The sequence below is a fragment of the Pipra filicauda genome, unplaced genomic scaffold, assembly GCF_003945595.2.
Source record: "Pipra filicauda isolate LSUMZ 115617 unplaced genomic scaffold, ASM394559v2 scaffold354_size748207_pilon, whole genome shotgun sequence".
Lineage (NCBI taxonomy): Eukaryota > Metazoa > Chordata > Aves > Passeriformes > Pipridae > Pipra > Pipra filicauda.
The window spans coordinates 97,424-158,371 of NW_024104481.1; the positions used below are offsets into that span (position 1 = coordinate 97,424).

Sequence of the window (60,948 nt, forward strand, 5' to 3'; positions counted from 1 at the left end):
CTTTAAATGTTATTTGAGCACAGATTTATGGGTGATTAATTTACCAGAAATTGTGTAAATTCTTCTTCGTTGCAAACCATTAATATGTGTTCTGTTGCATAGATGCGCCTCCCTCTACTCAAAAACTGTGAGCAGAAGGTTTTCGTCCGTGTTTGAAATGTTTCCTGAAACTGGGATTTTAACCACTGGAATAGCGTTAGCTCCACCTAGGGGCATGCGTTAGAACCACGCTTATATTTTACCTAGAAAGACTAATTTGAAAATGTCTGTATGTTATACTTCTTTAGTTTAAGGAGGCTCCCTTTGGCCGATGATATTGAGGGCTATTTCTGATACAAAATGGTACTCCAATGTCTTCATCCAACATAATATATTTAATCACAATAAAGGGATGCTTTCTTTGCTTTTATCTTTCACCTTGAAAGAAAGAAACCTAGAAACAAAATTAATTTAGATTTACTTCCACATGATTAAAATGAACAAAACCTCCTAGGCAATTAGAGCCAAAAAGCACAAATTATTCTGTTTTAAACAAATTAGTATTCCCACAAATAACCACCTTCATCAACTCCTTAAGGCTCAGAAATACTTTTCCTGCTGTCTTTTTCTTGGGTCATATCATGACAGCGACTCCCAGACATCCACTGTTTAGCCAGTATATCTATCTCTTTCATTTCCTACAAGTTCTAGGTTTTTGAAAGATTTGCCGTTGATCCCTCAATACATGACTTGCTTTTCATAATTTTTTCTTCATTTCTTCAAAATGACAGGAATTACCTGTTGTTGGAGGAACTGGGACAAACGTCACTGCAGGAGTGGCAATGGCTGCTGACCATACACATGTTGGCATGCCTCATCTGCACCTACTCCATCCTGGGAATCCTGGAGAAATTTCTCATTTTGCCCAGAGACATGTTCCCAGAGTTCCCCTCAGTTCTCTTTAGTATGTCTTCTATCCCTCCGTTTTTCAAAACTACATCATTTTCCTAGTACACATTTTCTTGATTCTATAGTATAACATTCAGGTTCTTAACCCTCTCAGAAAAGAATGGTTCCCAACTTATTTTGTCAGAAATTAATCTAACAGATGATGAAGACATTTTCATTCTCATTGCTGAATAGTTCCCTACATTTCTCAAAACTTATCCTTTTGAAGACAAGGCCTTGAATACTTGTCGGTGTCTTGATTTCAACTGAATAAATTCAGTTGCTATATCTGGCTTTTAAATGGTATCCTAACTGCTTTTTAAAAGCTTGTTTAGTAAAATATACTACTTTTCTCAGATCAGAGACTCTTTGATTAAGGAGTCTGTTAACTTTCATTGGGAACAAGTGTCTCCCTTGAATTGTTGGCTTTTTCCTAACCTCATCCAACACCCTGACATTGCAATATACATAAATTCTTTCACTACATGTATCATCTGACTGCAATCAATGTAATTTTCTTTCTCCTTGCTACCTTACACTTTCTAATAAATGTAAGCAGCGTGAGCCTACCGCATGCGCTCTTTGACACTTGTATCCTTCACACAATCACAGCAGACAAGTATTTATTAGGAGCCTCTGACTCTGCCTTCATATGCTAGCATTTTCCTGAACTAAATTAAGCAGGAAAATGCACATTAGATAGCTAAACATTTCTTCCAAACCCCAGGAAACATGTATTTTATTTTAATAAAGATGTGACATGATAGTAGGATTCTTGAACCTGAAAAATTAATTCAGAGAAGCATGGAGGTCATCCAGTCCAATTGTTCTCATCTCTTCATTGTCACCATGGTCAAATTCATCTGCTGTGCTCTGCAAAAACAAAAGAAGGTGCAGCTTAAGGATTAAAACTCCTGGTTGCTATATACAGGTGTCATTTGCTGCCATATGAAAATATTTAAATTCAGGAAAATGGTGGGAAGGACAGGTTTCCCGCTGTCTGGATTGTGCATTTTTTTTCTTAGCACAGACACCATCATTTACAGATGTTAAATGTTTAACCCAGCCTAGATAGGCAAGTATTATCTCCACTCCACTGCAGGACACCAATGGGTGACATCATCAGGTCTGTCTGTTCCCTGTTCAGTGCAACACAAGCTGAAAGAAGATCGGGTACTTTTCCCTGTCCCCCAAACTCTCCTACACCAAAGCAGATCACTCCCCCTCTGCTGGGGGCTCAGCCTCACGGGTGAAGGGATGAATGGAGACCTCATAGCAGGCAGGACTGGTCAAGGTCTCCTTCCGATGTCCTCGTCTGCCTTGGGTCACCCCACAGCCATGGGCCACCTTGCTGACGTCCTCCAAGCAGCAATGAAGAGGGAAGCGTTGTGCCAGTCATCCTCTGGGATTCTCCTGTGTTGTATTTCATCACTAGTCATCCTCTGGGATTCTCCTGCGTTGTATTTCACCACTGAGCAATCGCTCACAGCCAGACGCTGAGGTGGTGCTTGCCACCCCCGCCGCACACAGGGGCAGGCAGCAAAGGGGCGAACTACCAGCCAGGATGGGCACCACCCGCACAGGGGCACATAGGCAGATCCAAGTAACTGGAAAAATAAATGGCCAGCAGGGAATGGGAACAATATGGTCTTCTTTGAGTGGGAAACCTAGGAAATCTCTGCAACCACACGCACCTGCAAGAAGGCAGTGATGAGAAAACACCCACCCTCGGCACACAGAGGAACATCGGAGGTGCTCCCACCACCCACGGGCTCTGCTTCGCCATCTTGGTTAAGAGCCATCCCTTCCCTCTCCCAGGAATGAGTAAGGAAGTTGGTGTCACAGGAATTCTGCCCCACAGCAGCGTGGCTACCTCCTTATCCCCTCCCACTTCCCTCGTGTGTATCCAGCAGGAAGGAGCACAGGGGTTCAGACAGTGCTCAGTGTTTGGCAATGCTGCTGGCCTGGCCTGGGGGGCGCGGGGGCAGCACAGAAGCAGAAGCGGGAGCTGATCAGCGGGCTATGGGCTCTGATGGAGGATCCCCAAGCCGGTGGGCTCGGTGCCTGGAGCACAGCAAGTGTTAACATTAAACTGCTATTCCTGCCAGCCTGTGAAGATTTAATAGCTCGTACTGACGCAGGGGTTCCTCAGCCAAGTGAGAGCTTGAGTTGCTGTCACATAGCAGTTGTGTCACATGGCACATATGGGGCAGCATGTGGAGGCCTCAAAGCTTGTTCTCTGGTAATTCAGTGTTGGTAATGAAGTCTTTGTCTGCCTTGTCTCTGGATTCCTTGTGGATGCCACAAGAGTGGTCCCAGGGGACACCTGGCTGAGTTGGTACAGTTGGAGGAGTCTCATGGTGGTTTGGGTATTTATGTAGGAGGGTCTGACATTAATCCTTACTAGCCTGCTGTGAGGATTGGCTCTAGTTTAAAACTAGGATATGTCTTCCCAAATCAAGAAAGATCCACTTTTTGAAAGGAAGGCTGTGCAAGAACACTAGGACAAAAAGAAACAACCTCGAGTTGTGCCAAGGGTAGTTTAGATTGGATATTAGGAAAAAATTCTTCATGGAAAGGCTTGTCACACATTGCAACAGGCTGCCCACAGGGAAGTGGTTAAGTCACTATCCCTGGAGGTATTTAAAAGACTCATAGATGTGGCACTTAGGGACATGGTTTAGTGGTGGACTTGGCAGTGCTGGGTTAATGGTTGGACTTGAAGAACTTAAAGGTCTTTTCCAACTGAAACAATTGTATGGAGTAGCATTCTATTCTGCAGCATTAATGATGCCTGTCTTCAGATAATGCTGTGAATTCTGCATGTTTCTGTGTTTCACAAAAGGCATCAGAGAAAGTAGTTAGTGTTCCTGGAAATGATCTAATGATTCTGTCTGAGGTTCATGAAAACAACTTGAGAAGGATGTATGCTATCTTTTCCTGACAGTTTTATTCTGTTTTTGAAAGAGCATTAACAGAATGGAATTACATTAATATAGAAACAAGACAGTCTTTTTTTAAAGCTCCTGCTTGCCTTCAGGTCAGTTTAAGTAATATTGTCATACTGTTTTCTAATATAGCAAAGGGGTCTATGTGGTCTTAGGTGAAAGGATGAAGTGAAGCAGTTTGCTGAGAGATGGTGGGCAACCGGTTGGTTTACACTGTGTTTTGAAAAATCAACTGTAATCTAGACATCTGGATTACAAAAATCAAGATTATTTGTACTGAAGTTCCATCAGAAGCCTTAAGTGTGTTATACTTACTCACTTTATTTGTTCTTGAAGTACATTAATTGTGACTCTTAGTTGCATTATTAAGTTAAAAACAGAGCCTCAATTTCATTCACTCCCTCTACTTCGTGTACATAACAATTTCTTGAACAGTCTAAGACTAACAGGATGTCCCAGTATTTGTCTGTCTCCCTTGCATGGGAGGGAACATAGCCAAAGCACTCAGTGCTGCTACCCTATCATTCTCAATCAGAGTACTAAATCAAAGTGGAAGTAATCATCTAGAATTGGGTTATAATGTCAAGAAGACTGAAAGCACAGCCTAGTAATTTAACCTCCACATTGAAAGGGTGAGAATTAGTTTGCTTTGTGTCATCAAATAAATGATCACCCGCCTGTGGGAAATTTTTCATAGGAAAGAGATGTCTGTACTATCTATGTAACTCTAAGGCAAGGGGTAGGAATGAAAAATTGAATGCAACTGCATGTAAAGATTATTGGATTGAATGGTGGTTTTGTTTCATTTTTTTTTAAGAAACTAAACTGTACAATCCTAAACTGGTTCTTTTGACTCAAATGACTGAAAACAGAGTATGTTTATTGAACCAGAACTCAAATATGAGGTCCAAGTTGTTAGATTAGCAGTGTGCCATTCTGGGCATTTGTAATACTAGCTCAGCTATTCCACCGGCAGGAAGAATAACGTTGTTTGGAAAGCTGTGCTAAGCTTTCTGACAAGTGCAGAGCAAGAATGAAAATACATAATTAGCTCAATTTTGTAAATTGCTTAACATTATTTACAATTTTATATTACTTTCATTATTTCAAATAATTTTTATTAATGAAGACTTACTGAAACCTTGTCCTCTCTATCCTGTCTTCCGTATATGTTAGCCTTCACCTAACTGCTTCCTCTGCATCTCTCTATTCTTCTGAGTTGGTATTGTTTGTTTTCTTTTCCCATGTAAGGATTATGCTCATGCATGCTGAAATCTGGAATATTGGAGTTTCTAAAAGACTGTTCCCATAGCCCTAAAAATACATCGGTTTGTCTCAGTTGCATTTCTATCAGATTTGCTATAGTTGTATTATATCTGCTTGATTGTCTTGTCCAATGCAGTATCTCAGAGCACAGCCACAGGGGATGATTACTCACAAAGGCAGGATTAATCTTTTTTTTGCTTCAAAGCCCAGTACGTAAAGCCTTGCCTTAAAGCCTTACATACTCTTGGTTTGAAAAGTACTTGCTTTGGTCTAAAGGCTTGTGTTATTGACCTATGAATCAGATGACTGTTCCTCTTAATTTTCTGTGGAAAAATACAGTGTTTCCTAACTTAAAGTACTTCATATCTACTGTCTAATTTATTAATGCATTACAGGGCACTTTGCATCCTCTGAGATCTGTCTCATTGATTTGCTGAATCTGTTCTTATCTTGGTGTTCCCCTGGCATGAGACTGTAACTTCATCATTTGATGATCATTTATTATGGTGTTTTCCACTTGTCACAGCATTTGGATCCTTTTTTTTCACTACGATGTGATAGACTGATTACTCAGACAACTTACGCAAAAAGAAAATAGAAGGATGTATCTTTGAATGTAAGCTGGTAAAACAGTTATGCTGGATTGATATGCATCTTACATCTGTAAGAGATGCTTTTAAATTTCACTCTAACAAGGAAGAGAAAGTAGCTAGGAAAACTAGTTTCATAAATATTTTTAGTTCTCATAAGACAGCAACAAAGTTTTAGTGTTTGGATGGTTTGGTTTGGGTTTTTTTTTCATTCAACTACTTCCCTCCTTTAATTTTTACATTCATCTCAGCCTGAGAGGGAAAAAATATTTTATCTCTTATGCTTGGTAATTCAGTGGCGGCCATCAGAAACACATATTAAAATGAAAAATAAACTGAAAAGAATTTTGTAGTTACTAAAAAATTAGATTTTGGGGAAGGGAAAAAATGTTTGTGTATGTTTACGTTATGTAACATAAGCTCTTCTGATTTTGGTAGAGTAAAATTGTCATATGTTCATCTTCCAGTTCCTTTATTAACTTTCTCCTCTTATTGTTTTCTGCCCCTGAATAATATTCTGTAAGTTTTCTTTGCTGTGAACTTCTGTCCTTTTCAGTTCCTCAGTTGTTAAGTTTGGAGGTTTTAGCTCAAGGAAGGTTGTGTAGGGGAGTTGTTCTTTTCTAAGAATTGAGTTTAGTCTAATGCTGAAATACTTTTTATGTATTAGAGACTTTGTTTTTAAAGTACTTCCTCTGAGGTATCAAGATGTGTAGTGTAGTTTACTTAAACTGAGCTCTGAGCAGGATCTACTTACAGAAGTTCAGAATACAGACCAAAGACTTTATTGGGGGCATGCTGGGAGGGGAGAGTGGGTGGAGGGTGTTTGGATTTTTTCACTCTTTGTCTTTGTCCAAACTTGGATATCTCAATTATCATTTAAACTTTAGAGTATTTGAAAAGGACCTTCAAATTCCAAAAGGAGAAGCTTGCTTTCTTTCTCTCCACCCCTCTCTCCCCACCTCCCAGTCCCATTCTGGAGAAAAAACTTCAGTTTGTTTTGTTGTTTGTTTGGGGTTTTTTCACAGAAGGTCATAACTTTGGCCACATCTGTGTCCAGTTTTGGCAGCTGAATGTATTGATGTCCTTGCTAATGCAAGTTTTACCTGTTTTGTTTTGCCTTTTTATTTGGACACAAAGAGATGACACTTAGCTCAAACTTTGTGTTTGTTTTTCATTTTTAATTACTTTCAACAAGTTATATGATACAAGTGGGGCTTCACTAAGCAAGAAAAAATGGTTCTGGCAAGCACCAACATCTCCTTTTTCAAAAAAAAGATCAGGAAAAGTTGCTGTGGAAGGTAAAAAGGAAAGTAACTTCAATTTATGTGTCTAGGCAATAATATCTTGAGTTTCTTCCTTGGTTTTAAATATTATACTTCTGCTTAGTCTTAGGATATCTCACAGATCAGATACAGATGTATTCTAATCTTGGACTCTTGGTTAGTCATATTCATCTTGCAAGGTAAGAGCAGCCTTTATCGGGTGTTGCTGGAGAGTGTCAGTCTTGCTATTATTAAGTTATTCTGGTTGCAGACAGGACAGGTACAGCCTCAGAGTTTGCACTGCAGTACTAGAAGACTTTTCATGGTGAGCAACTTAATACATTACATTATCTTCAGTTAAAACTGTCAAAAGACTCAAAGGCACAAACTGTACTATCTCAGAAGGCACAATTGTGTATGATACTGAAATGCGGGCAATTCTTGCAAATCTAATTGCTGTGTCTAAAGAATTGTATAAACAGAACTTCATTTTGGAATTTAAATACCCCATTTCAGTTAATGCGAATGTTAGAAGTGCGCAAGCTTGTTTGTTCTGTTCTTCAAACTCATTTACCTTCTCTTGTTCTGTCAGATGACACTAAGGGGACAGATAGGTTTTTTTAGGGATATTGGGCAGAATGATGATCACGCTAACCTGTAGTTACAATTAAAGCTTTATTTTCTTAACACATTACTATGATTAGTATAGCACAGAGTTTATGGTTAGAATGGCACAGGATTTCTAGAAGCAGAATTGATGTAGTCCAGTTTTGAAGTAGCACAATACATCATTTACAATACACCTAACTCACAATTACAGCTCTGTGTGCTGTGAGGTTTCCCTCAGGGTCAGCAACAGCACCTGGCTGGCCGGGTGCCTGGGGCCTTCGGGGCTGGCAGGGAAGGGAGTCATGGTCCCGGTGCCCAGGAACCTTGAGGCTGGTAGGGAGGGGAAGAGGAAATCTGTTTGGTTTGTCTACTCGGTTCACAGGACCTTCAGGGCCTGATAATCAGGGAGAGGGAACAAATTATCTCCTCAGTTACAGAGAGTAGCTGCTTGACTTACAAAATGGTGTTAGTTATGCTAACCATATTGGGGGATAGTGGTCACATATACATGTTTTCTTTTTCATGAGCCTTTTGAGGAATGTGTGAGAGATACCAAATAAAAGAACTTCTTAAGTGGTCATTTTGTCTCTTTCCCACTGCTTTTATTCAGTATTCCATTTAGGTTGTTTTGGGGACTTTTACCTTGCATAGAAATTGGTAAACATAATACAGAGGAGATAAACAAGGTGTTAGCAGTGGTTTATCAAGTTCAAGGAAAGTAAGATGTAATGGATTTCACAGTTTAATCATTAAAACAGTATATCAAATGCTTCTAAAGATGGTACTTATCAGGGCTGAGCATGTGGGTTCTTTCTTGGTTTATTGATGGGAAGTTTCTTGTTTTCTGCATCACCATCCTCAAAAGTCAAAACCCTTCTTTGTTTGGGTACTGCTGGGAAACAGTCATTTCAGCTTTTCTCAATTGTGGAAAACTATTCCATTATGGAATTGTATTTCTGTTGGTTGCTACGAGGGCCTGCTTAATGGGATTGGATTAATCTGAAAATGAAATGTGGTAGCTAGCAGCTTGCTACATACTGCTTTTCATAGGCTGGGCCACTGCATCTGAGTTATGTAAAGCATCGTCATTTTTTACCAATGTTGAACCACATTATTTATGTCTTTAGGATCCCAGTACTCACCAAATTAATAATAATTTTCTTTGTGATCATGTATCTAGCAGGGTAGACAAGATATAAGCTATCTGCTAAACTGAGGAACCCTGGCTTGAAAATTAGATTTCTAAAGTCACCTTCTTCTAGTATGCAATAAATTACCTTTTGGATTTTCATGACTCCCTGAATCTGGAGTCATCAGCCTAGACATCATCTTTTTAGATGTGTGAAGGTGGCTGAAATGTAGCATACCTGGAGTGCCTTATGCTTTTTGCAGAGTTACTCAGTTACATCTGATGTGCAATTGATTTACGAGAATGCATTTCTTAGGCAGCGGTTTAAATCCTGTATTGTAAAAAAAAGTTGGGAAACTTAAATTGCCTAGCATGTTCTTCTACAACTTTTCTCTGCATTACAGATTTAAAATAAGCATATAGGGTGCTGCTTTCTCAATATTGGGAGTACCCTGGATGTACTGTTTTCTGCTATATGAAGGCTTTTGGCTTGTTTGGCACAGGTTTTTTTGCTGCTCATGGCATTCTGATGAAGTGCTGTAAAAGTCTTGAGAGATTATATATTATGAAGGTACATGACTTGCTAAACCAGTATCCTGATTTTTCACTATAATCTCTTTGTAGAGACTCATCATGGCTAGGCTTCGCAAACGAAGATGAAGGAAGGCTCTATCCACATTTTTTACAGGCACGCTGGTGCAGAGACTACATGTGGTATAATAATATATATCAGCTGAGGCTAGTGGAGGGAGGTAATTGTCTTTTATTAGACTGGCTTATAATGGGACAAGGTGCCACACAAGCTTTTGGTCACATGGTGACCTCAAAGGGCTTGTGAGCCCAGATGCACATCAGGTCTTTTTTCCAGCTAGATTAGTTAATCTAATAAAAGGAATTACCTCTCCACAGAAACATTGCCTGACTTACATCCTTCATGATCTAAGGATACAACAACATGGCAACCATTACCAAGACTGACCAACATGCTTCTCCGTGTGCTAATACCTTGTTTGCCATATGCTCTTTTCAGGTTTAGGGTTTCATATTCAAGACGTAAAATCCTCCTTAATTAATGTGATCTTTAAGTAAATTCAGAAACAGAATATGTCTAAATAAAAATGGAAAATTTCACTTTGCAGTGCCTCTGGCATGTTACACTATCACTCTAGAACATGTTTTTAACAAGTTAGACCCAGGTTTATATTTCTGGGAACCTAAAGGTCATCCATGTTTTGGGTATAAGCAGGTGTCATTTATCACTATGTCCTGTTTGTTTCCTTTAAAAGTAATTTGGGTGCACAAGCAGCACAATGCTTCATGGAATGACAGTTATTATTCCCTTTCAGTTACTAAGTGAAGGATAGTAGAAACATGTTTCTGAGGCCTACTTTATGCAAGATGTATTGCCTGTTTGAGATAACAGTGACAGTCAAAAGCAGTTTAACTAATAAAGCATCAGGTTGTGTCAGCAATGATCTCTTCACTTGCCCTGTTTTACCTCCATAGATCTTCTCTCTTTTCATGCAACTAGGTTTTACCTCATGATGAAGGAAGCCTTCCATGATTGTTTTGAAGAGTTTAGTGTTGCTTACAAACTTTCAATTCCTCTTCTCCCTTTTTCTGTAAATGTCAGGCTTTTTTAAGCTCTATTGAAATATTTCCCTTGAATGTTAAGTGAAAAAAAAAAAAAACTTTGGAAGGAAGTTATTGATATTAAGCAGAAGCAAATGAGGCATCAACAGCTCTGTTGAGTCAGTGAGTAACCATAGCTACAGTGATGCTGAAAAACAAAACTTTAGATAGTTTAAAATTGTGTGATTATGTTCAGATTACTTATGTAGCTCTGATATGGAGGAGTATGCTGGTGTCCACCTTTGTTTGCCAGCTGTATGTACTTCCAAGACATATTTTGGCTTAAATAGGAAAAGTGGTGGTTTATATTGCTACTCTTCAGAAGTCTTTATTTATACCTGGTTACTCTGAGGTATTTCAGGTGGAATAAGGTCTTTCCTTATCTCATAAATGTGTATGTTTATATATAAGTAGTATCAATATGACATATCTGTCTGGGCAGCTACAATAATCAAGAGGAGGGAGCCAGTATGACTCATTTGTTGCGGTAGGTTTTATACTGTTAACAATCCCTGATGTGCATCTGTTCCATTAGCAATAAGATTTTTTGTGCTGGCAATGTAAGGCTGATGGCTTTCCAGTATGTAAGTTGATTTCTTTTAACTGTGATCTAATTAGTTACTGAGAAACATGATTCTATTTTTTAAGAGCAGAAAACATAGCTCTAGTGCCCCAACCCATATGAATTTTCATAAACTCTGTGCGTTTACTTTTCTAGTAAAATGTGCAAACACTCAAGTCTTCTAATGATAACCTGAAGAAGCCAGCTCTCTGTGTTTTCAATGTTAGCAAAATTTCAATACCCTAGTAAGTATAACCCTTTAGCTGTAGCCTTCTCCAAATAGTTTTGGCTTTTATTATTGCTCTCGAAGATGATACATGAAATGAATTTTGGCCAGTTGCCAGTAGGTTATCTTTACCTTCTATCAGTACTCTTCTCACCCTTCACTTCAAGGCATTTTCGGTTCAGAAGCTACACCATCCTTAATCTTAGGAAAGAGGAATTTAATAGTTACTGCCATCTCATGGTTCTGAGAATTTTGTCTTATGATCACAAACAATAACTGACATGATTCTTGTCTTGATTATGACTGAACACCTAGAGATAGGTTGATGCAGGAAGAATTATTTTTATTAACTGTTTAGTGGCAAGTGGTCTATTCTCCAGTTCACATTCCCTCCCTCCTCCCACAGATATCACATTGCAGTCTTATAGTCAAACTCTTGGCCTGCCACAAAAGAAAACAGTAAGTGGAAAAGATGGTGAAACTTTTACTTTCTGAAAACATCTGAGCCAGGTGTTCTGCATTATTTGTTCAGGTACCTTTACAAAGGTATCTCCTATGGGCATCTTTTAGCATTTAAGTCTCTTTTTGTCAGATCCAGTCCAGGAAACATTTCATCTCTTTATACTGAAGTAATCTAAATGTGACAGTAGTGGAGGTTTATTACTTTTGCAAAATAAGCACATAAGATGATAAGCAATTACTTTTTAAAAAATGCCTTTTGATATTTTAGTAGTCACGCTATACTGTCAGCACAGTAATTTCAATATGTGAGAGTCTTTTTATTGGACTCATTTGGAAAATATTCACTTCCTGAAAGATATACTACATTAAGTGTTGCTATGCTGCTTAATATCTGACATATTGAGAAAGAATGTTGCATAACTTGAGTTTAATCTTCTACATACTAGTTGTAAGGGGTTGTAATTTAGCAAGCATGGATAACATTTTAAATTAAAATAAAATATCTCTTTTTTCATATTCTTGGGATTGTTACCTGGGATCACTCAGTTCCCTACTGACTGGTAAAGTGCCAGATCCATTTTCTGGATTAGTTTGAAAAGACTGATTTATTTATTTGAAACTTATAGTGAAATTAAAGTATTTATTGAAATGAAGCTTGGAGCCTTCAGAGATTAGGGGGTTTTTGAGGGTCTATAAAAATAGTGTGATTGCTGAAAGAGTAGAAAAGTAAAGTAGTGGCCTCAGAGCTCTAGTCATCAGAGGACTATGTTCCTTTCTGTGACAGATATTGAACTGTTGCTCCTCAAGCTGTTTGGATAATGAGGTTGATAGTTTGCCTAAAAAAAAATTCCTATAAAAACACTAAACAACCACAAGAACAAATACTACTGTGTTAAATGCAGTGATTGTGATCAAAATCTCATAGAAAATTTACTTGTCTCTTAAAAAAAGAATTTTGGTAAATTCAGTGTATCAAATTTTTGAATTTGGAAATAAAGTGTTAGGAAGTCTATTCTTGATCATTGCTGATGTTGATCAAAAAATCTGTGTTACCAATAACTGAAGTTCAAAGCCCTCATACACTGTGTAACACATACACACAGAGCAAGCCTACTACTGAAGATCCACCCTCTCTGTTGTCCCTTAGCAATGCTGAACCAAGAACATCTTAGAGGTTACTCAGTACTGTCATTTCCCTGTTTGGGCCTGTAGCAGTCTCCTCCTCACCTTCTTCAAATAACCTAAACTAAACTTGGATAATTCCTTGTGTAATATATTAAATAGGGCCATATAGTTTTGAATTTTATTTTTATTTTGCTTTACATTGAATAAAGATTTAATTCCTTCAAAGAAAATGGCAGCTTGGCTTAGGGAAAAGCTTGAGGGTTGTTTGTTTGGGTTTTTTTCTTTTTTTGCCTACAAGCAATCACTGAGTTTCCTTTTTTTTTCTTTTCAGAGATGGGAAAATTATTGCGATGAGACAGGAAGCAGAAACAAAGTTGAAGCTGGAGTTGGTCTTGATCAACAAAGAGTTGTAGCAGACACATCTCAAACATAGAAAAGGATGGCTGACGAGTAAGAGCAGTGCATTTAACCAGAATTCTTAGATCTCTCTAAGCCTCTGATCTTGGAGTTGAGCATTGTGTGACAATGAGGGGACAGCTTTGCTGTAAGCAAGTTGAACTAATGTCCTCCCTCCTTGTATCCTGTTCACTTTCAGCTGTGGCTGAAGTTGTTCTGATTCTTGACAGTTGGCTCAGCACGTTTGAGATTGTGGTCATAGCTGGTTTGTGTTTGGTGATTTTGAACTAAAAAATGGGCAAAGTAGTAGGAGAAAGGAAGAATATTACGTGGGACAGGAGTATATGATGGGAAGGATCAGTAGGCATTATATATGTTTGAATATTGAAAAAGAGCAATGAGATTGCTCAATAAAGGGTGCCACCCCACAACCATGTCTGTCCTGCTCTACTCATGAGTTAAGAAATGGAGCTTCCGAAAGCTCAGTTCAGATACAAGGGGGCTGGTAGCAGTCCCTTCTGTTGACAGGAATAAGAATGAGAAAAGGGACCCTTTTTCCACCTCCGTGGAGACTTCTTCCTTACAGACCTGCTGGTTCTCAGGGTATTATTCCTTTTCACTTGGTAGGTTATGAGTTGAAAAGGGAATTTTGGGGGTTTTTTGTTTGTTTGGGTTTTCTGTTTCTGTTTGAAGTGGAGTTAAAGCAGAAGCAGGCAGTGGTGAGGGGAAAGTGGTCAGTGACTGTAAGCTGTCGTGGTCAAACAGTTGCTCCAAATGAGTCATGAGACAGACATGCATTTCAGTTCTTGCTGTTGAGTGTGGAGTTCTGCCATGTACGAAAGCAAAGGCTTCAGAATTGCAGCTCAGGTTCAGTGCTGGTCTGAGGTGGGAATGTTTTTTGTTTTGCACCTTACCCAATTAGAGTGCAAATGCCAATTGTTAGTGCAACTCCTCTGTTAAGAACAGATGTTCTAGTTAGGTTTTTAAACGCAGATTTAAATAGTATTCAGCATATGGGTATACCAGAATGAACATAGATTATGGACTCTGGAACTTGCATCTGAGATGCTAATGCAATATATCTTCTTAAATAAAGCAAAGACATCTGAAGTCATCACTGTTTTGAATCAGCTGCAGTTTTCAGACAGTTCAATACTTGAGACCTGTCATGTAAAATCTAACAAACTTGAAATGGGAATCTTTTACTTTAAGCGTGCCTTTCTAGAATATGCTTTAGAGTGTTTTAATCCTTGACATATGTTTTTGCTGATGTCAGGTTATCCTGTAGATTGGTAATTTACTCAACTGCAGAACGGCAATTTACTGAAGCTTTTTAATATGGCTTAAGTCTATTGCATTTTCCTCCACATTTTCTGATGAGCCGGAGGTGAAAAGCTGTCGAGAAAAGGTGTCCTGTTTTGATTCCATGCTTTAACTACTTTGCTACAAAGCAAAAGATCAAATAAGTTGATAGGCAGACCACTGCATTTTGACTCCAAGAGAACAGAAACTTAAGAAAATGTAGAAATTGCCATCTGTATGCTCCTGTAATTGGAGCTGGTTACCCTAATAGTATGAGTGAGCACTTCAGCAAGGCTGATGATATTGAGAAGCTTGCTGCCAGTCCTGAAGAATGCAGATTTGAAATCTCTGCTGCAGGGTATGTGAAGCTGCCACCATTTTATAAATGAAGTGAAAATTAGATTGAGATTTTCACAAGGCTGCAGTGTCATTCCATTAGGAGTGTTTCACCCAGTTCCATGCAATATAGAGTCAGCAGACCTTGTCTATTGTGTGGTGAAGTACTTCTGTTGTTTAAAAGATTTACCTCTCTGAAGTCTCCTTAGGCATCTCCTCAGTTGCAAGATTAACTGATGCATTCTAAGAAATAATCCAGTTCTGGTTCCTACCTTCAGCTTAAAGTTATGGAAAAAATCATTTATTTGTTGACTAGTTACTGTGTGTGCATACAGAGGCACCCATGTTCTCACAACTGCGTTGCCTTTGGCCTCAAAAAATGCTGAAAATGAAAATTACTTGAGTCAAAATGATGTGATTTTGTGATATCAAATAACTGGACTTATTAATAAGATACTTTGCTTTACTGAAGACCTTCTTCCTTTTTTACTGCTTTGCTTATAGAGTTTGAGAGAAAATGTGTATCTGCATAGTAGTACTAATACAGGGGTTAAAATGGTACTTACTCCATAAGAAGCTACTACAACTGAAGTGCAAGACAAGTCAGTCATTTAAGAAAAAAATAGTCATGGGCTGTGTACAAAAAAATTTGCTTCACCACTTGCATTTCAACTCCTGTCTGGCATGGCTACTAACTTTGCAACCAAGAAAAACTCTATGACTGGATGTATGTTATCCTAAAGTCTGCGTAAAATGAAACTAAATTGTTAGATAAAACTAGTGTTTATTTTATGCAGTGAAGGATGTGGCTGACTTAAGTCACTTTTGGTTGTGTTTTTTTAGTAAGTCTGAGCTTTTGTCATGGTTAGCTTTTATTGGAACACTTCTAAATAATGCTATTTGGGGTTGCAGAGCATATGGTGTGTTAATGCTTTCTTTTTATTTTTAGTATGCCAGAACTATCTGTTCCTCCCTAGAGCATGAGCTGCTGAGCTGGCTCTCCTTATTCACATTCCTTCCAGTTCATCTGCCTATAAATGTTTTTAGAGTACATCGAATGAGGATGCAACGATACTGATGTGTTAAGGCATTAACAATAAAAATCAAACATAAAATTTCATGGTGTGTTTGGCCTGAACACATTCCAGTGCCACCGCAAAATCAAGCAGCCTCTGTTTTTTAACTAAAATCTTATTTGGAAGCTTTTAATCTAAAATCAGCATTTGTCACGTTTGTTGAGAAAATCTTTGGGACAAAATCTGATTTTTTTTTTCCTGGCAGAATGACTAGTGTTTCGTGAAAGCAGAGAGCAAAAGTTCACTTTTGATTAGGGCAGGCAGTGTAAAATGTGGTCTCTCAGACTGAGGAGAATCTGAGTGTGTTTTACAGGACCTTATGAAAAGAAGAAGCCTAAAAGAGGATACATTTCTGTTCAGCTAGCAACTCATATTTTCTGAAAGGCAGGTGATTTTCACTGGATAGTCAATCCTGATCCAGAACAAAACCATTATTTTGGGATGTTCTGGTATAAAGCACTGTATATTTACAAAGCAGCAGATGTTGCCAAATCTTCTTTCTTTGCCTCAGTAGTTATTGATCTAAAAATACTGACAAACTTAACAGTTGTCTGTAGTTCACAAGTTGCAGTTTTCACAGCAGGTTCCTCAGGATTTTTGAGCGTACTTTAGGAGTAATGCTTGCATTGGTGGAGCCTTGAACTTAAACTGCTGTTAAGCAAGAGTCATAGATCTTGTGATCCCACAGTGGAAAAAAGAAAACAGGTGGTAGGGCTAGATGTAATGGCTCTTTCCATTTTTACCAGTGCTCTGACAGCTTGCTCTAGGAAGCTTTCCCTTTAGAAAAGAGATAAAATAGTAAACAGAACAGTGCCTGTCAGCCTCTGATTCCAGCAAGAATTCCTAATCCATAAATTAAGAGTTGGTCCTTTACTTGTTTGTGCAGCAAAAAACCATTTTACTGTTTAAAAAAATCTTTTGTTGTCAGTATATGGCATGTTTCATTCAGTAACACCGTAGTTAAATTTGTGTTGTCTCACAACGCCTATGTACAACTTTAAAAAGAAACTTGAGTAAACAGATGATTCATAGCAATATCTCTGTATCCTCTACCTCTTCCAGATCAGTATCTAAATAGAGCTGCATATACCCACAGTCTCGTATGTAGTAATACTTTTGTATTTAATATCAGCGTTTTCTAACACAGTTCCTTTTCCCCCATGGTAGAAAAGGTTTTGAGGTGAGAATTCTGCGTGTGTTTGAGTCAGTATGAACAGCTTTGTACTAGTAAATGGGCATATTGTTCTCATCAACAGCCGCTCAGGGATGAGCAGAAAGCACAGCGTCATTGGTGCAAACCTAGGTTACCCCAGGAAAGAAGAAACAAGCAGAACCAATGCTACTTCACGTGGATCAGGAAGGCAGATACTAAGTCAGGACCCTTCAACACTCAAATGAGAGTTGCATCCACATTTGGATCTTCTTTGTCAGAATGCTTGGGAAAGTGAGTCTTAAGTATCTGGGCATAATATGTCACTTCTGACATGTCAATATCCAAAAGTTGGTGGGTTAACCAAACTTTTTTGTAAAAGCATGTCCACCTACACCCACCACCACCACCTTTTATATTAATTTTCTCTACAATGAAGCCTTTTCTTCAAGCTCTTTGCTAGTGAGTAAGTATAGAAATGATGGCCTACACAAATTATCTCAAATGAGTATTTAAAAGTTTAGACTCTTGATTCAAATCACACTGGTAGTGGGGTGACTCAAAATGTCTTTGTCAGATGTCTTTAACCTCTCCAGCTGTCCTGTCAGTGATGATGAGTCAGAAGCTGGAGTCCTACAACTAACACTCACTAAATCTGGAAGGCTCAGCTGTTACCATAACTGATTTGGCAGGATTGGCACCGGTGTGTTAGGTGACAGCAGCCTTTCCAGAGTGCTGATGCATCTTTCAGAGAAGAGAGGAAAGTCTCTTAGTCCTTTGTTTTATTCTAGACTGACAGTGAAAACAGCATTTTTCATGAGAACTGAGCTGAATGTGGGCTACAGTAGAAAAGTGTTCTCAGTAACTTCTCAGACTGGTTGTATGATGAATATTTTGTTCACTTCCTATGCAGAAACAGTAAGTCTGGTATTTGGGGCAAGGTGCTGAACTTGTAGCACATGCATCATACAGGATGCTACTGGTCTGTGGTCCCCTTGAGCTTGAAAGGTGTCTGGCCTAGTCAGAAAGGTCTCCGTTAAGAAATGTGCATTCCCACTGTTTAGTGAGAACATATATACATGGTGTAGATGCAGATTGACTTCATGTGTTCAGTCCTGATGTATCCATACCTGTGTCACCCCATGCTAAGTGGACAGATAGGTTTTTTTAGGGATATTGGGCAGAATGATGATCACGCTAACTTGTAGTTACAATTAAAGCTTTATTTTCTTAACACGTTACTATGATTAGTGTAGCACAGAGTTTATGATTAGAATGGCACAGGATTTCTAGAAGCAGAATCGATGTAGTCCAGTTTTGAAGTAGCACAATACAGCATTTACAATACACCTAACTCACAATTACAGCTCTGTGTGCTGTGAGGTTTCCCTCAGGGTCAGCAACAGCACCTGGCTGGCCGGGTGCCTGGGGCCTTCGGGGCTGGCAGGGAAGGGAGTCATGGTCCCGGTGCCCAGGAACCTTGAGGCTGGTAGGGAGGGGAAGAGGAAATCTGTTTGGTTTGTCTACTCGGTTCACAGGACCTTCAGAGCCTGATAATAAGGGAACAGAAAGAAATAGATGACCTACTCTGTTCCAGAGGGTGGTTGCTTGCTTTATCGAATGGCGTTAGTGATGCAACCACATGACTAGGGGTCAGGAGCGGGGGGTACTGCTCTCATATACATGCTGGTTTTGGTAGCACTGTCCTATGGATGTTAAGTAGAAACAGCCCTCCTCACAGTGAGGATAAAAAAATACTTCATAGAAAGTCATGCTGTACAGACTGTGGTTAGAGCCTGTATATCAGATCTGCAGCCTTCACTGCATTTGAGCTTTCCAAAGGAGAGCTCTGCACTTTGTGATCACCTGGCAACTGCATACACAACACAAGAGAGTGATTTTTCCCTTTTCAACTAGCCATAGTTACAAATTTATTCCAAAGAAACTCTACAGATCTAACAGCAATTTTTTATCAATATTTCATTTAAAATTTAATTTAAAATTTTAGGTCTATAGGCATAGCAAAACACTGTTTTCCTGTTTTGTTGATGGTTACCATGGCTGCATGTTTGAGTACATTTGTGTTTTGGTTTTGCCTTTAGTACAGTGTTAAAACTATTACACAAACAATGCTTCCATTTTACTTCCACAATATCTCCTACAGGCTTCAATATAGATGCATACAGAAAACAAGATTTAGTTCTAGCTATTTTAATTGTTATCTTAAAAATACAGTTTTTACAGCTGTAATAATAAAAATTTCAACTGTTTTTGAAGTTTTTTTTAAGCCAGCTGGATTTTGAGTAGTCTGCTGAATAGTTGTGAAATTAGTCTGCGTAATAGTTACTAAGTCTGAGATCTGCTTTAATCAGGATCAGAATAAAATAAATTGCTATAAAAATTTTCAAAGTCATTAACTAGGGAAGAATCTCTTGACCAACTGAGATTTTTGAAAAGTTAAGCAAACTGGCAAGATAAAAGGGTAGAAAATCTATAAGTGTAAAGGCTTGCTAGGGAGACAGTTTATGGGATTGGATAATCTCTTAAAATTAATCTTTCTTCTGGCCTTGGAACAGATGCAACTTTCATGGAAGTGGTAGGGCAGGCATGTAAGAAAATAAGAGTATGGCAGTAAACCAGTGGTATTTTAAAACTGGGTAAGGCTGCACTCTGTAGAAAATATCCGTAATGTTTTCCACAACTTTAAGGTGTTTTCTAAAGCCCGTGGAAGAGTTGCTGTGTGTTTGGATTTAATTCTTAACGTTTGTTTTCACTGTTGGAAAAAACTTGAGGAAATCTGATGTAAAAGAAGAAATCTGGTGTAAAAGTATTTCTTTTCCAAGGCCAAAATTATGCATCGTGTTACCACACACAGTTTACAAGTAAGTTTACCTTCTCATTCCAGAATACATCCATCCAATAAACACCGAGTACTCAGACATGGAATAGAAGCAGTGAAAATCAACATCTTGTAAAAAAAACTATTCTGCCTGATAATTTTTTTTTTACAAAAAGATTTCTTATAATCCAATGCTATATTTTTTCTATTGCTTTCTTTTTGTGGTTGACACAAATTTTATTTAGACACTTGTCTATGTTGATCGGGAAAATAACAAGAACTTGGATATGATTTAACCTATGCTTTACCCTATGACTTAAAGTATTTGCAAACAGAATTGACTTGCTGTTATTGTGTTTTACCCCTCTTCATAAATCCTTTGCTGGGAAGAGAGAATCTCAAGGTATAATATGCCCTAACATAAGCTTCTTAGCTTTCCATGTCCACTGCTAGAATGTTGTTTTGGCTGGGATGATGCAACTGCTTTTGCATCTGAATTACCTGAACTGCATTATAGAACTGATACAGGTTGAAAGTTTACTATCTCCCACATTCTAAGAAATTATTTTGTGTGTGTTTTTTTAATCTAATTTGTCTTGATCTAATAGTTACTGCAACATAGTGCAGGAAGTAGCATAGCAGTGAGGGAGTGGAAAGGATTGAGTAACAGGGCATTGTAGGGGGAGGTAGGGACGTAGAAATGTTATCAAACTAGAGCCTTTTACATCCTGACCTTGCTTGCAGTGCTCTCTGCCTGTGAAGGAGCAGCACCTAGCTGAAGAGAAATTGAGAACAGCAGTTTTTGAACAGCAGCTTTATTTCTCCAGGAGGAAAAATATTATTATGTTTATGTAAGTTCTTTAGTAACATAACTAGTAAATCTGCAAGGGGAATGTCCTAGTGGTTCTCTGTGTGTGTAATTGGCTTGGCAAAAGAAGAATTTAGTATACAGCTTTAGAGTACAGATTCTGGTTCATAATACTTGTCAGCAACGCCACACTTCTATCAGAAATAGTGTGGCCAGCAGGACCAAGGCAGTGATTGTCCCTCTGTACTTGGCACTGGTTAGGCCATACCTCAAGTCCTGTGTCTAGTTTTGGGCCCCTCACTACAAGAAAGACATTGAGGTGCTGGAGTGTGTCCAGAGAAGGGCAACAAAACTGGTGAAGGGTCTGAAGCACGAGTGTTATGAGGAGCAGCTGAGGGAGCTGGAGTTGTTTAGCCTGGAGAAAAGGAGGCTCAGAGGAGACCTTATCATTCTATACAACTACCTGAAAGAAGGTTGTAGTGAGTGTCAGTCTCTTCTCCCAAGTAACAAGCAATGTGGCAAGAGGAAACAGCCTCAAGTTGCATGAGGGGAGATTTAGATTGGATATTAGGAAAAATGTCTTGGCTGAAAGAATGGTCAAGCATTGGAACAGGCTGCCCAGGAAAGTGGTGGAGTCACCTCCCTGGAGGTATTTAAAAGATATGTAGATGTGGTGCTTAGGGGCATGGTTTAATGGTACACTTGGCAGTGGTAGGCTGATGGCAGGACTTGATGCTCTTAAAGGTCTTTTCCAACCTCAATGATTCTGTGATTTTCTAATACAGAGCACCATGCCCTGAAACTCGTACCCCAGCACTGAATGATGCACCTTAATGAAGAGTATGGAAATTAAATAAATATTTATTTATAGTGTTCCTAAAGGAGGTATTATTGGGCTATGATTGTAGCTCTTATCTAGAGTAGGGGAGAGGAAGAAGTGACACAGCGCTGAGACTACATTAAAGTTTCGGGATAAGGCACCAAATATGTGCAAACCACAGAGAGAATCTGCCAGAACTGTGAAGAAGTCCAGGTGCTCTTTCTGTCTTGAGTTCTTACATCTGCATAATACAGAAGACTACCATTTGCAGCTTTTTTTTTAACATATGCTCTCAACTTAATGGTCAATTTGTGTGGGAAAGAATAAGCAGCCTAGCAAGGAAGAAAACACTGATGTAAATTCAATAATGGCTTGATTACATTTTACTGACTTCACAAAGGTGATGACAGCTGTGATTGCAGTTTCAGCATAGATAGCATTTCAGTCACCAGCTGTCCACTCAACTGTGGTGTGTCGCTGCTACAGCAGTAGCTTTAACCAAACTGGGAATGAAATAGCAGAATCCTGTGGAAACTATCGCAAATCATTGCTTTTTCTAGTATCTCTTACAATACAGGGAAACTAGTAATTTGGGCCATGTATCTGGAAATCAAGTCATTTCTTTTTTCCCTCTATAAAAGTTCATAGGAGTCTGAACAAACAATGAACAACAGTGCATTAGACACAGACATGCAATATTACAGTTCCACCTGTTCAGATTCAGATAAATTAGACTGAGATTAACCAGATTTATTTATTTTGTTTTCAATCTGGAGGTCTTCTGGTTAAACAGGCTGAAGAGACTTGTTAAATGGCCATTAGCATGGGGAGAGATTTGACATGACAGACTCCACAACCATGGAGCAAGTGTTTTTTGTCCATTCAAATCATATCTCTGGATGACCCTGAGAAGCAGATTAAGCTAATATAATTTATCTTTCAAAATAGCCTTAATTTTAAAACTTAACAAGAACATTGTTACTTTTACATGTCAAATACATGGTTAAAGTTGCTACTGGCACTTTGCAAAAATTTTTACTGTGCTCTTGATAAGAGTAAACCAATGTAAGGAGTCTTGTTTTTTGAAAAAAAACTTTGCCAGCCTCTGGAATTGAGCTGGCAGAACAGTTATTTTATGGCAGTCCTATTCATTGGAATGCAAAATAGCATGGAATGGAGGCCTTAGAGTAACTAAATCATGTATGTAGTATGTGGTTGTTAAACTAGCTTCAGGTGAGATAAAAGCTCCTTTTCATGCTTCACTCTGATTTATGAGCCCTTTATTGCCACAATGTTCACAACATTTATGTTATGAAATCCTACTTCAATACAACAAAGTCTTGAGAAAATTGTGCATAGTTTTTTTTGTCCACTTTTAATTTTGGAAGAAAGCAGTGTTAAGTTTGGATGAACAAATGAGCTCATATACTTAGGGATTTTTTTCTTATCATAGAACTTTTTTTCTGTAATTATCAACACATGGCCACAGCAAACTGTTCATAGCAAACTACTGTCAGGCAGTATGCCCATGAAACGTCCTTCCCTTCTATCCCAAATCTACTATCCTTTCAGAAGCTTGAATAAAAAGTTCAACTTTGCAGGAAGCCCTCAAAATTAAATAACCTGGCCTGAACTCATTGTTAACACCTTAAGAAATGTGTTTAAACTCAGATATTATTTTTTGTCTCCTTTTTAAAGGTCGGGGGGGTTATGGCTTCAAATCTGGAATTTTTTTAAGACACTTACTGTGATTAATTAAATACTATCTTAGTTAAACAATGTCTTGTTTAAATATATCTTTTTCAAGTTTGTAACTCTTTTCCTCTTAGTGTGAGAAAATTTTCCTCATAGTATGAGAAAACAGTATTTTAAGAGACACAGAATGTTTTCATGGAGTATAGAAGACCTTGCCTAATTGGGAAAAGCCTAAATTAAGTATTCCTCATACATAAGCAAATACGATATGGATACCACTTCCGTGCCGTTTCCATATCTTGAAGGGAGAGTAGTAAATATGAATGTAGGTCTTCCTTTCAAGACAGAAAAACTGTTGATCATGAATGGAAGTCAGTTTCAGTTAATATAGCTTAATTTTAAATATACTGCAGGGAACAGTTATCATAACTTAATTTTAGAACTTGCTGTCAGCCTTTATTGTATCATTGTCTGTTAGATAGCCAGTGTGCTGACTGTGCCATCTGTTTTCCCTGCAGGGCATGGGGAGAAGGAAAATTAATAACTTAACTATCCAAAACACTGAATAGTACTTGAATCAGATGCACAAGAATGGCATAAAACTAACTGAAAGGATATTAGCTTTGTAATCTTTATAGAAGCTCTCTGAAATGTCATCTATCTTGCCTACTCTAGCCAGTTTCATCATGAACACAGACATCTCAGACCATCCCTGGTTCAAGGACTGATTTAAACCAGGCCTCTTGGGGCCGCTTTTGATTCAATTTGATTCTAGTATATGCAGAGCTGGGACTTCTAGGAACACTTTCAATTATTTAAATGATGTGATCATTTTTTTAAAGGTGGAAGGCTTGCATCAGATTTTGCTGTGAAGTACTGTGCACAGTGTTTAATATTGCAGACATTACAGGATGGTCTACTTGTGGCTGCCTGTGCTTGTTCCAGGGGCAACACACTTTCATGGGGATCAGTATAGACAAATCAATAAAGATAACCTTCAAATGCGAGCATTTCAGTCAGGACAAACAGCAGTCACAAAAAGAAGAGAGTATTGCCTTGAAATCTGTCACCCTACCTTTGGCTCCCCTGTCATTTTTATTTGCTTCTTTTGCATCATGCTGTTTGTCTTAAGGAAAATCTGCAGACTGGTATCTCTTGGGGAGTTAACCCAAGCTTTACTCAGGGTCTGTTGCAACTGGAGTTCACACATTGCCCGTCAGCCTTATCAGAGCCATAGCAACGGCTTGTAAGAAAAGTGGAGCTGTTGACCCTTGCTGTATATTCCACTGTGGTGGAAGAAAATAAGACGTCAGAGAAGATAGGTGAAGTTCATACAAGAGAAGTATTGTTCCATGAGGGCTGTTTTGTGACCTCTATTTGTAAATGTGCTGTGGAACATCCCTCATCCCAAATTATTTTTCCTAAGCCACATCAAAACTGGACTATCAGTGGACAAAGCTCCTATAAGAGTATGGGACTGCTGTAGGGACTGCCTGCTGCTCAAGCATGAGAGGAAGAGACCAGTGGTGGCTGTGATTCTAGGCATATGGGATGTCAAACCTTTTTCTCTTGGTTTCCTTACCAGATTTGAAGTAACTGCTAACTGCATAGCGGCTCTGTAAGCTGTAAGAAAAAGCGCTGGAAATCAGATGTTCCCCATTGGCAGTGCTCTTTTAGTCCCTAAGCACTAGGTCTTAGTTGGAACTTCTGCATGTGGGGGAACTGTGGACCCAAGGGAAGGGGAACGGGGCTGGGGAAGAACAGAATCTGCTGGGTTCGAGGGGTTAGTCCAGGGAGAGGACGCCTGGTTTTTTCTGAGTTCCAACATTTCACAATACCCAAAAAGTTTTAGTGCTGTGTTTTTCTGGTGAGGGGAGGGTGAGAACTGCATCCTGAAAGATTTAAATAGCTTGACCTGTCTCAGAACTGATAATTACCAGATTTCTGCAAGCTAAATGGAGGAAAATTTTACTGCAGAGTGGAAAAGCATGATAGCATTGCTCATGAAAATACTGGGAAGTCAAATAGCCTCTGGCTAAAAACTGCTGAGTTCTGCAATGGCTGGCTTGTAAAATAGTAAAACGAGAACATGGACAAGCAATTACCACATAAGATAATAAAAAAGCTAATAGAAACGTTACTTGAATTGCACCTTTCTCCTGGGCCTTTCTGATGCCCCGTGACGGGGTAAGTCCCTAAGAAAGGCACGTTGAGGGCACCCTCAAGCCGTTCCCCGCGGCTAGAGCCGCAGACCTTCCCGTCACCCGCCCCGTCTCCCTCAGCCGCTCCCTCGCCACGCGCGCAGTGCCCCGGCGAGAACGTGCGGCCGCGCCACGTGGCCCCGCCCCCCGGGGCGAGGCGCGCCCCTATTGGCCCCGTCCCACCCGTGCCGGCGCTGTTGTGACACGTGAGGGCGGCGCACGTGGGGACGTTATGTAAAGAGCAGGGGAAGGGGCGGGGCCGGCGCGCACGCGCGCGTGCAGCGGGGCCGGCGCGCACGCGGGGTCCGCGCGAGGGGCGGGGTCGGGCGCGCTGTGCGCACCCCCCGGGCAGAGGCCCCGCCGCCGCCAGAGCGACAATGAAGCAGCAGCAGCAGCAACCGCCGCAGCCCCAGGCCCAGGCCCCGGCCCCGGCTCCGGCCCCGCAGCCCCCACAGCAGCCACCGCCCTTCGCCGGCTCGGGGGTCCCAGCCTTCCTCAGCAAGCTGTGGGCTCTGCTGGGCGAGACCCCCAGCAACCGGCTCATCACCTGGAGCCAGGTCGGCCAACGCCCATCCCCCCCCTCCTTCCCGCCGGCGTGTGGCGGGAGCCCCCCCCCTCACCCTCCGCTTTACTCCGGCGGTGCCCGGCGGGCACCGGGCCCTGCTGGGTGCCGCGGGCCTCGGCGTGCGCGGGGGGAGGGAGGAAAGCCAGGGTACGGCCGCATGGCCTGGTCAGGTCCCTCTCGGGCCGGGCCGGGCTGCTGGTCGGCCTTGTCTTAGACGGGGAGCGGGAGCGCCGGTGCCCGCCCCGGGGGCGCGTCCCCAGCCGCTGCCGGGGGGGAGCCGCTCGTTCGCCGGCCCCGACTGAGCAGGCCGGGGCTTCCCCGGGCGGCGGGCGGCTCGGAGGGGAGGGCAGGGGCCCGGCCGTGGCGGGATTCTATCGTGCGCTGTGTTTATGGAGCCGTAGTGCGGGAAACGCGGGGCTGCGGGGGATCTCCCACTGCGAGGCGGTGGGTGCGTCAGTAGCGGGGCTCGCCCTTGGTGAGCCGGGGAGGATTCGGAGAGCGGGGTGTGCCGTCCTCTTGCTGTTCCCCGTGAGCCGCTGACGGCCTCCAGAGGGGCTGGACTCCGCGGGGGCGGCAGGGAGCGGCCACGTGGGGGGCGGGCGAGGGGTTCCCGGTCTCGGTGTCCACCTGCTGGAGCGGCGGGAAGAGGATGGGCCACGGGGAAAGTCTAATTGGGCACCATCTTCTTACACCTTCTTACAGTGTAACGAAGGGCTGGCGAGTTGCTGCAGTTAACATCATTAGTTCTTGTGCTAAATGCTAAGCACGTATTCTAATAATAACTATTTCATTTTTCTCTACATCCTCTTTTCAAGAAAATCCTGTTCTCAAACTGTGTCAACATCTTCAAATGGTGTTGAGATAAACTCAACCGAGAGCTGCTATTTTAAGTGCTCAAGGAACAATAAAACATCTTAAACATCTTACTGATAATGATTTACCAGTAACTTTAGCCAAAACTTCTCAAAGGGGGTAGCAGGAGGCCTCAATAGATTATGACAGCTTTCCTTTCTTCTGTTGTTTTTTTTTTTTTTTGGAAGAGGGGTAATAAGGACTATATGAAGATTGACGTTATCTACCGTAAGATGTGCTATTTTTGCTGCCTTACGCTTTTAATGAACACATTCCAAATTCATTGCTCATGTTTATCTTGAGTAAACACACCGAGATTATTAGGTATCCTTGTTTTATTTTCTTAATTAACAGTAAAGACTAATTGTTTGAAATTCTGCAAGGCTGTTACTAGGGGGAAGGTCCACTAATAACAGTTGATGTTATTGGCAACGAGCAGTTCTTGTGGGAGTGAAGTATTGAGGTTGCTTGGGATATCTTTTAAAAATGCACTGTGTCGATATTATAGGGTACAAAAAGTGTACCAAATGTAACAGGGGAGAGTACAGTTACTATAATATTTCACTTCCTCCTATACCAATCTATATGCTTACAGTGTAAGGCTAAACACCATCTGAAACCAAACAGCCAGATTTTGTCTCCCTGCATACATATCTCAGTGAAGCCACAGTACGTGTTGTCCATGGAAATACGGGTCAGGAATACCAAATGAAGCACTTGGGAGACTGCTGTATGCTGCAGTCATTGGCACTAGGTGTTGAAAACCACGTTGAGCTGTTCCTGATGCTTACAGGCCTTAGCGTCTGTACAGCTTTGCTGTAAATGACTGTCAGGGCAACAAGAGCTAGTAGATGTGTTACCCAGATTTTCCTGTCTTAAGCCTGGACAATGTCAAAGGGACAAAGTGAGGCACCACATGGAAGTTGTCACTTGAGCACCTCCAGTTGGTGAGTTTCACACAGCATTGGCTGAAATAATCAATTTCTTTTGCTTCCCTTTTCCCTTCCACTGGTTGTTTCTCAGCAGGAGGTAGGCAGGCAGGCGTTACTGGAAGTTTTCATCTTCCTATCTTCCTCTCAGTGTTAAACACATCCAGTGGAGACCATTTATAAAATCCTGTTCCTGATGATCATGGTTTGTCAGGAACAAGCTGTTGTGGTTTAACCCCAGCTGGCAACTGAGTACAGCACAGCCGTTAGCTCACTTTCTCGCACCCTGGTTAAAAGAATTAAAACCTGTGGGTAACTGTTTAATAATTGAAACAAAGTAATTTATAATATACATAATATAATAATATATTATTAATATATAGTAGTAATAAAAAGGACAGAGAGAGAAAATCTAAGAAAAACAAATGATGTGCTGTACAATTGCTCACTACTTGCTGGGCCAATACCCAGCTCATCTGTGAACAGCAGTTGGCCCCCCTTCTGGGTAACTCCCCCGGTTTATATACTGGAGATGATGTTCTGTGGTATAGAATATCGCTTTGCCCAGTGTGTGTCAGCTGTCCTGGTGTGGTGGTGCACACATCCACCCCGCTATGCTCCCTCCCAGCTTCTTGTGCACCTGCTCACTGGCAGAGGTCGGGAAGCTGAAAAGTCCTTGACTTAGGGTAAGCACTGCTCAGCTACAACTAAAACATCAGAGAATAATATTGACATCAACGTTATTTTCTTACTGAATCCAAAACTCAACACTGTGCCAGCTACTAAGAAAAAATATTTCTATCCCTGCTGAAACGGGGACACAAGCCCTTGGATAAGAATCTTCACATGGTCTTATGGTTGGTTCTCTAAGCTTCTTGTGATGATCATGGAACAGCTGGCATTTGAGGATAAGAAAAATGTGACTTATTGAACTAAAGGCTTCTAAGAAGATGGAGTAACAGTGTTGACATTTGTCAAAGATGATAAACTTTTCATTAAATACAGGGTGAGAGTACTGTGGTTGTATAGACACCTAAAGCTTTTAGAAGTAGGTAATTTGCATTTTGCCAGTTATTTGCCCTGTAGTTGGTGGGGTGGTCATTGAAGAACAAAGAGCTGATCTTTCTGTTTTAGTCAAAGCCTGTGGATTAAATAAAAGATCAGTCCTTCACAACTGGCATTCCAGAAGGGGTATGTTGCCTTGGGTGGTTACCTTTTTGGTAACTCCAAAACCCAGTGGACATGCTCAGCCCTTTGACAGCTCTATCTGCTCTACAAGTCCTATCAAACTAATCATGCTTTTATAGTGGAAAGCAGATGGGACTTTCAGCTGGTTGTTTGTGTTTTTTCCTTCCTCAGGCTCTTTGTTAGATTTCTTACCAAGACTTCAGAAGGATGTACAAAATTGATAGTATTGTCCTGTAGTGAAACTGTGATAATTGTTGAGAAACAATTAATTCATATCTTGAGGAAGCAAAAAGTAACAATGGAGATGTTCCTCTTCAGATACAGATAATGATGTAAATTGATAGTAGTCAGTTGCTTTTTGTTTCGGGAAGTTGTAGGCAAGCAGATCAGTAATGTACTGCATGCACAAAAGAAACATTCCTATCTGGTGATTAATTCTAAAAGCCCAGTGTGTTTTCTGCTATGGTTTTTAAGTAGTTTAATATGTGTTTCTCATTTTAGAATGGCAAGAGTTTCTTGGTGTTGGATGAGCAGAGATTCGCAAAAGAGATTCTTCCCAAGTACTTCAAGCACAACAACATGGCAAGCTTTGTCAGACAGCTGAACATGTGTAAGTTCCTGGATTTTTGCATTCTAGCGTAGTTCTAGATCCTGTACACATTTAGTTTTAGTTTCCTTTGAGCAGTGGCCCTATGTTCTCTGCAACTAGGATACTGTCTTATCCTCAAAGTTATTAATAGGATAGTTGGGACAGCATATTTTGAATCTCTTAATGTGGATTTTGAAGTTTTCTTTTTTTTTTTTTTTTTTTAATAGATGGCTTCCGGAAAGTTGTCCATGTTGATTCTGGGATTGTCAAACTGGAGCGAGATGGCCCAGTAGAATTTCGGCATGCATATTTTAGGCAGGGCCGAGAGGACTTGTTGGAACACATTAAAAGGAAGGTTAGTGAAAACTCAGTATGTAGAAAACCTGTACTACTATGTGTCGATGAATAGCAAAGTTCATGACAAGTTTAACTGTCATGAGTGCAGGTAGTTTGGAGTTTATGGAAGCAAACTGCACTGCTTTCATTTATATCTTGATCCTGTTTAAACATATTTTGGGGGATTTGACTGGGCTTCTTTATTTAACCTACTTTGCTGTCATTATAGTAAGTTTCACAGGTGGCAAAAATGAGTGAGTTAGGCAAATATGACAATTTTCAAGAGAGTATTAGAAGTACAGAGCATGCTTTGACTTTACCTAATCAGTAATAGAAGAAACTGCTTGTTTATGTAGCTTGTTTCAGAACGAAGCTACTGTAAGCATTAAACTCTCCACCAAAGAGAACTAGGGGCAAACCTATAAACGTGTTTGTTATGCTGCTAAATATGACTGAAATGTGCTCTGCTGTTAATGTGAGTCAGGTGAATATAGATACCAAATGGAAATATGGCAAATTAAACTCTGGTGAAAGGGTGGATGTTGTGGTTTAACCCCAGTCAGCAACTCGGCCCCACAGAGCTGCTTGGTTACTCCCCCTATGTCGGGATGTGGGTGAATCGGGAGAGTAAAAGTGAGAAGGCTCCTGGATTGAGATAAAGGCAGTTCAGTAAGTAAAGCAAAAGCCACACACGCAAGCAAAACAAAATAAGGAATTCATTTACCACCTCCCATGGGTGGGCAGGTGTTCAACTATCCCCAGGAAAGCAGGGCTCCATCACGCGTAACAGATACATTTGTCTTCACAAATGCTGTCAGTTCAAACACCCCTCCTTCCTTCTTTATCCTCCAGTTTTATATACGCAGCATGACACTATGTGCTATGGAGTATCCCTTTGGTCAGCTGGGGAAAACTGTCCCAGCCATGTGTGTGCCCTCCCAGTTTCTTGTGCAGCCCCAGCCAACTTGCTGGTGCAGTGGAGGGAGAAGCAGAAAAGGCCTTGACTCCATGTGTAAGCACTGCTCAGCAGTAACAAAAACAACTCTGTATTGCCAGCGCTGCAACATAACAGCACAAATCCAAAACACAGCCCCATATTAGCTACTATAAAGAAAATTAACTACCCCAGCTAAAATCAGCACAGAGTGATGTACTTATTAACACCAGGTTATTGTGAAGCAGTTATAATGAAGTAGAGCACTTGGGAGAGTGCCTGAAGAATCTGAATGTACACAAATGTTTGTAACAGCAAAAGCTAATGTGATGACAGCTATGGTTCTGGTTTGGGGTTTTTTTTGATGCTTGGTTTATTATTAACTTAAATGCATAGTTTGTCAACACTAGTAAGAAAATATATTTGATCACCCAAATAGAATATTAGTTAAGTGTGAGTAAAGGGAAGTGGTGTTTCTGGATTCTGATCTTTTAAAGGTTTCATCTTCGAGACCTGAAGAAAACAAGATACGTCAGGAAGATCTCTCCAAGATAATATGTAGTGCTCAAAAGGTGGAAATTAAACAAACGACTATTGAATCTCAGTTGTCTCTTTTGAAGAGGTAAGTTGCTGCATCAGTAACTGATCCCTAATGCTGAGTAATTCTGATACTAGATATTGGACAAAGATCTAATTTTAGGTGTCTCTTGATTTCTGATTACCTAAATTCAGTATTGCTTTAGGAACATAAATTTCAGTAGAAAAATTGCATTAAAAATTAACTATTCTGATATTGTTAAAAGTAATAGGCAATGTTGGTTTTCCAGAACTGTCTAGTAGTGGGCAATTAAATAATACCTTTAGTTCCATAATGCTGCTGAGGCTGAATATTCAAATCAGCTCTTGGCATAAAGTATGCCGGTTTACGTCTTCAAGTTTGAAGTAGTTACTGTATTTAGTTTGAGGCAGAGTTTGGTTTGTGCAAAGTGCATATAATACTTTCTTATAACAGTTAATGTCTTTGGTCGTTGATTTTTGTTTTCTGATTGTTGTCTTTTGTTCCCCCACTGCTTAAAATTGCAGAAGAGTTAGTGCCTTGGAAAATGTATTTAGAAATCTAGTTTGGAAATTCCTTTGTTGCATCAGTTACAAAGGAACAGCATCTAAAATGCAAATGTAAATAGAGTATTTTTAGAGCATTTTTACCTAGTTAGTAATTATGATTTATTTTCAACAGCGAGAGAGACGTGTGTCACAAATTACTTAATCATTTAGAGTATGTAGATACAAACAAGATACATGACAATAAGCTCATGCACTGTAAGTCACATCACCTGAATAGGAACTCTGTCTCAAGACACCTTAACTTACATTGAGAAAGTAAGTGATGGTGTATCCTCTGTGACAGAGATCACTGATTAGTTAAAGTTTTAAGAAGTAAATTTTGTCATTTATAGTCTTCAGTTCTAGTTACTTGAGGGGTAGAACATTCAGAGGCAAACTTACTTGGCCTAGAAAGAGTCTTTGTTAGAATCTGGCCAGTCTAGAGTAAAAATGCTCATATTTGCCCTTTGCAAATCCTAGACGAATTTGGGTTGAAATAACCTCAGAAGGCCATCAGGTCCAAATCTCTGCCCAGAGCAGGGCTGACTTTGACTGAAATGACATCCAGTTGAAAATGACCTGACAGTTTGTAGATGAGAACTTAAAATGGTTGTCTTTGACATCCATGATTTTGTCCCATCAGTTTAAAATAACTGAGGTAGAAACTGGGCTAAATCAGAAGACCTAGTCGTACAAAACATGTTAATAAAGCTAGTGAGAAAGTTCAGAATCCCTCACTTCAGTTGTTAAATTTTTGATGGAACTGTACTCTGAAACTGTATGTTGGACATATGTTGGACATAGAAGCAGTTTGAGGAGTAATACCCTGCATCACACTGCACGTGAACGGCTGTTTCTGAAAACTTAGCTTAAGGTTTCCTAAAAACTGAACACCAGTGGGGTTTGTTTCTCTGTGTTGAAAATTAAACTGCAAAAGAGAGGAGAGTGGTATGTTGCCTTTCCTTATTCATTGGGGCTTTAATATGCAATATGCTGTTGGAAACAAACTTCTCATGGTTACAATAGCACAGGCAGTTTTTACACTGTCTCAGTAACTGGCCTCCTGTGAGTACTGGAACAGCTAAGGTTTGTAAAATGGCTGTGTTTCATGAAAACTGCCACCTCTGACAAGCTCTGACACGCCCCAATCTAAAAACATATTTTGAAGAGCTTTAATGAGGCCAACTAATCTTAAACAAAAATTAATATAAAAGTTTTAGAACTTTTATAACTTTGTTTTATAAAACAAAATTTTATAACTTTGACTTTTAAATCATCATTTTTAAACAGGGAGAATGAATCCCTTTGGAGGGAAGTGTCAGAACTGAGAACAAAACACTTACAACAACAGCAAGTTATTCGAAAGGTAAGGCTTCATTCAAGTGTTGTACTTGCATGAGGGAGTGCTCAGTTCTGTGTTTGAAATTCACTGCTGTCCTACTTGACTGACCTGCTGACCTTGTATTTGTAATGTTAATTGTACATGTAATTTTTTCTGAATCTATCAAAAATGCCTTTCACCAGAACCAGTATTTACAGATACAGGTTGCATATATGATCCACATCTCTGTACGCCTTCTGTCATTGCTTATTAGAATTCTTCTAATCATTTGAGTTGCTGGATGTCTTTCTGTGTACTGTAAAACATAGTGTAAAAGCTTACTCTTACCTCCTGCTATGTGTAAAGCCTTTCTTGGACAACTGAATAACTATTTTGTTGAGATATTACCAGCAGTGTTTTTACCATGATTTTTAACTTTTCTGAACAGCTCTATATAAAAGTTACTACACAAAATAAGTGTTTTGCTGTTTATGTATAGATTTTATTATTGAAGTCTTCTGCTATAATATAGGTTGATGCTCAAGAGAAACAGTTACAAAGTTAGAGTGATTAACAATAGTGTTCTTTCCCTTACAGATTGTACAATTTATTGTTACCTTGGTGCAGAATAACCAACTAGTGAGCCTAAAACGCAAGAGGTAGATATGATCTTGAAAACTTGCTGTCCAGTCAGTAAACTGACATGCCTTGTTGACTAAAACCAAAGAATTGCTTTTGAGGTTGCTTTCTTCCTTTACTCTTTCTGATGTTGTAGGCCTCTGCTTTTGAACACTAATGGACCTACAAAGTCAAATGTATTTCAGAAAATTGTGAAAGAACCAGCTGACAGCAGCCACCATGTAAGTTTTCTGTTATGGATACGCTCTGTTATGATGAAGGAAGGAGTGCAGGGGGGGCAGATGGACCAAGTAGATTGTCTTATGGGAAATAAAACATGGCTGTGTACTGAGAGCTGTCAACTTGTAGAAGTGGTATGTCGTATTCTGTTGATAATCACCATTCACTTTACAACATAGTATTAAATACAGCTTGACGTGATCCTACTGAAAGCAGTTTGCATTTAATAATTGTGCTGTTAGAAATAGCACATACGTGTTGCATTGTTATCTCTGGGAGTGAGGCGCCCTTGGCCCCATACAGAGACAAGGGTCCAGTGTGTTGGTCTGCAAGGCAGCATCCGATGCAGCAAAATCATGTCATGTTTTTCCATTTGAATGAGTCATGCCACTGAAAGTTGTTTTCTGCTGTCCAAATAAAGATTGGTGGGGAAATCATCAAAATGAGTGCTATAGCATGGCATCAGAATTAGTAGCTTTGAAACAAAGTACTATTTAAACAGTAGTCACTGTTTTAATATTTTTATTTATTTTATGGTCCCATTTTTGCAGCTTTTCTGTTGCATTTGCTGACAGTGCTAGTATATTTTTATTTCTGTGCCTGTAGTGTTTGCCAGACTTTCCTGTAGCTGGTATTCTCCATCTTGTTCATTTACTTGTATGGCTTTTTTTATTAAACATAGATCTATACAAACAGCTTGTAATCTCAGAGGTGTAGGAAAGCTCTTAGACTTTTGTAGATTAGAAGCATTGTAAGATAAAATGATAACTGTCAAAATGCTGAAGCTCATCATCCTTCTGTCCCCTGACTCCTTTAAAAATAATTCTCAGGTACCTCTCAACAGAAATGAGGGCTTAAAACAAAGAGAACAGATTTCAGATGACATTGTTATTTACGATGTCACTGAGGATGTGGGTGATGAAGAAAATCCCATGGGTGATGAAGAAAATTTTCCTGTTACACCAGAAACAAATGAAGATACCACTTCAGATTCTTCCAAGTAAGAAGTCTGTAGAAGTGTACGTAGATAATGGCTTTCAGTGTTGTATCATACGCAATAATTCAGATGTCGTAGGTAATTTGTTCTAATGAAGTGGTCAGAATTACTCAGCACTCCTGCACATATAGAAGCTTCATCTGTGAATTCACACTAGCTTTTGATTTATTGACCTCTGGATTTATTCCAATTACTTAATTGGCTGTTGGAGTTGTAATATGTGGCAGGTACATATAAACTGGTGAAAGCAATCTGTATTATTGCACTCTTTTTAAATATACTAGTTGTCCAAAGACAGAGTAAGTGGTGTTTTCTTACTTCTGGTTATGAATACAGACAGGAATAACTTCCCTTATTTTTACAGTTTTTTGTGGAGAATAATTTGCATGTGTTGTTTGTCAGGTGTTGGTATGGTCTTTAAACTTCATTAAGCCAATTAATTTCAGGGGGTTTTTTTCAGTCCCAAGTGTTTTGTGACTGTGTTCCTTCTTGTTTGTACTCTAGTACTGTAGAAGTAGTTCATCTTGCATCTATGGGCAGGTTGAAACTTGGTCCAGGGACTGAGGAGCAACTCTCTTCCTGAGTTACATTGGATTGATAGGGCCTGTATTATGCCTTAAGAAATAAAAGTTAGGTATTTCTAGCTTACACTTGAACTGGTACCATTCTTCTTGCTCAGCTGATGTCTGGGAATGTATTCTCTGATAGAAAAGCTTTATGAGGATACAGCTGTGATAGAGAGGCAGCGTAACTAACAGCTACTTAAGGGTTAAGAACTGGAATGTGGATGAAAGCAAATTAGTTGAGGCTCGCTCTTGGTTTTCAGGTTTCATTCCTGGTATACGTAACAAGGTTAATAACAAACCTGTTGACTGAGATCCTTTATGTTATGGATGCTCCAGAGTTGATTCTGTTCAACAGGAAATACGCAAAATATATGTTGTCTGTCTAGTTTGATAGCCTTGTATGCTTTGGTCCACTTTGTACATACTTTATACGTGAACTTACAGTTATTCTAATGCAAAAAGCTATCCTATAGCTTTTTAGTAGTTGGTTACTGTGGTCTAGCACAACAGTGTGTGCTAGCTGAGCTGCATTAACTGTATTGAGCATTACAGAACCGTATCAATGGAAAATAGATACTGAGAGTATCTTTCCGTGTTTAGTACTAAAAAGCAGTAGGAAAGTTTATTTCCTTATAGTGGTTTGACTAAAGTGAGGAGTAACTAAACCTGTATAATAATACCAATTTAAAAGAGTGTATGAAATGCTCTAATTAATTTATCTTGTATTGCAGCTGTAGTTGTAGCTATCCTTCTCCCGATATTGTAATTGTGGAAGATGATAACGAAGATGAATACGCCCCTGTAATTCAAGGGGATAAAAGCACCGAATCAGTTGCTGTCCCAGGTAATGATCCAATCAGCCCTGTCAGTGACAGCACAAGCCCACTCATGTCAAGTGCTGTACAGCTGAATAACCAGTCAACTTTAACTGCAGAAGATCCAGTCTCAGTGATGGATTCCATACTCAGTGAAAATGGAGTAATTTCACAGAATATAAATCTTCTTGGAAAGTAAGTAGTCTGGTTTTTGTTTTTTTTCAAGTATTAGAACAGTGACTGAAGTAAAAAGAACTGAACAGTAGTTTCTGTGGAGAACGTTAAAATTAATAACCCATTGTTATTCTAGCCAGTTTCTAAAGATACTTCTATTTTAAGTATTTTAAGATGTGACCTCTGATTCTCATTGTGAAGCTCACATGAGTGAGTTGGGATGTGTAATCCAGCAGTGTAATATTGTGTATATCATTATTTAAACTGTCAAGATTTATTTGTGTCACTCCTGCAGGCGGATGGGACTCATTAGGGCTATGTGGGGCCAATGTCATGTCATGTCATAGTGTTATGTTGATACAATACCTGCAATACCTGTTTCAGAGCACCCCTCTGCTTTACTTGGGTTCTCCTCTAGAGGCTAAAAGTTTTCATTTTTTTCCAGAGGTCATATCAGATGAAAAAACTTAGTTCATTCTAGTTCTGGTAAAGATTTTTAGATGCATGTAATACATCTGTGTAAAGCTTACTCGAGGATTTCTCTTTCTTTGTTAAGGGATACAGCAGTAAAATACTGTTTGTCTTCTAGAGTTGAACTTCTGGATTATCTTGACAGTATCGACTGCAGTTTAGAGGACTTCCAGGCTATGTTATCGGGACGACAGTTCAGCATAGATCCAGATCTCCTGGTCGATGTAATTTTGACTGTTTATTTTAAATACTTGGGCAATAGGCATTAGAAAAGATTTGTGTGTATTGTTACTGTGAAGAATGGATTTAAAACACAACTGATATTTTTTCCTCTCTTCCCTTTACAAAGCTGAGCTACAAATATTTACTGATGTATGTTTCTTGAGCACTGGTATAATTCTTAGCGCTACACCACTGCTCAAATGAATGCATAAGTTTTTTATTGAAAAATGGCTTTATTAATGAACGAAATCATGCTTATATTTGTTGTGACATGAACTTGATGTCTAATACTCTTGCTTTGAAATAACCCAGCACATCATCTGTGGTCTTCTCAATGAACTGGGGTTAAAAAGGCTCTTGGCATTTATTTTACAAGTTTCCCTGCAATTTCAGGTTTCTTCAGGTTTATGTTGAGTAGAATGGTCTGGGTTGGAGGGGACCTGTGCACGTCATCTAGTCCAGTCCCCTTTCTCAAAGCAGGGTCAGCTTGAAAGTTGAATCTTATTGCTCTGGACCTTGTTTACTCAAATTTCAAAATCTCCAAAGACAGGCTCTTGACTCTTCTTAGTGAAACATTTCCTTATGTCAATCACAGTTTGCCCTGCTGCACTTCATCACTCTTGCCTCTTGTCCTTTGTCCATGTGGAGTTTGCCTTCTCGGTAACAGAGCAGTGGAAGAGGGCAATTATCCTCCCTCATTGGCCCTCTTCAGACAAGATTAGCCAGGCTTCCTGAGCCTCTTGCATGCCTTAATCCTCCAGACATCTGTGGCCCTCTGGACACCCTCTAATTTAAAAACTCAGACTGGGAGGCCTAAAACTGGACACTCTTCCTCAAGTGGCCTCAGGTGCTGTGCAGAGAGAAATAATTGCTTCCAGCGACATCCTGGCTGTGCTGCCCATAGCAGAGCTTCTCTCCCTGTAGCAAGGCCATGCTGCTGGCTGGTGGCAGTGTTGTCTACCACAACTCCCCTGTTCCCTCTCTGAGGAGCTACTCCCTGTCCATTTGTTCCTTAACCCTAACCTGGGCCAGTGCATGAGGTTACTGGGTCCTGAAGACGCGTGGCTGTTGAACCTGGTGGAGTTCCTGTTGGCCCCTCTCCCACTTGGTTGAGGTACCTCTTAATGGCAGCTCTGCTCTCCCACATACTGATGACTCCTTCTGGTTTGGTGTCACTTGGAACCTTGGGCAGGGTGTGTTTGTCCATATTGTAGACAGAATTATCCATACAGCAAAGTAAGAAGAAATTGGTGTTTTAAAACTGCAGCAAACTGTGTTAGTTAGATGCAATATAGTTGTTTCCTTTGTGACTGAGCTTCATGGAATTGCAAACCATTGTGTGCCAAAGCTAGTTTTTCTTTGCAAAAGTTGTAACTACCTGTAAATAAACTCCAGTCCTCATAGAGCGTGGAATAAATACAGGGGTTATTTTCACACATGCAGATGCAATGGTTTTGTATTCTTAATAGCAGCATCAAGATACCTAAAACTTGATGTGTTTTGTCTCATTCAGCTTTTTACAAGCTCCGTGCAGATGAATCCCACAGATCATGATCATATCGCTAATACCAAAGTAAGTCTTAAATCTATTGCTCGATGTACACAGTAGTGACAGATGCAAACTTTTGCTCACCTTTTGCTGTTTTCTTTACTGGTATCATGGGACTTCATGCTCTGACTTTTAAGACTTCCATGAGAATAAGAACACATCAGCTGATTTCATCCTGTTAGGCTTTAAACAGCAAAGGGGAAAAGGACAGTAATTAATAATGTCCTTTAAAACTTGTATTATCTTGAGGCCAATATCTCTACATTGTACCAGTCTCTTGACTTTGTTTCATCTGTATTGTCTGGTGGGAAAAGAAACACAAGAATAAGCAGATGTAGCTCTTTGAATTTGTCTTGTTCATTTACAAGCATTGGTTTTGGTTCTTGCTTTCTAGGCTATGTTTCCATTTCACATTTTCTCAGCCAAGGTCTGTTAGCAGGGATAATACTGATAATGCCACTGCAAACCTTCACAAATAAAAATTGTAGGGTTTTTTTAATAGTTGCTCAGCTGTGTTCCAGTGGCATTGGTACAGGCTTTAAGCATGTGTTAAAGAGTTTGCTTTTGTTCCCAGACAGAGACAAAGGGAAAAGAAACTAACAAGAATAATGCTGGTCCAGCAGCTTCACAGGAAACACAAGCTACTAAGCCCAGATCAGGTTAGTTGTGGTGATTTGTTGAAATACTTAAACAGTTGAACATGCATTGTTCTAAAAGCCATCTTGGTTATTTGCTCTTTTTCTGGTTTTATGTTATGCTGATGAACAAATAACCAAAACAAAATACTTGGTATATTTGACTTAGGTTTTTGGCACTGCACCAGATGTAGAGAAATTGATGTTTTGCAGGAGAATCTGCACAACGTTATATATGCATGTAACAATTCTATAAAAACACATTTAAACCAAACACCTATAATGGTTTTTTATTAATTATTCTCTAAATAAGTGCTGTGGGTTGGATATTGTTTTTTCGTTCTGCATGTAGAAAGGTGTGTGGACTGATGTTCTGGGCATTTTTTCCCCCTTAGATAAGCAGCTGATACATTACACTGCATTTCCACTCCTTGCATTCCTCGATGGGAACCCAGGCTCCACTGTTGAGAGTGGGAGCTTTGCAGCTGAAACTCCTTCCACTGTTGACAAGTCCCTGGAAGGCGATGAGCTCCTGGAGAGCAGCCTGGATCCTGAGCCCACCCAGAGCAAACTGGTGCGTCTGGAGCCACTGACAGAGGCAGAGGCAAGTGAAGCCACGCTGTTCTACCTATGCGAACTTGCTCCAGTGCCCATGGACACAGATATGTCATTTTTGGATAACTGATGCGAGGGGGACTCTGTATATAGTCATGAAGATGAACTATTTATTTAGAATATTGTTTGGTATGAGAGTTTTTTGTAAATCACTGTTTTATGTAACCAGGTATGTGGAATCTAAAGTACCTTTCCTATCTTCCTACAAGCAATTGTTCAGTTACACTGTTAGACAAGCCACCAGGCACGGCTGGCAGTACTAGTCAGAGTGCTGCTGCACTGCTGTGAACACTTGTGTTGCACACATTGCTAAGTACCCAACACTGGTAAGTAGTAAGCTTTCATTTATGGTTTCTTATACTTCTGGTCTTATATATGATGACATAAACTAGTAGTGTATGGTTAGGGAACACCTACTTTCTGTATTTTGGGTTTTTTATTTTTTACAGCATTTTGTCTAACACATGAGGCTTTTTTGGGGTGGGGGGACCAGGACCTGATGTAGGCTTTTTTTTTCCCTGCTTGAACTGGGAACAAAGTGCCTGTACCTTGCTAAATCTTGGTTCTGCCTTACTTTCACTTCAGTGGAAGTGCTCACAGATAGCACAACCTGGGGAAAAGTTCTTGACAGCCGCCAGGCCCCATGACTGCATGAGTACTTTTAACTTGGACCATTTATGCTGATAAAATAAATGTTACTTAAGTGTGATACTAGTTAAGAGTTTGTCTCTTATTCCGTGTGCCAGATGGGTGTGGATTTGACAGCCTCATATTTTCGTATGTAGCTGTGCAAGGAGGTCTGCTTCTGTGCACAATTTTTGGAAAACACTTTATATCCAAACTTTACAGTTTATAATAAAGTGTCCAAAATAAGTGCTTAAGGCAGCAAACTGTTTTCCAGTAATAGTACACAACAGGGTGTTTTTCGTCTTGATTTCTTACTGAGAACTGCAGCAGAGCCCCGTGGCTTTCCTTCCAGTGGAGGAGCGCTACACCTCTCAAAGGTGTGTCCATTGCTGCATTCACTGAAGCCTGTCACAGCTGCTGAAGTGAATTTCTGTAGTTGTGTTACAGAGCCAGAGGGGTCTGAAGGGGCAGCTGACACACTCATGTCACCCTGAGCTCCTGATCTCATATAAACAGTAAGTCAAAATAAAGTGAAGAACTGCTGTAGTAGAATGAGTGTTCAGGTGTTATACCAAATTTGAGCAGGTGCAATCCAATGCAGCAGCAGCAGCAGCTGATGAAGCAGGAATGCAGTCAGAGGTGCAAGGCATGGCTGTGTTTGCAGAGACACAGCTGCAAAGGGCACAAACAGCTGTCAGAGAACTTCACCCAGGGGGTTGCACATGATCTCCCCAGTTGCTGGGGACTCACTGCCTTAACAGGTGTGCTCTGCAGCACTGTCAGCTGCTACTGTTCAGAATCCCAGAAGAGGGGATGAAAATATAACACAAAATTTTGCACTAGCCACATATGGCTGCAGTATGAGACATCAAAAGTCATGGAACATCTTCATCCAAATTTATTTATTAATAAGGTAACAACATATTCCAAATTATTACGAGCCTTTACTACTCATTATCATCTCAAGTTTGACTGACATGTCAGACTTTTGCAGTAAATGTCAGTGTTCAGTGCAGAATTAAAATAAAAGCTTAGAGAACAGCAACAGGAAGTCACAGTTACAAACACCACAGTAAGAGATGAGCATGACATCTGCTGCAGGCTCCAGGGTCACTCCCAGTCAGGCTGCTTTAGTCTCAAGTTGTAACAAGTAATAGAGAGAAATAATGCGGCTTAAATACTTCCATTACAAAGCAGCAAGCACAAAAGCATTTAAGATTTCATAACTGCACAGGAACTATAATATTGTAATCAAACAGATTAATGTCTTAACTCATGCCTAGAGTTAGACTTCCTAGGCTCAAATCCATCTCTGGCAATGGACAACAAGCAAAATACTTAATACAGTAAAAGATTTCAAGATTTAGAGCCGCAAATATTTTAAGAAACTCTTTAGTTGAAGCCTCAGTAAATGCAAACCCCCTCCTTTAGTTACTGTAATTTCAGTGCTCCTCTTCTTCCACTTCTTTTTTTAATCACAATACTTAAAAAATTCCTCTAAAGGGTTTACACAGCTTTCAGCACTCAGCTCCTTGCAAAGTCTGTGATTGTAGCTTAGCAAAGAAGAAAGTGGCACACAGAACAGCAATAAATTACAGCACAGCTATCCCATATAAACTACTTTAAAAAAATAATAATACATAAATGCGCATTGTAAACAGGTGCCTTAAAAACATGCTTCTGAGCATCTGATACGAGGATGTTTTTTCCCCAGGGTGCCTGTCCTCCTTTCTGCAATGGGACACATCAGACCCAGCAGCACCATGGAGGACACTGGCTCCTCTGCAGCTCCAGGTGCAAGTTTCCCCATCACATCTGTGCTAAAGCTACTGCTGCCCTCGGCATGGCAAAGGTCAGGCTGTTAGTGCCTAAGTGCTGCGAGATGTCCAGTAAACTCCACTGTGCTCCATTTTGAGTCTAACAATGCTTACTCAAGGCTTACTTTGGAATCAAGGCAACAGGGATCATCAAAGGCAGCCCCTCCTTTACTTGCAAAGCCTGACCTAGCACTGTTTAGTTACCCTAATTAACACTTGCACTTTTTTTCCTACAACTATTTAATGCAACTGAGGGGAAAAAACGTAATAGTTCTCGATCTTACATCTTGTGCTCCCAAAGCACTCAATCTAGGAGTAATCCCATGAAAACCATCATTACAGCAATTATCATTGAGCTCAGCTAGAAAAAGTCATTTAGTGAAATGACAGAAGACATGGTTCAAGGTAATCATGCAGAATAAAGCAGGGTATACTACATGGACAGCACACGCACACACACACGTATTTACAACTGCACTATTATCCAGAATACTGTTTGTTTCGAAGACACGGTGAAGCTGACACAGCCCCCCTGGAGAGCAGCACAGCTTAGTCAAAGTCACGGTTTGTAAGAACCAGCGGAGCAACCAGAGTCCACACATACAGCACGATGCCAATCCAGCTGGAAGATATCTTCACCCAGACAGACGGCCACTTGCTGGTCATTGTCTCGTAAGTAGAATCCGGACTGTGAATAAAGGGAAAGGAAAAAGGTAATTTGCAACTTTTCTTTCAATACAACATACTTGTGTACTAAGCCACCCTTCCACACTCTTTTCAAAGTAGATCATTTTTACTTCACACCTCAGAGGACATTTGTACCCTTCTTCCAGCCAGTTCACACCAGTCTGTACAAGAACAACATTTGTTAAGTTGGTGTCACAGGAAGGTGGAAAACAACAACAGCACAAAAAACATTTACTAAGAGAAGCTGTCAAGAAGCAGAAATGATTACAAGGAATCTCTAAGCAAATCTGCAGAAAGGCAGTAAATGGATAGCACTCAGAGAGACAAATAATGTATTTTACCTTTCCAAAAGACAACGCCTAGAAAAATTAATCATGCTGATGTCCTACTGACCCAAGCAGGGCCAGGACTATCTATCAGAGTTACTTCTGAAGGAAGTAGCTTTCTAGTGTTGCTATTTTGATACAAATTGTCCTTTGCCAAATAACTAGAGACCATAATTTGTATTTTTAAATTCTGAAGAACATCTGTTCTAGCTGTTAACATAACAACAAACAATTCACACACGGGAGGACTATTTTATTGTGAGGATTTTTTCAGGGAGCAGACAATTAATTTCCTTCCACCAGGCCCTCTCACAGAATAGCTGAGGTTGGAAGAGATCTCTAAAAGTTCTTTGGTCCAACACCCCTATTCCAGTGGGGACATCTAAAGCCAGCTGCCCCAGATGGCTTTTAAGAACCTCCAAGGATGGAGACTCCACAAACCTCCCCGGGCAACCTGTGCCAATGCTAAGTAGCCCTTGCAATGAAAAAAGTGTTTCCTGATGTTCAGAGGGAACCTCCCATGTTTCAGTTTGTGCCCTTTGTCTCTGTCCTGCCACTGGGCATCACTGAAAAGACCCAGCTCCATCCTCTTTACACTCTCTCTTCAGGTATTCATATACATTGATAAGACACCCTGAGCTTCCTTTTGGCCAGGCTGAACAGTCCCAGCTCTCAGCCTCTCCTCATATTACACGTTACAGTCCTTTCATCATCTTTGTGGTCCTTTGCTGGACTCTCTCCAGTATGTCCATGTCTCTCTTGTACTGGGAAGCCCAGAACTGGACCCAGCACTCCAGATGCGGAGTCACCAGCGCTGAGTAGATGGGAAGGAACACCTCTCCCTTGACCTATTGATATAACATGTCCTATTTCTCCTTTTTCTAGCTTTCTGTACCAGACACGGGCCTAGTGTTTACTAATTTTTAGTTGTTATAGAATTTAAGTCTTTAGGCTGTTCACTTCATCAGGACATATTTTAGCAGTCCAGTGAATCACAAGAATTATCCTAGAAAATACAACAGGCACTTGGGAAAACAAGGTTGGCTGCACCTAATTTTCAAATACAATTCACTAAATATAGCTCAAACAGCATACGTCCCTTGAGAAGTCCCATTCAAGACCTACATTCCAGAGCACACAACCTGTGTCTCCTTGTCCAGCAAAAGATGGCATCTTGTATGCTCATTGTTAAGCACAACATATTATCAAATGTAAATACCTGTACCAGTTGGTAAGTGTCATCATAATATACAGTGATGCCAGGAAAAGCATGAAGTGAAAGAAGGAGTAACTGTAAGTAACTCCATCTCTTTCATTATCTATGGCTCGGTGAACATCATCTCCATCATCAAGGGAGCCATCACTCCTGGGCATTCCATCTTCTATCAGTGTTGATTCATCACTGGTCAGCATCAGTTTGTTAACTTGGCTGTTGTTGGATGTTCGGATGCTGTATTTAACAGGAAAGGACACAGTACAGTTACCCAAATAAACACAATTTTGTATCCTACAACAAGAAGTAATACAAGTTAATAGATTATTTTTTTAAAGGAATCTTACCTTGAATAGAGAACACATAGCAAAAACAAAACCAGTCCTACAATTCCTTGTGCATCCCACCACTGCACCACCTGACCTTGGGTTGGAGTGCTGGTGCTGTTGTAACCAATGATGCTCAGCAAACTTGGGTTACAGCGCCTATCTGTGAGGGAAATTGTATTAGAACTTACATAAAACAAGACAAATATTTAATAGCACATTTCCATGCTGAACGCATGGTAATAAAAAAGAACTTCATAACTGTGACAGTCTTGAATTAAAAAAGCTTTGAATCTAATTTTAGCCTATCGAGTCTCCCTAAAGCAGGGAAATGACAGTATGCAGCATAAAAATCTGTCTCTAAGCAGATAAAAGGATTTTAAACTTACATAAGATATGCATCCAATGCTTTACTGTTCCATCTCATAATTAGATGCAACAAAATTAAAATATCTGCATATTAAGCTTTAGAAATTCTACCACTAGAAAGCAAGTATGACAAACATATATTCTACAGATAGGGTGCCAGAGTCATCTCAGAGTTGGAGAACAATGCTAATAAGTTGGTTTCGTATTATCAGCGGTTCCCAACCCGCAGCATCCACAGGTAATACTGATTAAACAGCTGAAAGTAGCAGACAATCTTATTTCCCCATAATCACTGCCGGGATTTGATATAACTCAGGTATGCTGTGACACAGAAGCACAGAAGATTGTCCATAGTTAAGATAAAAGGGTCAGAGATCCAATTAAAACCACCAAAATCAATATTTTAAAATTTATTTTAATCACCAGAATTTCTGAATTAATTTATTTATCTTTAGAGATGCTCAGCTGTTTTCAGACACAATAAACATTGACAACATTTATTTAAACTTGTTTTAAATCCTCAGTTTGGAAAAATAAAATCAGTAGCATCTCAGTCATCTAAGAAACATGAAACTTGGTAGGGAGATGAATCACCCTGACACCACAGAGGAAATGCAGTAATCTGCAAAACCTAAGCACAAGCCGTGCATTGCTACTGCACTTACCTGGTTCATTGGTCATAGCTGACCAAGTCAAATACATTGTATAAACTGTGATCACTGAAGACTGCAGCAAACCAGACCTTGGCTGAGATTCCTACACAAAGGAGTCAAAAAATAGGGAAGTTAGGCAATTAAAAGTCTCAGGCACAATTATATCATGATAACACAAAAAAACCCCATACCCTAAGAGGTAACAGAATTAAAACTGCACCTGAATCCTTGGCAGAATTGACATTACGGAAGCACCAATGCACAGCAGCATATTAACACTGATGAATGTCTTGTTTTCAGAACAACCTTCTGGATGAGTGTAATAAACATAAAACAAGACGACAGCTACAAGAGACAGCAGGTAGTTGACAGCTGTAGCTGACAGCAGAGCTGTGAAGAGACAAAACCATAGTTAAACTGATTAATAACAGAGACTATTAAAATTGAAATAATATTGCATGATTATCAGGTTTTCGATATGGTATACAATGAGAGTTACAGGCACTGAAATGTAACAGAAGTTCTCAATAGTCTGAAGTGTTATAAAGGAAGAACATAACACATGGGAATCCTGAAGCTTTACTTGATTCTCCAGTGCTCTAACAGCAACTAGGAAGAGCAAGTATAAAGGAACACAACTACACACAGCTAACAGCTAAAAAGAAACTAACAGCTTAAAAAAGAAACTGAAAAATACTTCTCCAACAGAAGGTAAAACAAAATCCCATTTCCAAATCTTAGTAAAAACATTAAGTAGTGAAGTGGCTATTGAATGAAAACAGGCCATACTGTCTTTTGAAACACCTAAATGATCACATCTGAAATGCTATATTAAAATAAGGTATCATTTCTCCAGCGAGATGACTTGTACTCCCCTTCACTATCTTGGCCTTTCACCCACCATATACTTTCGAAGAATAACAGACTGGTAGATAGAAAAACAATTATTTGAGATGATTATGCTCAACATGAAGCACTAACAGACTTCTTTGTTTCTAATCAGTGATAAAGGTGTAACAAAACCTCTGGCTGAAAAAACCCAAAAACTTGCAGTCGCCGCTTCCCTGATACTAAGATGCACAGGAAGCTCCACTTGAATCTGAGGAAGAACTTCTTTACTGTGTGGGTGAGGAGTCTCCCTCACTGGAGATATTCAAGAACTATCTGGATGCAATCCCGAGAGACTGAAATGTTAAACTTAATGACTCAAACAGTCATCCATTGGCAAAAGCAGCAGGGTGCTTTGATTAGTCCAGGTTTGCATCCCCCAAACGAAGGGGAGGAGGAGAGTTTTTGGACCTGTGATAGCCAAACCTCTGATCTGCATAAGAACAGCCCAGGTGCAGATGGAGTGAGCACCCAAGCTCGGTTTTGAGCCAAATAAGGGGAGAGGCCACAGATCCCGAGAGGTGGGATAATGCTTTTTATCATGCCAATGCTCTCCCTTACACAATTGGCTCAGTTGTCAAACTCCTCCCCAACTCTCTTTCACATTCACATGAGACATTCACATTCACATTCACATACAGGCCTGAAGGCACTAATCCCTTCTGATGGGGCGTAACTGGTTCAACTGCACTGATGTGAGAGGCAGCTGTCATAGAAGGTGCCATAAACCATCAAGGACCCCTGAAATACCACCCCCACACACACCTTCCACCAGAGGACCGTACATGATCCAGTGTTGAATCAGATAGTATAAAACACCCCACCCCAGGAGCAGTACCTGGGCATTCCTGCCTGAATCTCAGCATATATTAACCTCCTGCACTTTGTGTTTCATGGGCTTCCCCCACCCTTGGCAGATCAAGACTGTGACCATGACTTCCATCAACAGACATCTGAATTACATCGAGTCTCGTGGCTGGACCCACGGGTGGTGTTATCTCTCTACTCTTATCCTTTCTTTTCCTTATACATTTTCTTCAGTGTTATTTTTATGCTTTTATATTGCTGTATTTCTACAGATAATAACCATAATGGCTACATACCTCCTCTTCATTGCAACCAAACTGTTCTGAAATAAACTTGCCATATATATATTTACAAACACCAGTCATTTAGTGTACTTTCTCTCTAATGTGCCCCAAGGGATCTATTAGTAACAAGAACCTCAGTTACCCCACCTTCAGGGGTGGGTTCCAACAGCAATCCTGTGCAATGTGCTCTAGGATTACCCTGCTTGAGCAGAGGTTGGACAGATGACCTGCTGTGGTTCCCCCCAACCTCACCCAGTCTGTGATGCTACAAAACTGATGCCCTGTTCCCAGGGATTGGATCTTATTACTCAGAGACTGCTGCTCCCCTCCTTGCTTCTCCTTATTTAACTTGACATCAGAAGGACATCAATGGAGCTGAACTACACTATTTGAGAAACTGAGACTTAGGCATAAAGCAGACCTTCTGCACTCTGGTAAAATGCACTATTCAGTGAGTAACTTATTTAATATAATGCACATAAACTGAAATTTAAAACTTGATTGTAGTACAGTCCTTTACCTGCATACCAGCATCTTGAGTTTCCTTCCTCCATTTTTTCAACCCAAGATTCATTCCAGGAGTGGGCAAAGTCAATGAGCAAGACCAGCTGAATAAGAATAAAGCAGAATGCTCCAGCCATACCTACATAAAACCACACTAAAAGAGAAATAAAACAAAACCAGTTAAGAACCATTAATAATTTGTATTAATGTCCCTAAACATAGAGAAATGCTATAGTTACACAGCTACAATTAAAACTGTATGACATCAGCATGCACTTGCCTTTGTTTTAAAACCCATTACCATTGCACCACGACACAGTGGAAGACAATATTCCCTTACCAGTTGTAAACGGTCCCTCTGGTATGAAGAAAGCTCCAACACTAATTGCAAGTGCCGTTGCAAATTTAAAGAACCAGAATCTAAGGGGAAATTAAAAAAAAAAAAAAAGTTCAGGCAACTGCTACATCTTGTTTAATTCACACAGAAATCCACATCCTTAAGAGTTGGAGTTTTTTAATTCACTCATTCTTAACCTGCTTCTCTTGAAATAGGATAAAATTCTTATTTTATCCGTCCAAGATTTTTGTGATCCAGAAAATTATGTTTCAACTGTGCTAGACTGACAGAGTTTGACATATTTCCCAGAGAGATCACACTCATGAATTACAAATGAAGCCAACTCTGAATTGGTTTTGTTTTTCCTAAGAACATTTTTAGCCAGAGCAGTGAGATTACTGAACTACCTGCATATCAGAAAAAATTGGTTAAAAAAATCCCTAACTATTTCTAGTATCAAAACCAAAAAGGTAGAAGATCTGGTTGGTGCCTACAATGACAGAAAACACTATGCTGGAGCTCCCTATCAGTCTCCATTCACTTCTTACAAGAGAGATATGCACCAAAGCCTGCATTTTTCCTACCCAACTTCAGTCTCTTTAGGCCTACATCTGATGAGGATCTATCACAAGAACAAAAGCAAATGATTAATCCTTCACAGAAAACACACAATCAAATTCCACTGCAGTGGCATTGGAATTTTTTTCCAGTAAAAGATATGCACCCATAGATCATCAAATGTTTCTTAGAGAGCATAGAAGGGAGTATATTTCACCAAAGATTCACCAAATTCACCCCATATAAACTGTATAGGGAAATTCAAACTGTTATGATAATAAAACTGTAAGAAGGTGAAGACTGTTTTTTCTGATCACAGTGACAGGCAACTCCAAATACAGGCATGATGTCATCTACATGTACTTCAAAACTGTATATAACAGCACAAAGACATGTACCACACCCCCACAATGTCAAACACTTGGGACAGTTTTCAAATTTTCTATCCCTTCCCTTTGTTTCCCATACTTTGAACAAGTCTGATCGCTCCTGCTGGCTGTTACAGTCAAATAATGGAGACCAGAGGAATAAATTCCAATTGTGTAGAGAGGAACTACATGAGATGATAGAAGTGTAGTATATTGAAAAATATTTAGTAATTCCCTGGGATATAGAGAAGTGATTAAAGCCAGTTTGAAAGCTGAATTAAGTTATAACATTTACAGTGCAATATGTACCCCACTAAAACTAGTTTTTTAATCCACATGAGGAATTTATTTTTTTTTAATCAATGTCATTCTCAATTACAGAAATAAGAATGGATTCAAGGTTGTATATATCTAATCTCTAATTCCAGACTTTTTAAAGGTATTTTAACACCCTACCCTTTAACTTGCTAGACAACAACTACAACTGTTATGCATTCTGTGCAACTCAGCTACTATTCTGTAAATACATTATAATTGATTTTTTTCTATTGTTATTATAAACCTGAGGCAAGAAACCACTCTGATTGCTGTTAAAAAAGCAGAGGTGAACATTGGCACTGGACCATATTACCGGACTTAACTTGCACGCAAGAATGAAAATGTCAGTAGATAGAGATGGAAAAAACAATATTCTGAATAAATTCACTGACAGAAACATTACATCACAAAGTATTACTGAAGATACATACAATTTCAAAAATCAAAAGCCATAAAGCTTTTCACAAAGCTAACTGTAATGCATTTTATTGAAGCAACCATTTGTTACAGAAGTGTTGGAAATAACATTATTAAATATTTTACCAGTAACAGTTAACAAACATAATTTTTCTTTTTATTCCAGTGCTCATGTTAGATTGGCTAAAAAGAATAAACTGCTATGGGTTGCATAAACAGTACAAAAATTTGTACTGGGAAGCACAACCCAAACAAGGGTACCAAGAAGATCCCAAAGTTTTAGGTAAAAATATTCCACATGACATAGAAGATGTCTTTTGCTGTAAAAATGAACACAAGACACTGATATCGAATGTACCTGAACCATTTTCTTCTTGCTTGTAACAAGCACGTTCTCCTGAACAAAGCAGAGTGTAGGGAAAGGCTGAACTGAGTTACTGCTAATGTATCTTAATACTGTACTGTATCTTTTTCTTTAGACCAAAACAAAAAAAAAAAAACAAAGCAATATTCTGCTGAGTCTTAATTATTTTATTGTCCCCTAGGGAAATAATTTGAAGTTTTTTCTCATGTTATGTTAGACATGTTTAATCTTACTATACTGACTATAAGACAAAATTACTTCATCATTTTTATGGCTTAGCTGTTCATAGCTTCTGTTAAGTATAGTCACCTTGGAAAAGCAGCAGTCTTAAGCAATCACTGTGACCATCAAGACTAGGCACCATAAATGGCTTTAGGCTTTTTAGCCTCATGCCCTCTTACAAATATTTACATCTCCTTGGTTCAAGTAGTTACATTACGCATAGGCAGAGCCTGGATGAAAACTGCCACTTATGTCAACCCATGAGCTGAAATCTCACTATATTCTTCCCTCTGATAACTCCAACTAAAATGAAATATAAAATTACTGGAAAGCTCAGAAACTAAATATGTCATTTCTTTATGCAGAGAGTAGACTGAAGAAAAGATGGCAGACAGAGAAAAGATATGTTTAACTCATAACTTTTAAAACAAAACTCTTCAGAAAAAGAGCAAGCCCTTAAAAACTTCAAATTTAAGAGGAACAGAATTCCCAGAGGACAAATGAGGCTTTTTAATCTATTTGTTAAAAAAATCCCTTAGTGCCATTATTCATCTCTGAATTTCATCATCTTCGGAAAAAAGTGGAATTTCTAATCTTGGGAAACCTCTGGACAGATTATCTAATGTCACAGTTTAGGCTCTGAAAAGCAGCAGCCATGTGTACCTTTTCCTCTTAAAAAATTAATCACTAACTCAGTTCTCATTTCTGCCTCTTACCCGTTATGAACCGCTGCCCTTGGGTCATTGCTGCTCTTCACTTTGATCATCAGCAAGGAGAAGAGGAGGAAGAACATGGCCATGCCAAAGCACACACGGTACACGGCTTTGTAACCAACAAGTACATCGCAATTCACGTGGCCGTGCACACCAGGAATACTTGTTCCCATCCCCCCATCACAAAATCCAGGAATCTGTGATAAATACAAGATACTTCAGTGATCTTTAAAAGACCTCCTTGAGTAAATGCATATTAATAAATTGCCAATACGTAACTCATTAACATTATAACATTATGCAACTATTAACATTGTTAGAAAATATGATACTGAAGGGCTGTATAGGTACTTACAGTCCAACTGGGATATCAAACATATTCAAGGAAAAAAAGTCCTGCATAAGCAAATTCTAAACAAAACCAAAAATAAATCTTAGAATAGTTTGGTTTGGAAAGGACCCTTAAAGATCACCTAGTTCAAACCCTCTGCCACGGGCAGGGACATCTTCAACTAGATCAAGTTACTCACAGTCCCATCCAACCTGATCTTGAAAGTTTCCAAGGATGCGACAGGGCTCTTAGGAACAGAAGGTTTTTTAAATGTTATTAGCAATTTTGGAACTTCTCAAAGAAATGCAGTTTTCACTTCCTAATATGAATCAAGAGATAAATAAAAGATCTGGGAACTGGTAAATTTGACTTGACAGTTACTGTCAGGCTCATGACATAGCTAGGAGGTGGCAGCCTGCTCACATCTCAGTCTCAGACTCTCCCAAAAAATGTAACATCACCATCAATTAGATGTACCTGTAACTTCCATACAAAACAGTTGAGAACATTCTTTCCAGTCACTAGCAGGACATGATCAACATCTTTTAGAAGTCAAATCATACTCCAGAAGGCTGTAATTTTCTTTCCTACATGACTAACATGGCTCTCACTGAAGCCCCAGTGTGGTTACTATACCACACTGAAATAAACATTTACAAATGAATCATTTTGGGGGGGGGGAAAAATTAAAAGCATGCCCAACCAAAGTTACTATCTACTGAAAAAATAAGCAAAGACAGCAAAACAAAGACTAACAGAAGTACAGTACAGGCAACCCAAGCTGACTGAACCTGTAAGCTCACATTATCACTCTCTAATTTTACATGCACTATCACATCTTCATATAACCAATAAACTGTAAAATTCCACAAGCACTTCCTAATTTCTTGAGTGAAAAATACACTACTATGATTAATGACAAATATTTTTGTTATGCATTGCAGACTTTAAAATAGAACTTTAACTAGTACAGCACAATAAAACTAGAGGATATTTTAGACTGTGACTATTTTTTAACTGCGATCAAAATCAATCAAGTGCCACAAAAACAAGCATCTCCTTAAGACATAATGTGAACTATACACACATAAATTAAATTTTCTTGTTTAATAAAAAACCATTTTTTTTCTGCTCCGAGCTATTAAAGAAAAGGTGTAACTTCACTTCAAAATAGTTCTTTTCATCTATAAAGTGATTTTCCAAAAGTTCTTTGTTTATTTGATCTACGATCAAATAAATGGTGACTGTGAAGCACAAGTGACAGCAAAATTACATATTTCCAAATAAAATTCAGGCTTTCAAGATGTCAATTACTATTATCTGTGACATTTGTTCTACCAAACATGTTAGCAATAAAGCAACCTGACCTTCTTCAGCTGCTCTTCCATGCCTGGTATTAACATCACACAGGCAACGCTCACGCCAAGAAGCAAAAAGAAGGCATAGATCAGCCGAGTTATGGTGGAGTTGTTTCCACTGGGACAGCATCGGCAGAGCAGGCAAGGGGCACTTCCACACAAGCACGGTATCTGAGAGGGAGACAGAACATAAATTATTTATAAAGCTTTGCATTGCTAGATTTCAATATTTAATCAGGCTGTGTAGATCATCTGAAGTTATGATGAAAAATGACTCATCCTATGCATCCCACCCACCAGTGCAGGCTAAGTCACTGCAACATCTTACAGAGCCACCCAACAACCTTGGCAGTGCTTCCTGATGCGCCACTGTACAGTGAAATCAGTGCGATTTCAAAAGTAATCACTTATCCATTGAAAAGAAACAAAGACTTGATTCAGGTTCATTTGTTCTCTTCAATTTATTTCATTTCAGCTAAATAAGATGCAAGGATTACGTTAAATTAGCAACTACCTCCTCCCCTCCACAGCTGTACACATAAAACAAATACAAGGCAGGAAAAAAAATAACTGTCATGAAGGTACACTTTTAGCACCTGGCAGAGTGGGGACACAATCCTCACTGGGGCCATAAACATTTCTGGAGCACAAAAAGCAGGTAAAATACCCTAAAGCTTAGGTTACAAATTATTTTGTATTATCATCTACTCATATATCACATAATTCTGTTAGCTTGCAAAATCATCTTATGCAATCTAAAAGCTACAAAAGGCAAGAGCAGAATAAATATACAGTACGTGTGTTATTGATACCAAATATCAACAGCAAAAGTGGATGGGAATGCTGTACAGCTATAATACTACAAGAGGGACAAAAACCGGGACAAAATTTACCAGCAGAAAATTGTCGGAAGAAAGAAAGGGAGCAGATAGTTCTGTTTCACCAGGAAAGGGCTGGGGAGCGAGAAACAATTCTCTGCCACTTGCTGGATGGCAATTTGGGAAGCAAAAGAAAGGTAAGGTCCCACAAGTAAACATTAACCAAAAGAGGAAAGATACAATCAAAATGTGTGAGCACTGCCCTATCTGAGCTACAATAGACCGTGCTACCTCTGACAAAGATACAGAACAGGGTTAAAACCCATCTTTTCCCCCAGCACACATCCAGGGACACCTCTGCCATGTGACAAAAGCCACAGGTGTCCATCATCTGTGCATGAAAGACACCCACTCAGTCACATAAGGACATGAATAGTTACATGGCCACATGACCAGGGCGTGTCAATCACCCAGTACCACCGGAATGTGTCAGAAAGAGTTCTTAGAAGTTTAGTCATATGACAAACAAAAATGCCAGCAGTCTGCTGCTACCGGAAAGGCCCCAGGGGCTGCAGGGAAAAGCAGACAAACTGCCACAACACTCTTGTCTTGGAAGCTTCCTGAGAAGCCCTTGGGGAAAAGGCTGATTATATGTTCTTACAGTTCGAACAGTGTTCAACTCACACCCTGGACTCACAGAGTTGGGTTTTTTAAATCATTTCCTTATATTCTTTTTGTACTTACGTTCATTCCTGAGGATGGAGGAACCAAGAATTTTCACTCCACTATGCTACAGAATCATCTTTAAATTAGTAAACTTCACCACTAAATTTGTGAAACTAGGTAGTTTTAACTATTTCAGAATGTAAAAGCTATTATATTGCCCTTTTTTACCTTCTCCTCCACTAAGTATCATTATAGCACAAATAATATGAAGATGTTGATTACAGGACATTTCATCTCAATATAATAAAGAAATTGTTTACAGTAAGAACAATTAGTCACAGCAACAACCTTCCCAAGGATGCAGTAGTCTCCATCACTGGAGGTTTTCAACATGCGACTGGACAGGGCACTAGATCATCCCATCTAGGCCCCCTTTTCCATGAAAGATGGACCAGATGATCCTTGGAGGCTGTTATATGACTGCGTGAAAACTACATTAGGGGCATCTATGCTTAATAAATAGGAAATGTATAGCAAATATTGGCTCAGAATGCATCAGAATTTTACAGTATTACTGTATTATGCTATTTCCTACACACACAGCCTTTCTAGTGAAAAACATCTCTGCTCAAAAAGTTACTTTCTTGAACTAATTCTGTCTTCATTAATATTTCCAAAGATACCGTTGAATAAAAGGCTGAACTTGGTAGATTACAATATATGCCCAGGCTCATCTGCTGCAGAAAATTTGGTGAAAAGAGCACCTTGTAAAAAAGTCACTTCTCTGGTGAATCCCAACGTTAAATTATTTAATACCTAAATAATTCAAGCAGCTTGCTCCTTAGTGCCTCAAGGGGAAGACAGTATGTTTCTAGAGATACTAGATGCTTGCAGTAGCTGAAATAAAGGTGACTGTCTGCACCCCACTGGAAAACAATGTGTCTCAAGAGAAACAATATAGCTCATTTTAGAGTCTGAACTCGCACATCATCTTATAAAACTTTCCCCCCAAAACAGCTCATGCTTTCAAGCTGTGGTCACACACATCTCTGAACAAGAGACACCTATTGGTAACTGATACTATTTATACAAGTTGACCACTTCTACAAGGAATCCCGTTACAGTCCAAATCCCTCTTCCTTTGGCAAAAGAATATACATCATTCCAATAAAATAATATTATACTATTAGCAAAACGACTTCTAGCAAGTTACAGACTTCGAAAAGAACAGAAAGTAAAGAACATCCAGCCCATGGAATTCAGTCTATCAGCAGAGGAGACAAGGACAGTTTGTGCCACTTTCATCCTAAATTTGAAGCACACTTCCTACAAAAATATGCAACAGTACAAATAGTAAGATACTACCATGCAGATCAAAGCTTAGCTCCTCATATAAGACTCAGCTGAGTCATAGATGCAGACAAAAAGTTACTCTTCAATTAGTTTTTTCCTTGTTTTCATAGGGAAGCTTAGACACTAGTTGCAAAATCTCAACTGCATAAAATCTATTGCCACCCAGAAACTTTTGTACCTATCAACCAACTCGCATCCCTTTACATTTTTGAGAAAAATAAGCAGCTTGGCGGTGTTTACTAAGACAAAATAAGAAAAGGCAACCCACACACCTATTCTAGGAGCAGCCAGCTGGGCAGACCATCCAGCTAATTCATGCCTGCTAAACCAGTCACTTCATTCCCTAGGGTAGTGGAAATTGCATGAGGAACAGGTAAGATGAATATTGCAGGAGACAGGAGAGAAAACCCCACAAAATCTCTGAATATCAAACGTTACTGGCCCTGATGGACACAGAACAAATTTTTAATATCAAATATAATCTTCCTACTGGAGTAATGACTAAATGATTATATACTGAATTAAGTATTTGCAAAAACACTAAGTCCTCGCTGGGCCTAGTCAGGTTTTAGCTACATCATCCCTACTCTTTTGCTTAAAGGCACTGAATCAATCTTTACCTTGACAGAGAATATTAAAGCGAGCAAAACAGCAGCTCAGCTATTTCAGAGAAATAGTGCAGTAGAGGCAATATGCAGCAGAGGGAAAGCGGCACTGTGCTCTTACAGCTTTGCCCCCATCTCACCGGCCATCTCTGACAAGCTCACCTCTGCTCATAAAAACACTGAAGTAAAACACTGCCCGATCAGCACACAGGAGGGCAGAGCTACAATCAGCCATAACACACCACAAAAAGTCCAAAAGAAACAAGTCTGGCATGAGGCCTGATATCAAGGCTACGCAGAGCAGCTCTGCACGGCACAACACGTGGCCCTGCAGAGAACTCAGCCAAGGCCACGCTGACAGCAGTGTCCTCACAGGAAAAAGAGTTTTCCTGGCCATGGCACAGTCTGCACTAGCACAAACTCCACTACACCTGGTTCAGCTGCTACCTCACCCTCGCAGTTTGTCTCTTTCTCAGAGCCAAAACAGCGTTTTTAGTGACATATCCTTAGAGACCAGCACGGGCAGATTTTTACTATTAAGAGCTATAATATGGGCTTCAAGAGCTGATTAGCTGTGGTTTTAAATGTGGAAAGAAAATCAACGCTTAAAGCCAACAGGAGAAAAGAAAAATAAAACCAACAAAACCAACAAAAAACCCCACCCTGATTTGTTTGGGCACTTTAAAGGAAGGGACAAGGGTTAGATACTCACAGTACATCTGACTTAATTAAGATTACATTCTCATGCAAATCATTTTATCTAACAGGCCATTAGCTGAATTTCTCTGCACAGAAGCAAACACTCAAAAGCAAGTACACAGGGGTTCTTCATGTACTACAAACACAAACCAGTTGTCAAAAAGGCTGTTCATGAACTTGAAAATGCTATATATATTAATTCAAGTATTTTAATTAAAGCCTATAGTCACACCGTCACTAAGTGTTTTATTTTAATTTAAAAAATTAATGTTAAGTATATTCAGCTAATAATTAAAGTCTAACTGGCTAAGTGTAGTGTTTAAATTTTAAAGAGAGGAAAATGAACACTGACAGTACTTAGTTAACCGGGTACCATCAGTGTTCTAGTTGATTATTTACATGCATATCAGTCTGGAAAGTCAGCTCATACAAGTTTTCAAATTCTAGGATCATTTCATATAATTCGTACATGAGTACAAATTACGTATCATCTCAATTAAACATCACCGTACCAGGGCAGCCAAAGCCCATACATTCTGATAGTACAAAAAACAGGAGCTTGGATAAATATGAAGCTTTTTTACTACACTAAAACGTGTGTGAACTGTTTGAATACAGGTAATCTAATTTAATCCGTGTATGATACAATATTTTAGGTATGGAAAATTTAGATTTTCGCTATTCCACTGACATTTTTAAGCCAAATGTCCAGAAATTCACAGTCCACCTGACTGTGCCTATACACCTAGGGTCTAGACTTGGAAAGACGTATCATCATTTACGCATAAAAGAGCAACGCCTCAGATGAGGACCCTTTATCAACTTCTTTGCTTTCCTGCATAGTGCAAACAGTTTTAATACCATCTCAAACTATTGTTCTCCGTTAAGAAAAAACACCTGACGATGCTTAGCACGGTGGTGACACACCACCACGGATTACTGCGCACTGAGAAAACGATGGCTCGGTCAGACAAAGATGCTACCAAGAGTGGAGCTGCTCAAGACAAAGCCAAAGGAAAGAGAAATTCAAATACAAATATTAGAATCAGGGAAACACGCGAGTTCTAATTTTCCTGAAAAAAACCTCTGGAGTTCAAAGCATTTAATGAGACTGTGACTCCTTTACAGAACCGGGGAGAGGGAATTTCAGTGGACACCGTAACACCCCCAGGACAATAACGCGGATTAAGAGCGACCAGCAGCGCGACAGCCCAGCCTGACTGGGTCAGCACGAAGCTCGCCACGGCCCCGGCGACACGGCACCGCCAGATGCCTGGAGATCCCCGGACAAGCCCGAGCGGGGGGGCCCCCGGCGGGGCCCGCGCTGTTCAGCCCCGCAGAGAGAGCCCTGCCCGGGAGGAGCGGGGGCAGCGCCCGCTCGGGGCCGAGAGCCCGGCTGGGAATGGGGAGGGGGCCCGCAGCCTCCCCGCGCCGGGGGACACGGGAAGGCAGCGCCACAGCCGCCCCTGGGAGACACGGGCACGGGGAGGTGATGGGCGAGGCCCGGGCGGCGAGGGAAGCGGAGAGGGAAGTGCGGGTGGGGAAGAGAAGGGCAGGGAGCACCGGCCGCCGGCTCCGAGCCTGCGACGGGCAGGGAGGGACCCCCGCGCCCCCCTTACCCAGCTCGCCAGGGAGCAGAGGCCCAGGACGCCGCCCATGGTCCTCGACCAGCTCCGGCTCGGGCTCCTCCAAGATGGAAGCGCGGCGGACGCGGCTCCGACGCCGTTGTTTACTGCTCCCAGCGGCGCTTCCGCCGCTCTGACGGCAACGGGAGCGTCACTTCCATCCTGGAGGAGGCAGAGCTGCCTTGTCCACCGCCCGGGAGCGGCTCGCCGGGGTCTGTGGAATATGTCGACAGTATGTGAAGCCGGGCTGTTCTTTGGTGTCAGATCTTTGTACGCTTTCAAGCCTAATCAGCAAGAAAGGATACCTAACCAGTGGGACAGGCAGCAGCCAGTATCCCTTAGTCAAGGGCACCCGGGAACTAAAGCTTAAAGCTTGTTACTTGTAAACTATGGATATAGTAAATCAAGATGTTCTTGTCTGTCAGTAGAACAAATAACACCATCCCTTAGTGAAGGACATCAGGGAACTAACAAACTTTAATGATGTAGTAAATCCATGTTGATCCATGTCTATGTATACATTGCTAACTTGGCAAAATACTCGAGGTCCATGTATCCTGTAGCTGAGCTATGTTCATTATAATGCTAAAAATCACACGTACAGATCAAAAAGACCCCTGTCCAGGTGCAGACCCTTACCCTGAGCATATGTAGAAGTCAGCTGGGGTCATGTAGCTTGTATGGCAATTTCTAGCTAATCGTAGTACAAGATTTGTACTTGGAAAATTACTAACTCTGAATTTCTGTGTATAAATAATGGCGTGGAAAGTCCAGAGGGGCATGTTTCATTTGTGGAACACCACTGAGCAACCAGGCTTACACAACTCTAGAGATAAATAACTAATCAGTGTCTCTCTTGGGTGTGTGATTATCAGTTTGTTGCACACCAGGTAAAGAATCCGATTTTCTGGACAACGGGCCGGCAGTGCCATCCCTGGTGGCAGGCCTCTGGCATCCCCTGGCAAGACAAGCGGCTGACTGGCTGTGGCTGCCTGTGCCACCCTGTGTTTTGGTCACATGCACACACACAGTCCTTTGATGAGTTAGAAGGACATCAGGTGGTTAAGAGTTGGCCTGTGCTTCTTCATTGCCTCCCCACGAGTACCTAAGCCAGGGAGTGGCAGAAAGAGGGGAAGATGTTGCCCGGAGCAATGGGCCAGGCTCCCTGCAACAGCTGCCAGCACTTTCTGTGCTGTTTCCCAGCACCTCCCAAATTCGGCCAATGGGCTGAAGCAGGATGGCTGTACTCACCTGCCCAATACTAACCAGAAGGCTTCAACCCATAAAAACCATATAAAATCTTTACTACATCATATCATATTAGGGACCATGTTTCTTACAAGTATCTATTGTGTTGAGCCTGCGGGGCTTTCTGGTGATGCTACATAGAAGATGAACACAGCCCAAAAGAAGAAAAGAGTCCAAAAAAGAAAATAGCCCTAAACGAAAAAGTATTCTTCAAAAATCCTTACAAAATAATAAGACAATCAGGGAACAGAAAATGTACATTTTTAATAATACAGACATTATAATACCAAGGGTACTGTCTCAGCTGAAAAATGCAACCCTTTAATTTGTCAAAGGTGTCTTAATACATACAGTAGGTACTTCAGA

General features: G+C 40.1%; 2 protein-coding genes across 3 annotated transcripts; one reads left to right on the top strand and one right to left on the bottom strand.

Moving 5' to 3' along the window:
• The first annotated feature begins 25,700 nt into the window (after window positions 1-25,700).
• Window positions 25,701-40,795, top strand: HSF2 (heat shock transcription factor 2). 2 transcript variants are annotated; one of them, XM_027751763.2, is made up of 14 exons: window positions 25,701-25,918; window positions 29,397-29,505; window positions 29,712-29,839; window positions 31,252-31,376; window positions 33,149-33,224; window positions 33,777-33,838; window positions 33,955-34,039; window positions 34,868-35,037; window positions 36,332-36,444; window positions 36,535-36,610; window positions 37,179-37,284; window positions 38,796-38,855; window positions 39,406-39,490; window positions 39,862-40,795. In XM_027751763.2, exons 1-14 carry the CDS (start codon window positions 25,739-25,741, stop codon window positions 40,149-40,151), a joined length of 1,665 nt encoding a protein of 554 aa, XP_027607564.1. In that variant the 5' UTR covers window positions 25,701-25,738; the 3' UTR covers window positions 40,152-40,795. The 2 variants fall into 2 exon arrangements, with proteins under 2 accessions (XP_027607564.1, XP_027607562.1); XM_027751761.2 differs by having other exon boundaries at window positions 36,332-36,610.
• Window positions 40,796-42,192: 1,397 nt separating this feature from the next.
• Window positions 42,193-59,494, bottom strand: SERINC1 (serine incorporator 1). Its single transcript, XM_027751765.2, has 10 exons — window positions 59,329-59,494; window positions 53,578-53,739; window positions 51,883-52,076; window positions 48,923-49,002; window positions 48,599-48,736; window positions 46,320-46,489; window positions 46,112-46,202; window positions 45,099-45,240; window positions 44,758-44,988; window positions 42,193-43,213 (listed from the first exon to the last, which is right to left on the bottom strand). The coding sequence occupies exons 1-10, from the start codon at window positions 59,365-59,367 to the stop codon at window positions 43,075-43,077; spliced, it is 1,386 nt and encodes a 461-aa protein (XP_027607566.1). The 5' UTR covers window positions 59,368-59,494; the 3' UTR covers window positions 42,193-43,074.
• Window positions 59,495-60,948: the final 1,454 nt, after the last annotated feature.

Bases quoted from the DNA above. Each gene is read 5' to 3' on its own strand.
- HSF2 (XM_027751761.2), top strand. From the start codon at position 25,739: ATGAAGCAGCAGCAGCAGCAACCGCCGCAGCCCCAGGCCCAGGCCCCG. The intron at 25,919-29,396 runs GTCGGCCAACGC...TTCTCATTTTAG, and splicing joins GGCTCATCACCTGGAGCCAG to AATGGCAAGAGTTTCTTGGT. The intron at 29,506-29,711 runs GTAAGTTCCTGG...TTTTTTTAATAG, and splicing joins TGTCAGACAGCTGAACATGT to ATGGCTTCCGGAAAGTTGTC.
- SERINC1 (XM_027751765.2), bottom strand. From the start codon at position 59,367: ATGGGCGGCGTCCTGGGCCTCTGCTCCCTGGCGAGCTGG. The intron at 52,077-53,577 runs GTCAGGTTGCTT...TATTTATCACAG, and splicing joins TGGAAGAGCAGCTGAAGAAG to ATTCCTGGATTTTGTGATGG. The intron at 44,989-45,098 runs GTAAGATTCCTT...TGTTAAATACAG, and splicing joins CTATGTGTTCTCTATTCAAG to CATCCGAACATCCAACAACA.